The sequence below is a fragment of the Ursus americanus genome, chromosome 13 (genome assembly GCF_024610735.1).
Source record: "Ursus americanus isolate L20-20 chromosome 13, mUrsAme1.1.p, whole genome shotgun sequence".
In the NCBI taxonomy this organism is placed as follows: domain Eukaryota; kingdom Metazoa; phylum Chordata; class Mammalia; order Carnivora; family Ursidae; genus Ursus; species Ursus americanus.
The window spans coordinates 17,761,682-17,833,770 of NC_142139.1; the positions used below are offsets into that span (position 1 = coordinate 17,761,682).

General features: G+C 37.7%; 1 protein-coding gene across 1 annotated transcript; it reads right to left on the reverse strand.

The window, feature by feature from the left end:
* Positions 1-9,319: 9,319 nt before the first annotated feature.
* On the reverse strand, positions 9,320-45,446 carry ANKRD50 (ankyrin repeat domain 50). The gene is made up of 5 exons (XM_045799025.2): positions 45,198-45,446; positions 42,707-43,654; positions 19,932-20,161; positions 13,913-17,463; positions 9,320-12,336 (listed from the first exon to the last, which is right to left on the reverse strand). The coding sequence occupies exons 2-4, from the start codon at positions 43,216-43,218 to the stop codon at positions 13,916-13,918; spliced, it is 4,290 nt and encodes a 1,429-aa protein (XP_045654981.2). The 5' UTR covers positions 43,219-43,654; positions 45,198-45,446; the 3' UTR covers positions 9,320-12,336; positions 13,913-13,915.
* Positions 45,447-72,089: the final 26,643 nt, after the last annotated feature.

Consider the following 72,089-nt stretch of genomic DNA (forward strand, 5'->3'; position numbering starts at 1 on the left):
CGGCGGTGAAGTGTTTATGCAGTTACGCAGGGTTAATGCATCATCGTTACCGAAACTGAACCTCGTCGTTGAGGGACTAGTGCTATTTAACTAAACTGTAATAACAAGTTCATGCATTATGAAGACAGCATACAAAGTATTTGAAAGTGGTTTTTTTTCCCCACGTTTTAGAACAGTTTTGAAGACATGAAAATTTTCAGCTCTATGTCAGGTAGAATTCTTCTATGAAGTGATTTATTCTTGCTGCTTCCCCCCCCCCCCCCCCCCCGCAAATAGCTATATTTCTTCTATGGAAATAAGATATTTAGATTTTTAAAAATCTTGTCTGGGGTCAGTAGTGGTCTCGATGTATGCATCAAATATAGGTTGGTTACTTCAGGTTGGTCTTTTACCTTAAGAAAGGGTATTTTGGCTGCCCTCTTTTGTTATCTGAGTTCTGCGGCCATTGGGCCGTCTTGCTGCCCCCTTCCCCTGAAACAATATTTGCTGTTCTTCATCCAAGCTTAGGGGATGCCCTTACCACTCGCAGCAGACCCTACCCTTTTATTCGAATCTGTGAGTTATGTCTGTCTTCTGATTTCACTGAAAGTGAGCATACAGGTTTTGTTAATGTTCATCTTGTTACTTTTGTATGAAATCCAGAAAGACAAAAGGGAAATTGCTGCCTTGCATTTCATGTTTCCCTAGTGGTAATGGCTGGCTTTATCAACACAAAGTTAAACAAATTTTATTATTTAATATATACATTTAGCTCAATAAAGTTGGACTTTTAAAACTAAATTATCTGTGAATTCTTTTGTCACCATAGCTGCCAGGGGCTTGGTTTGTGGGAAAAGTGTGATTATAAAGGGAGAGCATGAGGCAGTTTTGGGGGGATGACGGAATGGTTCTGTATCCTGATTACAGCAGTGGTTATGTAAATCCATGTGTGTGATAAAATGTCATAGAACTATTTAAAAAATGAAAAAAAATCCATGGGGAATACAAATAAGGTGTTTTTTAAAAAGATTTTATTTATTTATTTATTTTAGGGAGAGAGAGAGAGAGAGAGCATGAGCACATCCTAGTGCACAGCCAGGGGAGGGGCAGAAGGGGAGAAAGAGAGAGAATCTGAAGCAGACCCCTCACTGAGCACATAGCCTGATGCGGGGCTCAGTCTCACCACCAGGAGATCGTGACCTGAGCTGAAACCAAGAGTCAGAGGCTTAACCAACTGAGCCACCCAGGAGCCCCACAAATAAGGTTTATGAGTGTTTTTTTTAACAGTGTTTTCTCAATGTCAGTTTCCTGGTTTTAGTAAGCGTACTGTGGTTATATAATCCTACCACTGAGAGAATCCGGGTGAAGAATACACAAAAACCTTAAATCATTTTTCCAAGTAAAATAAAAAGTTTGCTTACATTTGAGCAAATTTTTGCTCTAATTCTTAGATCAATTTCTTTTTTTTTTTTAAGATTTATTTATTTATTTATTTATTTATTTATTTATTTATTTATCTGAGAGAGAGCATGAGTGCGGGGTGGGGTGGGGAAAGGGCAGAGGGAGAAGCAGACTCCTCAGTGAGCAGGGAGCCCCACGTCAGCTCTATCCCGTGTTCCCCACATCTTGACCTGAGCCGAAGGCAGACGTTTAACTGACTGAGCCACCTAGGCGCCCCCAATTTCTTCTTATAGAAACTTAGACCTTGCAGATATTTAGATATGCTTTGAAATAGTAGGAAACTCAGTGATACTGTTTAGTCTGTGCTCATTCAAGGTTCAGATGTGTTTCATTATGTCATGGTTGTATTTTCATACAGCATGGTTATCTTCACTTGAAAAATTGAATAAAAAATTTCTCAAAACTGGGATATATGCTACTGTTTCCTGTACTGATCTATGATGGGAAAACAGAGGCATCTCTGTTCAGTAGTGTGATAGGTTAAAGAAGAAAGTATCATCCACTCATCTTTGAAATAATTAAACTTCTCTACGGATTCCCTTATGGGGAAGGAAGAATGTCAGAATAATCAATACAAAAAGTGGAATGTAAAATCTTAGAGGTTGACCTGGGAAACCTGGCAATGGGAAATCACTCAGCTGGGATTAAGAAGGTCCGTCACAGGATCCAGATGAAGTTTTCCGAGTCAATCTGCTAAAGGAGGAAGCTGAGCGAGTAGACCCAGGGCCACGCTTCACAAACACGGCGGGTTTTCAGAAAATCCTGAGAAGCGGCTGACGTGGCCAGCTGGGTTTGGAAATCCCCTGATCCAAGATAAATTTTACATCAAGAATTCCTGTTTTAAGCAGGACTATAACAACATCCATTGCAGAAAGAAGTGATATTCCTGTCTAACAACCAATTGATTAAAAAAATGAGAGTTCGTAAACTAACCCATATATGCATTTTCAGACCGTACAGAAATATTCTTATTTATAATTGCTTTTTGTCCATTGGAAATTCTCGATCACCTCCAATCTTTATTCTTAAGCATTCCCTTATGAGTATATTTGACGAAACATATCTTAAATAGCAGCTTTGGTGCCATGAAGTCAAGTTTTCTTTGAGCTATTCTGAAGTACTTCGTTATCATGAAGGAATTCATTATTCAAGGTTTGAGTAGGGTCACTACAAAAAAAAAAAGGGAGGAAATACTTCAGATAAAGCCTCTATTTGACTTTATAAGTGATAAAACATTTCTTTAATGTAAGTTTTCTTTTATATTCTCTCTAGCTTTCCATTACTTAATTTTCAAAAATGACTGACCAGTTTTTCTCTCCCTTAAAACATATTTTTTAAATTGCTTACCACCTCCCTGGGGAAACTACTTGAAGTTCTTACTCTTGTTTCAATCTATATTAGCATATACTTCAGTTAAAAAGGAAAAAAGGTTTTTCTTTAATGCCAAAGACTGTTGTTGTGGTTGTTTTTGTCCTGAAGCCACTGATATGTTTTCAAAGCAGAGCTACTCCTGTGAATATTCCTGCAAGGCGCACCACAGCAGAAACAAATACAGGCCGGATAACTAGGGACGTGGACCACTCTTGCCCACTTCCCCCCTTAAGGTTAAGGGTGTCACTCTTGGCCCAAGTCCCACACTTGCACCGCCATCACTGCCCTGCGAGAAGGCCTGGAACCTACAGTGACTGCGTCTGGTGTCTTTTCTTCCAGGAAGTACTTGTGAGTTTGGACAGAGAAGATGCCAATATCATACAGAGTAAAGTTTGATGGGGAAAGTATTTCAAAGCATGACGGCCACAGTCTTCTCCCTTAGGAAACTATGAAAGGCCCAGACACTGCTCTGGGAACCTCGAAGAACAGCTTGTTGAGTGAAGCGTAAGCACGCTGTGGTTAAGGCAATGGCATAAAGCTGAAATCTTGGTTGAACCTCAAACAATTCTGCCTGATCTCCACGTGTTTCTGCATCTTCTTCACAAATACATTTATATAATTCTCCAACTTCCACAGAGCAGATACAGGCACAAACTAACACAAGAGCCACCCTGTTCTTGATGTCCTAAGCCTGCCTGACACACACAGCCATTGGGGTTTGAGGACACCTCCCAACACCAGCACCAGCACCACTGCCTTGTTCCGTCTGAACCTACAAAACCCAAACCTCTCAGCTACGTGTCCCAAACCTTATTTTATCCTCTAGTCCCTTTGAACTTGAATTTTAATGTTTTGTATATTGGTTTTTTCTACTTTGATTTGAATCAGACTTTCACCTGTCAATGTCTCTTTGTCCCTTTCAGCTCATCTTCTGGTGTTGTTAGTAGACAATTCCCCATGAATCCCTCATGTTTCTGCCCATCTTGTGGCATCATTTGTCTGGATACCTGTTCAAGGATGTCTGTGTAGCAAATAGCCTTGGAAATATGGTGTTTCCTTTCAATGCGGAGGGCAGATTTCTTTACTGTACAAGATAAAAACGAGGCTCTCTCTGGGGCAAAATTTGGGCAAGTCTGCTAGCAGCCCTTTTGTAAGATTGAGAGTTCTAGGCTCGTAGTTCCTTAGTTGTGCATGTGACATCCGTCCGGACCTGCTCCTGCATCATTCCCATACAGCGTGGGGACAGGGAGAACCAGTGCAAACATGAAGCCCCTGATGCCTGCTGTGCAATGAGTAAGAAAGTTCTTTGTCTCTGACCTCAAAGTCTTGTGTCTTCTGTGGTATAGCTATGAAACTGTGGCACGCTGACTTGTGAGTTTATAAGTGGGGTAGAATGTGATGTCACAATTCTTGATATGCCTCAGTTGACATAAGCACTATGGCTGGCATTTTCTAGCTGGGGTTTCCTAGCATTTATTTTCCTTTCCTAATTACATCCCGATTCCCTCTTGAGAATTTTGTATTCCCTATTGGATACGATCTCAGGAAAGTGATTTGATGTTCTGTCCTCTCCTCGCTAAGAGATGGGAGATGATGACCCAAGCTAACCTTCCTGAAACTTATGCAGAATGACAGACACAGTGAAAACAATTGGCATTCATTTATCCCAGCTCCCTAAACAAATACTTCCTGCTATTTCTGAACATCCTTGTTTTAGAATCTATAGATAACTTGAACTCTGCCTGTGTCCACACCAGTTTTTTCACATTTCCCATGAGTTTTCTCAGTTTCTAATATTCCCCAAATACATCTCCTTTGGCTTGAGTTGGTTTTTGTCTCCTTCAACCAAAGACTTCTAAAATACTCAGCCTTGGTCCAGCACCCTGCAGGGCCTCATGTGCTTTATATGTGCTGTGGATTGGGTTTTCACAGGACATGGTTAGCCTTCGCTACAGTTTGGGGATGAGAAAGAAGACAATATTAGACACATAAATTAAAAAAAAAAACACTCTAAATTTCTAGATTCTGTAGATCTTTTCTCTGGCTACAAAGCTATTTCAAAGCATTCATTTATTAATTTAACTATTATTTACTGACCACCTCCTTTATACCAAGAACTCTAGGAATATGGCAGTGTCTCTTTTCTCATAGCTTATAATCTTATTCTATTCTATAGCCAATTTTTCTCTTTCTTTAAAAAGAGGCTGTTAAAATGTAAGTGCTTTGTGGGCATAAACCTTAGTTTTCTTGTTTTTCACTTTTATTGGTGACTGCTTATTAAGTACTCAATAAATATTTACTGACTAAATAAATTGATCTCACTTCCAGTAGGAAGTTGCTGGCACTGACATGTCTCCATTATCAGTCACAAACAATTGTCCAAAACAGTGATGAAAAGCATGAGAGACCAAAGGGATGAGGGGATAAAGTTCTCTTTGTAGTTAAGTCTTAAGTTAGTATCAATACGACAAATTTTCAGTGTCGAATGGACACTAAAAGTCATTCTTTATTCAATAAGAACTTAACTAGAAAGTAAATATGATTACTATTAAAGAGAACAATAATAAATGTGAGAAATGTAAGTAATAAAATAAATGTGAATAAAAGTTAATTTACAGTTTAATGAAAGCCTTTTTTGCACAAATCAAATTTAGAACTTTAAAAGAAGGCAAAATCATAGTCTTCATTAATTAGTTTATACAATCTCATCTTGTTGTCTCTTTTGGAGCCTCTATTTTTGTTTTAAGATCGTATTTTCTTTTGTTTTCCATCCTGGTACACATTTTTAAAATTTTATTTCACCAGTTTTATTTCATTTTCAATGGGCTATTTTTTTCCCCCACATGTCCAACAATTTTCATTGCAGCTTCTAGTAAGATCTACATCAAATGAGTAATTATCAGGTTTCAAATCAAATGCCTATTATTATGGTTACCAGAAGAACTTCTGGTGGCTTCTTAGGGAAAGGGCCAGGGAGTGATGTGTCTGTGATACAGAGCAGGGCCGACAGCCTACACTTACGCTTGTTGCATCCCTGAAAACACTGGCTTTCCCTGTTTGCTGCATAATTAAAGGACAAATGGATATGTTTTCTCATTTTAGTGATAGTTACTAAGCTCTTCCTAAAAGAATAAACTGAATTCAATTTAATTGTCTCCAGTTACAAAGAGGTCAGGTCAGGTTATCAGCTAAAAAGCAATCGGTCAGCCGCATATGTTCTAATAAATGATAAATAATCGGCTTACTTGTCTGCTATATTACGTACAAAGTAAGTGAATAGAACAGATGGGAAAGCAGTGATAAGAAAATACATACTATTTCTCACTGAATTTGATCACTCTTGGAGTTTGGGTAAGCTCAGTATATTTTAACAAGTGGACCAAAATAGCAGAATTTAAATATTTCTCCCACAGCTGTTTCTGAATGAAATGAAAGTGCCACAAAAAGGACAGTAACTGAACACTTACTGTGCACGAGACAATCCGAAAGATACAGAGATGAGTAAGACTCAGTTCCTGTCGGAAAGGACATTACAGTGGCATAAAAGGAGACAAAATGTTTAGCATAACGCAGAAGAACCATAAAAGGCAAGTATAAAATACAACAGTAATTAAAAAGCACTTCTCTCTGGCTGGGAGATGGGGACAAAGATCAATGTGAGCAGAGAAATATGGCTCAGAAGGAGCGTGGAGTGTTCTAGCAACAGCAAATATGTCTGTGGGGGTTGGAAGCAGAGGGTTTGGTGCCTGGCCAGCGGGGGTGGAGCAGGAGAGGACAGGGAGCAGCAACGGCGGGAAGGAGGGGTGAAAGATGGTCAGTGAGGGCTGTTTGTGACAGGCCTGGCCTGTGCCGTTCTCTGAGACACACCAGGAGATACCGAAGCTTTGCGGGCAGGAGGGTGCCGTAATCAGAGGGATGTTCTAAAGAGATCACTGCGGCTACCTGAAGGACAGACTGCAGAAGAGACAGACTCAAGGCTGGCTGGAGCCTGTGACAAGAGAGCCACGCTGTAGGGGATGCATTTGCTATCGGTCTGCAGGGTTGGAGAAGGCCCAGCACAGAGGAGAGGCGTGCTGGTGCTGGGGGCTTCTGGGAAGCCAGGTGAGGCCCACACAAGAATGATGGCAACAGGCGGGGGGAGGGAGTCGGAAACTTGGGAGGGTGGGAGCCCATGGGTGATGGCTACAACCTTGCGGGCAGCGAAGGGAGGCCAGACAACCTGCGATGTATTTCTCACCCATGATTAACAGGCGCTCCGTAAAAGACTGTGGAGCAGGCACTCCTCATCGAGAAATTCAACAAACAAACGAAAACAAAAACAAACAAAAACCACCAGTATATGCAAAGTTAAATGAACTTGTCTTTTCCTAAAGGACTTCTCAGAGATTTTAATATGATGATGCGCCTTATGAGCGGTCAAGAGAGAAGAAGACACGCAGCATTTAGGAAACCTAGTGTAACATAAAAATCTATTTTAGACCTAGCAACACATGTTGGAGACCAAGTGCAGTAATGTTACTTTGGAGTTTTAAACCTACCTGCCTGGGAGAGCGATGTGTAAAGTAGAAGCCATCTTAGTGATTCAGTTAGGGTGGGTATTTCGTTTTCTAATCAAACTATTGAGTTAAGTATTTAAAACTTTAGTCACATTATATTTTAACTTAAAATATATGGCAGTGCGTCATCCCTTGGTTAATTTCTTGAGGAAGGACCAAAGCCTTTTCTGCCAAGAAGGGCTCCCTGATGGGATTTCCAGGTCCTCGTTTGTGCATAAGCCACGCCCACAGAGCACCATCTACAATATTGGATTTCAGTTTCGTTCAAGTAGAACGGAAACTAGTCACAAGAGTTAAGAGGACTGGTGTTCAGTGAGAAAGTTGATGGCTTTAGGTTTGGATATACTGAACTTCCAGAGTTTTAAGACATGCATGCAGTTTTTTAGCAGGTATTTGGAAATGCATAACTTGCCTTTCCTTATGAGAATTAATCCAAATTATAGCATTTCTTTTTTTGCACGTATACAGTGTTTATGTTTGCTACAAAAGGCTACTAATGCAGTTACTAAATCACCGTCGAATCTCATGAAAGCACATGGTTCTTTTAACCTCTACCTTCACAATAATCATTAGCTTCAGTCACAGGAGGGTTACCCTTAGATTAGTGGTTATGGTGAGGGTGATGGTTAAGTAGGTATGTTCAATTTGTAAAAAATTATAGGACAATGCCTTAAGATTGGTGTGTTTTCCTGTACATGTTTTAGTTCAGCATAACTTTACAAACAAAATGGAAGTAACACTCATTAAAACAGTACATCAATTCTTTTGGGACCTATTGTTACATCACTTTTTAACATGTAGACCAAAAAATATGGAAAAGCTTCTTCCAAACATTAGAAATATATTCTTCTACGCATATGTTTCTTGTAATTTAAATTCTGTCAGTGTGGGTAATGATTGTGTACATTTAAGAGTAGTCATCAAAGTATGCAGTAAATTTCACATGACTCCATTTTAATACTGGATAATTTTAATTTTACTGTACTAGCAAGACAAGCCAGCAGAAGCCCTATCTTGAAAGTAAAATTAGTGCATGTATTTGCTTAATGAATGAAAATTTTCCCCAAATCCAGGAATCGAAGCTTTCAGAGTATGTATCACCACTATTAGTTGGAAGGATTCCAACTACTAGGGCAAAGGAGTGAAAACCTTAGTCATTGCCAAGTTCTCACAGTGTATTTCTTTGGACCACCAGCTAGAAAACCCCATGTAAGTTTTAGTCAACCAGTCTGTTTCAAAATTCTTCTAAGTACACCACCCCTTTGTGTTTAAACATTGTTATTAAAAAGTTTGAGTCAGATTTTTATTAATCCAACACATTTATAAATGATATATGGTAATTACTGCAGAACTCTGTAACTATCATAAAATCACCTAACACAGAATACCTTACTGGCCTTTTTAGAAACCGCTCCCTGGAGTCATGTATCGTATATATTCACACACAAGCACGTACATATATACGACGTTGTGTTCTGGTCAGAGAAACGGATCATGAAGTGACTCAACTTTACCGAGTGAAGAATACACAGAAACGAACGATCATACTTGCAACAAACTCCTAACTATCGAAGGCGAGATGGCCATAACATCCTGACGGCCAAGGAGCGTGCGCGCACACGACTGCCAGGCTTACGCAATTTCAGAGTCGTGAACCTGCGTGCTGACGTCCGGCACATCTATGGTTTTCAATCACGGGAAAAAGAAAAAGAACACTAAGTCCTTACAGAAGCCTTGGGAAGACAGAGAGTCTAGATCTTTTTGTTTTTCTACCTTCCTTGGTGAAGTTTTTGTAGCTCATTTTTTTTTTTTTTTTGGTAAAATGTTTCCAAATTCATTTTCTCCGTATTTATTTAAAATAAGTTACAACTTAAAACTAATAGTTGTTTTTACTGTAAACACGTCATGCATGTTCTGCTGGCTCAAGGATAAAATTAAAACAAGATATCCTCTGTAGAGCAAATATATTTATTATGCACTTTCATATACATAGGGATTTTTGCTTAATATAATACAAGGAATAAAATAAAACTTTTACAATGTGAAATTCAATGTACACTTTAGGCTATTTACATACCCCAAACCAAGGAAAAAATAAAAAGAAAGCATTTGTCTGCAACTACATTTGCTGAGAAGTGTAAATGGAGAACAGTAAGCAAAACAAACATTTGCATAGCCAAACAATATTGAGAAAAATATTTACTCCTGTTTTTAAAGTAGTGAATTATTTTTGGTAAGGATTCCAGTAGGGGTGGAGGATAAGGAAGAGAGACAAAAGATACTGGCTGTACTTTGCAGTACACAGGAGTTCCAGTCAATTTTCCTTCCAAAACCTTTTCTACATACATTCAGATTTTAATTTTTCATTACTGTATTTTTTTATCACTTCCCTTATTATCAACTCACGACTTCTAGGGAATGGGCACAGATGGAATGTTAAAAAAGTTATACGCACATGGCATCCTAGGTGTGTAAATCACATCACCTGATGTGATTTACACAATTTGAACATTTTAATTTTTAAAATAGCTATTTAGGCATTTTAAATTGAGGGGACTATTTTTTACTCTTCTTCATGAAGCAAAAGCCATTTTCAGTCATGCTATTAAGTCCCCCACAAAAACAAATAGGCCAAGCAGGGCATCTTCAGCACCGTTATCACCCTCACCCTAACTAAAGCCACTTCTGTCCTATTCCAAAACACAATCAATACAAAAACATCCAGAGGAATACTTACTTTTGAAAATCATATTTTTCCAACAGATCCTCTTCCTACCAACTGTTTCAAGTGTACATAATATGGATATGAAAACATTCAGCTCTTTGAAAAACATAAATCCCTTATGTAATGAGTCATATCTTTGCCCTTTGGCCACAAGGTGCATTTTTGTAAAAAACAATAAAATTAAATAAATACAAGTCCAATAATTCAAGGTTAATAGAAAAACTGGCAGCTTTCAGGGTTCTCTTTCTAAAGAAAAATACACCTAATAAGAAATTAGAGCTCCATCTTCTACAGTAATGTAAATGTACTGTATTCGAGACATGAGTAAGATTGGTTCTAATAATAGTATGTATTCATATTTATCAATAGAATCATTAACACTTTTAAGGCTACTTTGCAAGAGTCCTATTAAGTGTATTTAATAAATGTCCCATGGGGACAAAAATTCAATACTTGAAACATTCACATTCGAGTTATCAATATTGCCATGTCACTTTAATATTGATTGAACCTCTCTCCTATTTCTGATTATGACTTACTGATGACACAAAATGTGTTTTGCTGACTTTAAAAAATAAGAGAAAACAAAAGCCTTACACACAGATTCAAGTGAAATACTTATCACAACCAAGTACACGTTTCTATTTCTGTGATGCATCACGTGTCCTTCAAATATGAAGATGACATTACCGACCTCTGTTACTCAAGATTTTTCTCCAGTAGTAGCAGTGTTTTTGTGCTGATTCTCCAAATTCTCTTTCCTCATTCCTCTTTCTTATCATCAGCACATGGGAAAAACAGAATTTCTGGGCTTTCTAAAGTTCACAGGGCTTATTCAAAGACCAAACCCACAACCATGGCTTCTCAACAATAAATCCAAGCCGCCTCACTGGTTTAGAGGCCAGCCAGGAGGCCAAGGCTCTGGGTCCCCTGCTCATCTGAGCCAGTCACTTTTGTTTTCCCTGGTTACAGACTTCATCTTTAACCCCGCCATCCAGTTATCCTGCGAGCAACTGGCCAAAGAAGAAAACCGGAAAGAGTAGGTGGACAGAAAAGTGCAAATCCATCACTACTGTTTACCAAATATCAACAAAAAAATACACATGTGCTATGACTGACAGGTTAGTGGTGTCACCTGTGAAGGACCGCACATACTACATTCATCAAAAATATTCATCGACTACCACTAAAACTGATTGAATTGATTTTGAGTGGGGGCTGTTTTGGTCATGCAGTGATTTACACGATGGAAACAATGGAGAGAGAAGCCAGCACGAAAATTTACGCTGGTAAATTATATCTTATTTAACTGGACAGAAGAGAGAAGTGTAGTCAATGAATTGTGTTCAGGGATCAAAAATCTACCCTCAGACAGGTGCATCTCCTTCTAGGTACACACGCCCTGAGGCATGGCTTTGTCCCTGAGAATTTTCATGCCTCAGGAATGATAGTCTGTCTTCTTGGAGGTGGAATGACAAGTGAGTGGAAGGTGAACTTGCATCCCAGTGAACGAAACAGAACTTTGTTCTGCCTGTAGTCTGTTTTTTCCTCTCTTTTTCTTTTTTTCATCTTTAGCCAGAGATTAGGAGGATTCTACTGGGAAATCCAAATTTAAACTACTTAGAGCAGCTCCCTAAAACACTAGAATTATTTTTAAAAAATCTGTCAACAAACCATTTTTCACCTCAATGTGGCATTATTAAATAGAAACACATTTTTAACCAATGCTGAAGGCGTACTGAACATAAAACAGTTGCAGGATTTACTTTATTGAGCAACATTTTTAAAGATACAAGAAACAAGCCATCCACTACGACAATGCAAATGTGACTGAAACAATATGCTTAAGTTTCGTTCGCCAAGAAAGAGAAAAAAAAATAAATACAAAGAACACTGCCTTTTCGTATATATTTGATCATGGCACATGCACATTTATCAAATCTTAACTGAAAACTTTTTTCAGCTTTTATCAGGGAACTGCAGTAAATATCTGCATTTAAAAAACAAAAGTGCTTATTCTTGTGTAGTGAATACAAAGCACACAAAATGAAATTTTTTAAGCACAGAAGGTTACATTGAGAAGGCAGCCTTACTATTTAGGCACATTACAGTAATTAAGGTAACTGTACTGCAGATATCACATTCTTCCTTTTTTTTCAGCAAATCAACAGGCATTTTATGTTTTCATCCAGTAGCTGAAGAACCACTCCAATCACAATGTCTTCTGTTTCACAGAATAGGAAACTAATGCAAAAGTTAAAAAAAAAATTAATTTCTACATTATACTTATTATATAACTACATATAGTTTTAAGACCCTATATAATTATATTTATATATATATATACTTACTATGTAAAGCATAAAGTGGACACATCTATTAAAGATTCATTATTCAACTTATAAGTCACTTTTAAAGAATCCACAAAATGTTTACCCTAATTCATACCCTAATTCATGTGTTGTACTGTTTAATATATATTTATACTTTGCCTTTACAAAAGATGTCATGAGAGTTAGAGGGTTGTACCATCAGAACAAAATATTTTTTAAATATATCACACTGCAGAATGAACTACTTGACACAAATTATGTTTAAATGGTATCTGACCAGTCATCCATTGATTCATATTGAAGGGCGTTTACTATCAGAAAGCACAGGAAGTTTGTAATTTATAATAAAATGCTTCACCTAAAATACCCCTAAAATATAGCTCCAAAGACAAAAAAGGCAAAAGGAGGAAATTTCAGTGTACTAAAGAGTACAGTTTTGTTACAGGATGAAAAACGATTAAGCTAAGTGAGACAAATATACTTGCAGGATAAACTAGCAAAGATCCCTAACGAAACCTTTGGATTTATCTCTGAGAGAAATGTGCTTCTGAAAAAGTGTCTATTATATAAAATTATGTATATATTTTCTCATTAATGTCCCCTATGTAATGAGTGAAGCATTCATTGTGGTGGAAGGAAAAGTTTTTATTTAATAAATATGATTTATTTTGAGGTTTAAACATATAATTCTTACGTCGAAATATACGAGGCTCTAACTACCTTCTTGCCAATACATCCACCTTATCCTCTTTCCTCGCCTATTCTTGGTGTGTGCAAATTGTACTTGGAAGATTCTTAAGAGATCTGTCATAATAAAAATTACCTTTTGTGGATCAAATCTCTGACTTCTTCCAGGGTGAAAAGGAAGGAAATTAACAGTGACTACCTATCTACTAAAGCACTACATACACTATTTTATTCAAACCAAAATGTGACTATTACAGAAATGGTCCTCTCCCTTCCATCAAAGAGCTTTTAAGAGAGGAAATGACGGTATAGGAAGAAATTCTTAATCTGAGATCCATTAAGTAGTATTATTCATTCATTCATTTACTCATTCACTCATTCATTCATCCATTCACTTACTCAATACATTTTCACTGAGAAATAACTATAGGTCCAAAGAGTATTCCAAGTATGTGGAATATGTCAGAGAACAAAACAGATAAAAATCCCTACTTTCACAGACTTTACATTTAAGTTGGGAAGAGACAAATAATAACCATAATAATAAATAAAATACATAAAGAATGCTAAATAGTAAGTTCTTTGGCTAACAAAAAGCAGGAAAGGAAAAAAGAGAGTGCTGGTGGTGGGACCATTCGACTTCACAAGGATGCTAAGGGAAGGTCTTGTTGAGAGACAGGATGGCATCTGAACAGAGATTAGCTGAGGGAATTGGCCATGCGACTATTCGGGAAAAGGGCATCCCTAGTAAAGAGAACAATACTTTTGATATTTTACTCTCTATGCTGATGAAATGTTACCTTTTATAATGGTGTTTCCTTTTTATAGTTGAAACTAGGGTCAGAACCCTCAATCTGAAGCTTCAGGGCTTGTTTAAGGCTTAATTCCGTCTCGGAGGAAGGATATCCTTCTAACACTTCCTGATGCCCCCTGTCTGGTATCGTCCGAGGGACTGACACCCTACTGAGAAAAACCTGGTTGCTCTGAAGATGGTAATTGGGATTTGTCATTATCCCATTTCTCTTCTTCTGCTCCCCACTTTGCTGATGAATAAGAAACTGCTGTTGAGATCGACCAATTTCTTGCTGAGCCGCAGGTACCATGATTTTGCACTGAGATTCCGCCGGCATCTGTTTAGGCGGTGCACTAGTCCCAGATTTGGCTGCAGGCCCTCTTTTATCAAACTGAGTCATTTCATATTCTAAAACCTTTGGCTGTGAAGAATTATTTTGTTTAGCTTTTTTCCCAGCTGCCCCAGATTTGCTGGAATTTTCTGATTTCCCCCCTTTATTTGTCTTAGTCGACTTCAAACTGGGTTTTACCTGACTCCACTCAAATTCACTACTTGGTGAATTATGGCTCTGTCCCAGGGACTGTGTCGTGGAAGATGGGGACACAATGGACTGTCGACTTCTACTGCGCGGCAACGAATGCTGCTGAATTTGTTCTGTGAATGACAGGTTATGAAAGCTGTCGATGGGCACCGTTTGAGCCGTTGCTGTAGATGAAGTCGTCCTCAAAGATGAGTTTTTTGAGCTTTTCAGGGAATTGTTTGACAAGGACGACTTCTGACGATCGACTGTAGAATCTGGAGATTCTGAAGGGGAACTGAACGCATGAGCTGGCCCGTTAGGTAAGCCGCGCAATGAAGGCTGCGTGTCCCCTCCACCGGTACTGCCAGAGCTATTCGATTTAATCGTCAAGGACTGCATTTTTGAAGACACCGACTGCAGAGGTTTCTGCTCCATTGTATGAACAGGAGATGGGGAACAGCCGTTCAAACTAGATGCACCGTATTTTTCTAATAATTTAATTATTTGAGAATGTCCGTTTTTGGCTGCAACGCGCATAGCCGTGCGCCCAAACTGGTCAGCATGGTTAGGATCGGCCCCGTGCTCCAGCAAAACCTGCACTACATCGATGTGCCCTTCCTGCGCTGCAATACAGAGGGCCGTCGCCCCCTGATTGCACGTGTGGTCAACGACGGCACCGTGCTCGATCAGAAGCTGAACCACTTTCACGTGGCCCTGCCACGCCGCAGACTGCAGGGCAGACCGCTTTTCGTTGTCTGCGGCGTTGACGTCAGCGTGGTAGGTTATCAGAACCTGCACCATTTCCAAATGGCCTTGCCAGCAGGAAACATGAAGCGCCGTCCTTCCTTCGGCATCACTCGCTTCTACATTTGCACCATTTTCTAGAAAATACTCAGCCATCGTAAGTTGGTTTTCTAAGGCCAAAATATAAAGCGTAGGCCTGCCATCAGCATCTTTGTAGTTAACGTCAGCTCCATGGCTAAAAAGTAGTTCAACAATGTCCCTGTGCCCTTCTAATGCAGCAACCCGCAGTGCATTTCTGCCATCATAACCTCTTTGATCAATGTTGGATTTATTTTCCAATAATATTTGAACACAATCATAATGACCCTCTTGCGAAGCTAATATGAAAGGTATTCGTCCATCGTTATCGATCTCATTTGTTCTAGCACCTTGTTCAATAAGTGCTTCACATATTAGTCTGTGACCTTCAAAAGCTGCCATATGCAAAGGTGTCCATCCGGCATCATCTCTGTGATTTTCGTCTAACCCTCTATCCAGCAGAGTCCGTACTACCTCAACATTTCCTTGGGCTGAAGCTATGCTGAGGACCGTCCTACCTTCACTATCGATGCTATCCACAGCTGCGCCCCAGAACAAAAGCGTGTTTACCACTGAGGCATGGCCCATAGAAGCTGCTGCTAAGAGGGGTGTGCGACCATTGTTATCTGTGTGGTCTACGTCTGCTCCCCCTTCTAGAAGCAAGTCAACCACATCAACATGTCCTTCATAGGCAGCTACCAGCAGTGGAGTCATGCCGTCTTTATCACAGTGATCTACTTCAGCACCCCGATCAATTAGAAGACTAACAACTGATGCATGTCCTTTACTTGCAGGCACACAAAGAGCAGCGACAGAGAGTGCAGTCCTGCCATCGACGTCCTCATGGTTCACTTCTGCTCCGTGGTCCAGGAGGTGTTCCACAATTTCTCTGTGGCCCATGTATGCTGCTGCTATCAGCGCAGTTCTCCCCTCATTATCCGCTTTGTTGACTTCAGCACCATGTTGTAGCAAATTCAGTACAATATCCTCATGTCCTCCCCAAGCTGCTGCTCTCAAAGCTGTTCGGCTATCAGCATCTGCACAGTCCACTTTCACACCTGCATAAAGTAGTGCAGAAACTACCTCGGTGTGGCCACCCCAAGCGGCAGATCTTAATGCTGTCCAACCATCTTGATCAGTATGATTAATATTTGCACCACACCCAATCAAACAATTAACCACCTTGGTATGTCCTTGTCTAGCAGCCAGGGTAAGTGGGGTATGTCCATGCGCGTCTTCGATCTCTAAATCTGCTCCCCTGGAGACAAGTAAATTCACTACGTCAAGGTTGCCACTGTATGCAGCATTAGCCAATAACGTTCTCCCATTTGAATCACACTGATTTACCGAAGCTCCATTATCTAATAATGTCCGAATGGAATCCTCTCTTTCCAAGGCTTGTCGGACTATGCACGATGTGCGATCATCTTCACTGTTGACGTGAGCACCAGCTTTAACCAACAGCTGTAGCACTTCTTGCTCTTTGGGTATTAAAGTAGACAGGGAATCTCTGACAGGTGTACCATTCCAAATCATCCAGAGAGCTAACTCAGCTGTCTCTAACTGTAAGTTTGAATTAATTAAATGCAATGCAAATTCTTGTGCTTCCAATGGTGTTAAATTCTTGGCTTGACAGGTATAACTCATAGCCAACATTCTGTGTCCCTCTGCTGCATTACATAAATACTTCTGAGTGCAGTGTTTCACATCCAGAAGCCACTCTGCAAAACTATAGTGAAATAGTATTTTAGTATTTCCTAGTCCATCAACAAGAAGTTTGGAGAGGACATCTAACTTACGTTGAAAGTCTTCCAAGGTCAATGACATATTTTTAGTCCATACCGCATGATATAATTCCGTTATGGTCAAAGGTCGGCAGGCTGCAAGAATCACATTCAAAATGGGCTGAACTTTTGCAAACTGTTTCCTTACAAAAAGTCTCTGACACAGCCAGAGATACAGACCATTTAGAGTTCCTGGGATGTCACGAATCTCTCTTAACATAATAAAATTTTCTACAACTCCATCTAGAACTCGTTCTAGATAAAGAAAGCATCCGCTGCTTTTAATGTGCAGTTGATTTAACATCTCTGCAGTTTCTTTTGTGAGGTGTTGTCGCAAAGCTTCTTCTTGATCTAAACGATGAAGGATGTACTGCTGAACATCCTTAACAATGTATGCCTTCCGAAGGTCATCTAAGCTTATTTTTCGAAAACCTAAAGAGACAAAAAGTAGATGTCATCAGTTGAAAATGATTACAGAAGTTGCCATTTATTTGAAGAGGAAGTCCTCAAAATATAATAAACTAATTAGCAAAGAAATCAATAACAAATCAATACTTATAAATTAAAACCTATGAATATATTTGTATTTTTAAGATTTATTTGAGAGTGCAGGCATGCACAGGCGTGCATGGGGGGGGCATAGGGAAAGACTCTTCAAATGGACTCCCTGCTGAACGTAGAGCCTGCCACGGAGCCTTGATCCCGTGACCCAGGAGATCATGACCTGAGCTGAAGCCAAGAGACGGCTGCTTAACCAAATGTACCACCCAAGTGCCACAATATCTATAAGCATATAAACCAGTTCTCTCTTCCTTCTGTAAAAAGGCATTAATGGCAGATAAACGATTTCATTTTCTGATCTACAAATGGAACTATTTCTTATTCTATTAGTGGCTCAGGGCTCCTCTCAACTTTAATGACGAGAGATACTAAACTCAACATTAGAAAGTCTTATATACATATCCATGAAAGCACCCTGGTAAGAGTTTCTGAACTTCCAAATGACTAAGGAGAAAAGGTTGCCAGAGATAATAAATAACACTTGCTTGTTTTTACACGCTGATCTTTTTCACGTGAAAAATTTATATATTCCCATCCACATACCTGAATGTACACACCCTTAATTATGGGACTGAATATTTATATCCATTTATGAGTATTACCTGTCACTGCCTCTAAATTACTACTAAAAATACACTTTCATAAAGAATATACACAAAATGCTTACAGTTTAAAAAATAAAGCTCTTCCAAATCTAAATGCTTAGTAATATGAATTTAGATAGACTAAATTATTAAGTTCATCATTAATGATAGTTATCTGTTCATTAAAGCAGAACTGAGAATACCTGTTAATAATATGAATACCCTGAGTTAAAGATACTGAAAATAATTGCTTTTAAAAATTGCAACTTCTAGTCATTATAAATGTAATTCTCTTATTATGAATATACACAATTTAATACATTGCTATCAAAGCACTTTAACATATTATTATAAGGCTGAAAAAAGCTCAACATTTTTAGAGGAATAAAAACATGATTTACTGAAATGTTGGACCATATCTCTGTTGAACCACTTTTGTATTCTTACTGAAAATATTTCCCAAGGTATGAAACTTCTTAGTGCTGCTGACAGTAGAATGACAGAGTGATAGAATGTGTGCCAGTATTTATAACCTGATACTCATTGCAATTATTTATTATCCTGAAGAGTCTGTGAGGGTAGGGACTAGGAAAATAAAACCTAGGAGTACAACAATAAGAAAGTCATATTCTGGCACATTGATACACTAGTAAATTATGTAGTCGTTAATATAGTTATTAAAAAGACAATATAGTGACACTAAAAGGCTTACAAATGTTACGCTTTATTAAAAAGCAGGAAATCAAATTGATATAAGTATGACCTCAACTAGGTAGGATAACATACACAGAATTTAACACATAATGTTAAAGAGTGGTTACTTAATACTTTATCCCTGAAAGATGTTAGTTGATATTTGAGTATGTTGTCATTTAAAATATTTTCTATATGGAACACATTATTTTATAACCAGATAAAGTAAGTATGTATGAAAATCTTCAAAAATACTTGAGGATTAATTTCTTTGTGCACAAAACAGTTTCAAATGGGCTATTTTCTTCAGTCCCATAACACATACCAATTGCCATTAGCCCACAATAATACCCTCAAAGGCAGTCAAGATTCTGCTTAAGGGCCAAAGTAATTTTCATTAAATTGACTCTAATCTGAAGCCATTAATAAAAATGCTACTGGTTAGTGTACTGAATACATCAGGAAAGAGAAAATCTCTTTCCAACAATGTTAAATCCTCAGATATGAGTGGGTGAAACCTATTTAGACCCAGTAGAAATCTTAATGTTCTTTCCCTATGGTGATACACCTGCCAATTCTAATTCTGAATGCACTCATTTCAATTCAAAACCCATCTATTTCAACTTAAAACAATAGCAAAAAGCAGAAAGAATTAGGTAGGACATGGCAAGGGAAACTGAAAAAAGTCTAGGAAAAAAGTTGAAGAAATGAAAAAAATATGCTATGCTCATGGATGGAAAGAAAGTCTATTTTATATTTCAGATTTCTCCTATATTAAAAGCTTTAACCAAATTTAATACTTTTTGTTTATATTATTAATAGTTATAATTTTAAAAAGTATGTTATTAAAGTCAATCTGGAGGAATAAAAGTAAAACTATATTAATTCAGAATAATAATATTGGTGACAAAGAGGGCTGGGAAGTAAGTGTACAAAAAAAAAATATTAAGCCAATGTGGCATTTGTACAAAAATGCCAAGAATAGTTTAGAAGATAAGACAGCTAGTTTAGAAATATATCAATAACACATCAATATACATACATGGCAGTAATTACACTTACCGGTAAACATTTTGGTAACAGCCTTACTCTGTTTTCGGGCAGAACACAGAAGCAATAGCCATGGTGGGAAGAACTCATGGTGACCAGCTAAAAGCTCTGCAACAGTTCCAGATAAGCTGGTGGACGTTTGTTCACCTTCGGTAATGTTACACCCTTCATCAACAGAATCAACAAGGAGATACAGGCTTTGCTGGGGAGGCTTCATTCCCAAAAGAGGGAGCAGAACACATCTGTAAAACACATCCAATGAACACTTTGAATGTCACTGGCTACGACATTTAGTTTATCATTCAAACATTAGTCATATAGGTTATAAATATGTTTTAAGAATAAATAAAGGTTTTAGAATAAAAATATTGTGCAAGCTTCAGTTCCTTACTTTAAGAATATTAGTGCTGAACAGTTCACATTTTCAGTAACAACATTTTCCACAATAAAGTGTGTGAGTAAGAGTGTGTGTGTATTAGTAATTCAGCATAATTAAGGAGGACAGTAGGAACTTTAGGAAACCCCATTTCAATGTTCCCTTCCTGGCTTTTTTGAATCACCAATAAAAAGCTTAAATTGCTTATAACCAAGTTAAAATGTGCTGCAAAGGAAAAAAAACACCAAAAAAAAAAAAAAAACCCCACAAACTTTGGGGACCACTTTAATAAAAAGAAAATATCAAGTGTCCCATATAATTTAGAAATGTTTCATTATTTCTCTTACAAAATGACTGCAGGTTATACGAGCTTGTCACACACAAATTTTATTTTAAAAGATGATACAAAGATAAATTACTATAATCTAGGTCCCATTTGGTGTATGTTCAAATTTCAATGTTAAAGAACAAATTATTGGGTTTAATTCAACAGAACAATGCACTTCCTACTCATAATTTATACTGCAATTGAATATAACTTTTTCATAACTGAAACAATGCTCATTCATTTTCAACAAATATTTACTTAAGCATGTCATGTGCCGAATAAGGCACTGAAAGGGACATAATCCATTTAGTTATGAATACCAAAAATTTACAGATAATCCTTTCTACAACTCTCTTCTTAAACTTTCAATCCCATAGCAACCAAGATCTAATTTGTCGCTATGTCCTACCAATATTTCTTTATAAAAATCTCCCAAACCCACCTCAGTCTGTACCATCATCAGCCTACTCCACACTTCATCTCTCTCACCTGGACCACCATCACCACCTGTGTGTTCTGTATGCTCATGTCTCCAACCGCTTCCCCAGAGCGCCGACCGCAGCCAGAGCAACCTGTTTACAATACTACTCCAGCCACGCTAGCCTTCTTTCGATGACTTTATTAGATACAATTACACAAGGACCTTTTCATTTTTTTTAAAGATTTTATTTATTTGTCAGAGAGAGAGAGAGCACGCATGCACGCACAAGCAGGGGGAATGGCAGGCAGTGGGAAAAGCAGGCTCCCCGCCGAGCAAGGAGCCTGATGATGGACTCAATCCCAGACCCCTGGGATCATGCCCTGAGCCAAAGGCAGGCACTTAACCGACAGCCACCCAGGCATCCCACACAAGGATCTTTTCATTTCCAGTTTTCCCTGCCCAAAATGTGCTTCTTTTCTCTCTCCATGCAATTAACTCCTCCTTAATCTTCAATTGTAAGCCTGAGAGTCACTTTTCCAAGATTGAATGCCTATGCTTTCATAGTATTAAATATTTCTTTCATAACACTATCAAATTTGCAATGTTAGACTTACTAATTTAATGTCATTCTTATTTCTTCCTTTACACTGTAAGCATCAAGAAAACAGGGACCATGCCAGTTTTGCTCATGAGTGGACCCCAGGGCTTAGCATAGTGCTGTGCCCGTAACAAATCCTAAATAAAGACTTGACATTGCTGTAGTCTAGAATGGAAGACAAGTAACTTCAGTGCAGTGTGCCCAGTGCTATGATAGAAAGCAGTAACATGCCCAGTGTGATTCATAAATGACCAACTCAAGGGAAGTAGAGAGGAAAGGCAGAGGAGGTCAGAGAAATATTCAGATATTAGGTGCTCAGATGAATTTAGTTTTGAAGAACCAATTATAATTCTTCAGGAATTGTAATAAATTTACAATAAATTTTACAATGAATTATAATTAAGAGGAAGCAGGGCAATCCTAACAGAAGGAATATGCTAAATTTGAGAAAATTTACTGTACCGTATCTTATGTATATATTTCCTCTCTTAGGAGAAGAAGGTTGATAACAGGTACTATAGTAATATGTATGCCATAGTATATAACCTACTATAGTAATGTACTATAACCACTGCCACTTGAGAAATAATACACGGTGCTATGGGAGTACACAGAGGGCCAACCTAACTTGCTGTTGATAGGGGTAGGGTGGGGGAGAGCTCAGGGAAGCCAAAAAAAAAAAGCTTAGTCTGGAGAAAGAGCTAGGGTAAGGACAACGCACGGGACCAAAAAAAAAATCTAGTTGCGGCAACCTCACTTGCAAAGTCTTAAAGAACAGAAAGACCACTGAACAGAGTATGAAAGAAAAGTTAGGGAAATGCGTAAATACTGGGTTTTCTAAATTTTATTATGAAATTTGGACTATGACCTAAGGGTACTAAGGAGCTACTGAAGTTTTCAAGCAGGAAATTGGTATGTTTATATTTGTGTTTATAAAAATAACTGGTTATATTTGAAGGAAAGCCTGAAGCAAGGTAAGTCTACAAGGGAAGAATGAGATGGGAGGCGACTGCTTATTTAAAAGAAAAAAAAAAAAGAGGGGGCACCTCTGCTAACTTCAAGTCAGTGTTTTACATGCTTGAAGTACTTTACATATCCGTTAACTCATCCGATTCTCACATAAACTCTTTAAGATGGGTACTATTATAATACCCATTTCCAGATGAGGAAATCAAAGCACACGAGGGTAAGTCATTTGTCCAAAGTTAAAGGAAAGTTTCAAGTCTAAGGTCTGACTCCAGAACCTACACAAGGATGGACCATTCATACTGTTGCCTGGGACTTTCCAAGTTTTAAGCACTGATTTGAGAAACTAGCTGCACCTCCTCCCCAGCCCCAACTCCTGGGCAAACGACATGGTTGGTCACCTTAGTTTATACCCTCAACCACTAGGGTCTACTAATTATAATTATATTATAGCAAATATTATAAGAATTTGAGGGAAATCTGGTAGGTGAAATTGATAGGATTTGATGATTATTTCATTGCATTTGCTTACTCGTTGTTTGCTCTTCTTTTCCTAGTTTCTTAAGATAGAAACTTAAATAAGTTTCACACTCTTCTTCTAATATAATCCTTTAATATTATGAATTCCTTTCTTAAGTATTTTCAATATCTTGTAGTTTAAATAATTACCCTTTGATTCCTTCTTTGAATTACAGGTTATTTAGAAGTGAGCTGTACAGTTTTCAAGTATCTGGGGATTTCCCAGGTTTTTTATGTTATTGTGTTATTATCATTATTTAATTCAACAGTGATCAGATAACATACTTTGTATAACTTGCATACCCTTACATTATTAAGATTTGTTTTGTGGCCCAGAATTTATCTATCTTAGTAAATGTTGTATGGACACTTAAAAGAATGTGTACTCTGCTATTGTTGGGTAGACTGTTCTACAAATGTCAATTAGGTCAATCTGGTGATAATATTGTTCAATTCTTCTTACTGATCTGCTGTTTATTTGCTCTATCAATTACTGAAACGGAAGTGTTAAAATATCAGAATGTATGTGGTGGATTTGTCCATGTCTTCTTGAAATTGTATAAATTTTTGATATTTTGAAGCTGTGTTATTAGTAAGAAACAATTATGATTGTTATATCCTTGAGGAATTCATCCCTTTATCATTATGAAATGATCCTCTCTGATCCCTGGTAATATTCTTCTCTTCAAAATTTACATCACCTGATATTAATGTATGCTTTTTCTTTTGATTAGGGTTAGCATAGTATATATTTCCTCATTCTTTTCCATTTAAACTATGTGTCTCTTTATATACAAAGTATACTGTAGGCAACATATAATTAGATCTTAACATTTTTCCAAGCAGACAAACTGCCATTTAATTAGGATATTTACCATTTACATTTAATATGATTATTGATATGGTTCAGTCAAAGTCTACAGTGTTCTTGTACATATCATTCTGCAAAGTATAAGCACATCTGTAAGATATATTACTAGGATTACAGTTGCTAGGTTAAGGGGCATACCTGTATATACTTTGGTAGTAACTGACAAAATACCCTCCTTAAAAATTACATAAATGTATATTCCCAACAGCTATGTAAGACTGCCTGTTTAATTTTTACACATATACATAAAAAAAAAGGCATCACTGTAGATTTAATTTACATTTTGCTTATCATGAGGCCAATCACATTTACATATGCCTAGGAGTCATATTTCTGTTTATTTTTTATTTTATTTAATCAATTAATTTATTTATTTATTTTCAAAGATTTTATTTATTTATTTGACAGAGAGAGACAGCGAGAGAGGGAACACAAGCAAGGGGAATGAGAGAGGGAGAAGCAGGCTTCCTGCTGAGCAGGGAACCTGATGCGGGGCTCGATCCCAGGACCCTGGGATCATGACCTGAGACGAAGGCAGACGCTTAATGGCTGACCCACCCAGGCGCCCCCATATTTCTTTTTCTTTAAAAAAACTGTGTCTTTATATCCCTTTGCCCATTTTACAAAAGATTGTCAATTTTTCTCTTTTTGGGACTCCTTAGTATTAAGAAAATACATTTGTTGCTAATTTTTTCCACTCTTTGTTATTTTTCTTTTTGACTTTTTAAGGTATTTTTTTGACATGCAGTTTCTTTTATTATTTTTATACAGATAATATATCAGAGTTTTTTTTTTCTTTTATGATTCCTGAGTTTTATGTCACATTTCTGAGGGGCCTTCCCAACTCTAAGCTTAAAAAATATTTCCTCATGTTTTCTTCAAAAGCTTTGAACATTTTATTTTTTAATCAAATTAATTCTGACATAAAGACGTGACCTAGGGTTCCAATTTTTTTTTTCCACATGGCCCCACTGATATCCCAAAACTATTTATGAAATTATCTTTCTCCTATTGATTTGAAATATCTTCCTTTTCACAGAGTAAACCCTCATATATATTTTGGGTATGTTTCATCTTATTCCACCGTCTTACCATCTTTTCTCCAAGCACTTTTTTTTAAAGATTTTATTTATTTATTTGTCAGAAAGAGATAGTGCGTGTGAGAGAGCACAAGCAGGGGGAGTGACAGGCAGAGACAGAGGGAGAAGCAGGCTTCCCCCCAAGCAAGTAGCCCAATGCAGGACTCGGTCCCAGGACCCTGGGATCATGACCTGAGCTGTAAGGCAGACGCGTAAGCGACTGACCCACCCAGGCATCCCTCTCCAAGCACTTTTATTTCTGCTTCATGTAACTGTTTAACTCAGGCAATTGCTTATTAATTATATTTTCATTTAAGGCTATATGTTTGGCCATAGATTTCTTTTGTTTTATGACAACATTTTTCTGGTGAGTGTTTCTTGGGCTCTGCTTCTCGGATTCCTTCCTCTTTTGTTCTTGAGATATATTTTTATGTATCTACGACAGCTCTTCTTCAGTAAGAGAAGTTCCCTCTGGACCAGCAATTGCAGGTTAGTATCCAGTGTCCAGGCTTGTAAGAATTCTCCTTATGACTCAGAGTTACAGGCATGAAAAATTTCTTTGAGCTTCTACTTCTCCCCAGCCAATTAAGATCAGAGGCTGTGGGGTTACACATAAGGCAGGGTTTCTCACCACAACCCCCTCCCGAACTACCCCCAAATGTCTGACTCATTCTTCCCTGCCCTCTTTGTTCTTCCTTTCTGCCTAACACGGTCCAGGGGAACTTCCAGCATAAGTTTATAACCTGTCTCCATGGTTCCAAATAAGAGCCTTTATATACTCTTGATGATATTCAGGGTATGTGCTTATTTTAAAGAAAAAACGCTCTGCCAATTTTGTCTGCATCTCAATTTGATATCAACTTCCACATTATATTGAGGTTTGGGCTTATAGTTCTCTCATAGTTTTACCTTCTTGCTTTTGTACTATTTTCCATGCCTTACTCAGTCATATTATAACCAGAAGCCAATATATGGCTTTAAAAATGTTGAGCTATTTTTTCTAGCCTTGACCTCATCCTAAAGTCAAAAGCAAAAATCCCCCAAACTATCTGCTATCTATCTCCTGTGTGGATGCCCCACAGGCACCTCAAGTATGATTAAAGAGGTGATCCGAAGGGGCACTGCACCACGATGTTGATTGCAGCAATGTCCACAATAGCCAAACTATGGAAAGAGCCCAGATGTCCATCAACAGATGAATGGATAAAAAAGACGTGGTATACACACACACACACACACACACACACACACAGGAATACTACTCAGCTATCCAAAAAAAAGAAATCTTGTCATTTGCAATGATGTGGATGGAACCAGAGAGTATTACACTAAGCGAAATAAGTCAATCAGAGAAAGATAATTATCATATGATGTCACCCAAATAAGTTCTTCCCCACCTGCCTTTCCCATGTCACTTACTGGGTATCTCATCATACCCTAGTTTCTTTTTTTCTTTTAAAGATATTATTTATTAGAGAGAGAAAGAGAGAGAGTGTGTGCGAATGAGCATACAAGCAGGAGGAGGGAGAAGCAGACTCCCCGCTGAGCAGGGAGCCTGACCTGGGACTCAATCCCAGGTCCCTGGGATGGTGACCTGAGCTGAAGGCAGATACTTAACCAACTGAGCCACCCAGGTGCCCCATTATCTCCTAGTTTGTTAAGCCAAAATCTTAGGTTTCATTCCTAAGTCCTCCCTTTTGCTCCAGTCACAATGCTCTCCTTTCACTTCTAACAGCAAACATATCTTTTTTTTTCCCCAAGCCAATGCACTTGGTACTCCCTCTGCCTACAAAGTTCCCCCATACAGAATTTCTTATCCTTTATGTTTCAACACAAACGTTGCTCCTGAAAGACACCTTCCCTGATCACCATGTCTTAAGAAGACTTCATCGTTACTTACTACTGTTACTCTAAACATTCCATCTCAACTGTTTTCTTTATAGTGCTTATCATATCTCAAATTAATTTATTGCATTATTTGTGTAATGTTTTGTAAGGTTGAAATGAAGCTCTTCCACTGCTATACCCCACTCCTATAGAACTTGGCTCTCTCTTTCTACCAAAATAGCTACTCTTCACATCTTCTCAACCTTTCAATTTTGAAATATACCAATATTCAGACCTTGAATCTTCTCTTTCTCTATTTACATTCACTTTTTACGTATGTTTATTAATGCCCTTAAGTACCATCTATATTCCATGAAATTTATATATACAGCCAGCACCTCTTTTCTGAATCTAGACTTGTGAATCTAACTACTTACTCAACTTCTCTGCTTAGGTATCTAATGTTGAACATATTAAAACCAAAACTTCAGACCTCTAACCCTCAACTTGTGGTTCCCTTAGTCTTCTCCGTTTCAGTAAAGGGCAATCCCATCCTTCCAGTTTCTCAGGCCAAAATTTTAGAATCGTCCTTTACTCCTCTTTGTTTTTCGCATACTCAACATCCATGTCCTTTCAGATCAATCTTAAAAATAATCAAAACAGAACAATTCTCACTACCTTCCCCACTTTACCCAAGTCCAAGCACCACTGCCTCTTACCTCCATTTCTACACTAGCCAGGTACTGATTTCCTTGCTTCCACCTTCACCAACCCAGTTCTCAACAAAGTAGCCAAAGTGATACTTTAAAATCTTAATCCATATGATGTTAGTACTCCGTTTAAAAGACTTGATGTCTTCCAAACTACTGAAAGTAAAAATAAATGTCCTTACAACAGCCTTGAAATCCGTACATTGTATGGATCCTGTTCTCTACTTGGGTCCTACACATATCCCCCCTTGCTTACTCTGTTCTAGCCACACAGGCTCCCTTACTTTTCTTGGATGGTATTACACCAAGTTCCACTTCAGGACTTTGCACTTGATATTTCCTCAGTCTGGAATGTTCTTTTCAGAAACTTCCTTCACAATGCCCTAATCTCCCCTATGAAAAACTTAATCCTTCTCTCATAATCTACCCAGTGCATCCCACAATCTCCCACAATCTCCCTAGTACTATCCTCCTTACTCTAGTTTGATTATCCACCAGCATTTACTGTCAATTGATATGCTATATAGTATGTTATTAATATTTTATTTTTCAACCAACCACCCACTCCAATCCAAAAAAATGTAAGCTCAATAAACATGGATGACATTTCCACTTTTACTAATACACCCCAGTATTAAGAATGGCATCTGGTACATTCCTAGTATCCAATACCTAATTGTTAAATGAATGAATGAATGAATGAATGGACCAAAGTATAAGTGAGAACTCAAAAATACATACATACATGTCTGTATCTCACACTGGTAGTATTACAGATTAATAGTGAAAGACATGCCACTCAACAAATGCCAGTAGAACAATCAAGTAGAGAACAAGTTTTTAAATATTAAGACCCAAAAAGGATAAAACAAAAAGGAAATAATTTTAAAAATACTCATTTTTTACATTTCAAAACAGAAATTTTACAAACAAAATGACAAGGCATAGGATCAAAGATATCTAAAATAATAAGATACCATTTCACATTCACTTTCTGAAACATAAAGAACTATGACAATGTAGTTTCAGTGACCTAAAAGAGTAATGGAAACTCAAATATACAACACTATACAAGGATAAACTGACACAATTTTAAGGTTAGTTTGGTGCTATCTCACAGAGTTGAAGATGGATATACATACCCTATGATCCCAAATTTCATTTCTAACTATGCAATTTGGAGTCACCCTTCACTATTTCATTCTTAGTATATATGCCCATAAGAGAATGTTCTTAGCAGCACGGTTTTAAAAAAGTTTAAAATCTCAATACATCTTTTTGGGAGTGGGGATGTGGGGTGGGGGTGGGGAGTGAGAGCACACACCCATGCACCCAAGTCGGGTGGGGAGACAGGGAAAGGGAGAGAGAGAATCTTAAGTAGGCTGCATGCTCAGTACAGAGCCCAGGGCGGGGCTCAATCCTATGGCCCAGAGACCATGACCTCAGCAGAAATCAAGAGTCGGACACTTAACCAATTGAGCCACCTAGGTGCCACCAAAAGGGCTGAGTACATCTTTGAAGGAATATCAACAAAACAACAACAAATGAATTATAGCATAAAGACTGGAATTATATGTTGTATAGTAGTTAAAATGAATCCTGCAGATCCACATATAACAACATAGATAACATAAAAAAAAAGTTATACAGAAAATATTGCAGAATACTGCCAGCAACACAATGCAATTTATAATAGAAGAGTGGTTTTGAAAGTGTGGCCTGAGGATCACTAAGGGTTTCCTATACCCTAGAACCTTTCAGGGTAAGAAAAAAACTAAGATGTGATTTGCCTTTTCACTCTAGTTATCTCTCAAGGATGCAGTGGAATTTTCCAGAGGCTGCATTCAAAAGCAGATATGATAAACCAACTGTCTTTTATTAAGCCTAATATTAGAAAGAGTTGTAAAAAATGTAAAACAATGGCCTTCGTTTAAGTATGTGGTTTTGGGGGCGCCTGGGTGGCACAGCGGTTAAGCGTCTGCCTTCGGCTCAGGGCATGATCCCAGCGTTCTGGGATCGAGCCCCACATCAGGCTCCTCCACTATGAGCCTGCTTCTTCCTCTCCCACTCCCCCCTGCTTGTGTTCCCTCTCTCACTGGCTGTCTCTATCTCTGTCGAATAAATAAATAAAATCTTTAAAAAAAAAAAAAGTATGTGGTTTTGGGTTTGGTTTTTTTTTTTTTTTGGTCCTTGACAATATATATTCTTTCATTGAAATGTTACGTTAAATGTAATGAATTCATTATTAAATATTTATTAGCATATATTTTTTAAATTTATCACTTTAAATTTCAAATACAGCAAATACTGATATATAACCCACATAAACAAAGGTTCTTTGAGGTCCTTAATTATTTTTAAGAGTGCTAAGAAAACCTAAAATAAAAAAATTTTGAGAACTGCTGATACGGAATCAAAAATGTATAAAACTTGAGCATATAACAAGTACGTGAATACACATACATATCTCCCTATGTAGTCAAATTGCTGTTAGTCAAACTACATAGATATAAAAGACATTCCAGACATTCCATAAGCGGGGTCATCTTATGGGGTGTGAGATCAAACTTAGATACCTGGAAGGCTTCAAATGTGGTTTATTTTTTTCTTCAAAACAAAACGGAAAACTCAGATTAAAGCAAATACGGCAAAATAGGTAGGTAGATGCATATTTGTTTTCCTGTTTTATTTACTTCCTTGTGTAACTCAAACACTTCAGGGGTAGGAACAATCTATCATTTTCTCCACAAATTCTTTTTCTGCAACCATTTCCTGTACTTGGTGCCATTTTTATGCTTCAATTCCTGTGAAGTACAGCATTTGCAAGCTGCTTCTCTCTTTAAATTAGCTATTAATAAACATAATAATTGAGATTTAGGCTACAAAACTTTTTTTCTCCTTTCTAATGAATATGAATTTTAAATGATAATCTCAGAAAGATTTATAAGAATGAAACTATGAAACACAGATGAAGCTAGGGATTTATGGCAGAGCAGGAAAAGGTGGCCTCATGATTCACATCATATAACAGCAAACTGATGTTGTTAAAGAGCCTTCCATTTTATAAAAACCAATTTCAACATGCATTATAAGAAACTACAAATAAAATAAAAAATACTGGGGCGCCTGGGTGGCACAGCGGTTAAGCGTCTGCCTTCGGCTCAGGGCGTGATCCCGGCGTTCTGGGATCGAGCCCCACATCAGGCTCCTCCGCTATGAGCCTGCTTCTTCCTCTCCCACTCCCCCTGCTTGTGTTCCCTCTCTCGCTGGCTGTCTCTATCTCTGTCAAATAAATAAAATCTTTAAAAAAAAAATAAAATAAAATAAGATAAAATAAAATAAAACAAAATAAAATAAAATAAAAAATACTGGTTCAAATGGATCCTTGTCATCTAAACTATACAATCTCTATATATAAATTGCTCCACAGAAAAACATGTACTATTTCAAAACTGAATGTGGCTAGAGCAACACAAATTATCAATGTGAGCAAATTTATAATGTTTTAAGTTAAAATATAATTATTCCTCAATTCAAGGAATAGTTACTGAGTCTCTACTATAGTCTATGCCCTGGAGAAAGAAAGGGAACAAGACAGGCACGTTGTCTGCTCATTCCAGTAGGTAGGCATAAAGTCAAAGTAAACAAATGCCCAAAATAATTTCAGATCATGATAGACACTGAAAATTAAAAAATAAAGAAAACAAAGTGGGATGATCTGATTTAAGACACTGACTGAGTGGGGAGACTTCGTAAAGACTAATGGAGAGGAAGGGTCTCTGAGGAGAGAACAGTAAAGCTGGCATCCAAGTGATACCAGAGCAAGCAGTCATATAAAAATCCGCAGGCTGGAACTGGACCTGCTTCAAAATAGAGTAAGGGTAATGACGTGGATAAAGAGCAATGAACAGAGACGAAAGTAGTACAAGCTGAGGTCAAAGGCTAGGCAAAGACAGGACCATGTAAAGCTTAGATTTTATTCTAAAGGTAGTGAGAAGCTATTGGCAGATTTTAAGCAGGTAAGTAATATGATCTGATACTCTGCTTTGTGAAGATAAGAGGGACAAACAAAATAGCAACAAGAAGACCACGCTGGGAGGCCAGTGCAGGAATCTACACAAGAAAGAATAGAAGTAGCAGAAATGCGGCTGCAGAGAAGTGAAGGTATTTTATCACTGAAATAAAACAAAAGTAGTTAATGGATTGAGTGTAAGGGTTGAATGGAATTGAGGAATTGATGATTTTAAAATTTTTGGTGAAAATTATGGATTTCCTATATGAAATATTATTTCCTTGGCTTTTTTATCATTAGCTCTTTTTACAATAGTGGTATATTATTGGTTCCACACCTTTCTCATCCTCTCTGAACCGAAAAGCTAGCCACGACATGTCCTTCTCATGGTGATAACAGAAGCAAAGAGGATTAGCCCAACTACTCATGCACATATTAAGCCTCTGTTTGGATCATGTCTACAGACATCCCACTGGCCAAAACTAATCACATGGTTGAGCCAAATGGAAAAACTCAGAGAAGTATATTTCTCCTCTAGTAGGATCTGCAATATCATACGGCAAAGACCAAGAATACATAGAAAGATGAAGATCAAAAACAAATAATTCAATCTATCACAATTTATTTTTTTAAAGATTTTTATTTATTTGATAGAGCATAATCAGGGGAAGAGGCAGGCAGAGGGAAAGGAAGAAGCAGGCTCCCCGCTGAGCAGAGAACCTGAATGGGGGCTGGATCCCAGGACCTGGGATCATGACCTACGCCGCAGGCAAATGCTTAACCGACTGAGCCACCCAGGCGCCCCAATCTATCACAGTCTCTATGTATTCAAATCATGAGTCATAATTGTAAAAGGTCAGCAGCTTCTAGAAAGCTCCAAATCTTTCTTCTAGATAACAAGTAAGATATAATTAGTTCTCTTAATTAATACTTATTTTTCTTTAAGCAATTACGTGAGCACTTAAAATTCTATTTTATTACCAATGACTATATTTAACTATGCATGTGTATAGTAGAAAAAAATAACATCAGACTATATCTGGGATTAGAGGGACACCTGCATGGCTCAGTCAGTTAAGCATCTGCCTTCGAGTCAGGTCATGATCCTGGGGTCTTGGGATCCAGCCCCACATCAGGCTCCCTGCTTGAGGGAAGCCTACCTCTCCCTCACTTCCCCACTTGTGCCCTCTCTCACACTCTCTCTCTCAAATAAATAAAATGTTTAAAAAATATTTCTGAGATTAGAATAACATGAAAGAGAGAAGTTGAGTTAAAATTTAAGACAATTATATATAGTATGGTCAAAGACATAACTAGAACAACTGTAGGGTAAATAGGCAACCAATCATATACTTCAAAGATGTATTTTTTTTTTAATGTAAGCTCTGTGCCCAACATGGGACTTTAATTCACAACCCTGAGATCAAGAGTCACATGCTCTACTGACCAACCCAGTCAGGCACCCCTTAAAAGGTATTTTTAAGGGCAGAAAAGTATTTACTTATTTTACTTCATAAAATCAAACCACTTTACCATATGGAACCCATTTTATTTCATAAATTTTTTTTAAAACATCAAAAGTGCTAAAAACAAAGTGAAGCAAAAATAAAAACAAAAACAGAAACAAAAAAACCCAAACCAAAACTAAAAAAAATCTGCAACATACATAACTAACAAAAAACCCATATCCTTATTATGTATATGTGAAGTTCTTACTAAACACTGAGAAAAACAGGAATATTTCTACTTTTTACATCTCTTACCCACTTTAACACTCTTATACGCTTAAAATGTTTCTTGAAACAACAAATGAGCTTGTGCGCTCGTCCAAACTTCTTTTGGAAACATGATACATACTTTAGATGAATAGAATGAAATTATCAAGAACTTTATCTAAAGGTAAGCAAAGAAATTTGAATTTGCTGTACAGGTTATCACAATCTCAGAGAAATGACCCAAAGAAAGCAGTTTTACTATGGTTAATTGGCCAACTATGAACAAAATGAATTAGAATATAGAGGCTAAAATTAATAGATCAACTAGGAGTAGATGAATAAATGAAAATTCGAGATGATATGGAGATTTGGTGGGAAATTAAACAAAATTTTTTTTTTAGAGGAATAGAAAACATGTTCATGTTTGAAAATGCTAACAGGAGCCACGCTGGATATATAAACAAATGAAATGGTCTTAGAAGAGATTAGGATAAAAGATTTAAGAAACATTCTATGAAAATGATTAAATACCTTAGAACTAACTAATAGAAAATAATCAAAGAAATCTCTAGAAACAAGCTGAGGGCAGTGCTTTTTAACTTTCAATGTGCACAGGATTCACTTAGGAAATGGGTTAAAAGGCAGATTCAGATTCAAAAGACCTGAAATTCTGCATTTCTAATAACTTCCAAGAGATGCCAATAATGTTGATCTTAAGATCACACTTTTAAGTAGAAAGAGTCTAAGAAATAAGAATTAAACAACTTAAAGAGTCTGTTTTCCCAAAATTCCAGATAATGATCGAATTTCATATTATATGCTTTCATCCTGTATTCTTCCATCTTGGCACTTAAGTTGCATTTTTACATTTATTTTTGTGATTATTTGTTCAATGTACCCCCGCCCCCATAACCCAGTGTCCTGTTTGGCTCACAGCTCTAGCCCTGACACTAAGCGCATTTCTGGCACCCAGCAGGTGCAGAATGTTGTTTCAGAAATAAATGAATGAGCCAATGAACAGAAATGCTGAAAGAGATGCTGATTTGAAAAAGACAGAAAGATTAGTGAAGAACACTCCAGTGAAAAGATGCATGTTGATCAGAGTGAGGACAAAGGCTGTTGATGCAGATTTCATTGCTATCATATTAGATATGAGCATTGGTAGCCATAAGTAAATAAAATTATTGAAGGAGTAGGTATAAAGAGCATTGGTAGCCATAAGTAAATAAAATTATTGAAGGAGTAGGTATAAAGAGAGAAGAACTAAGTAAGATTTGTTGGGTAAACACTCACAGAACACATGGAGGGTGACCAAAAAACATAGTGAGGGGATTCTGAAAGGAAGAAATTACAAATAATGAAAAAAGTTCTAGAATATATCATCTAAGGCTAAGATAGAGTGAGCAATGAGTTCAGGAACTACACTACATAAATAAGCTTTCTGTGAATATGTGTATATTGAAGTCAAACATCAGGAAATTAAAAAATGAGGTCATAGGTAAAAGTAGTATTTGCCTATACAAATTCGAGATGATATGAAGATTTGGTGGGAAATTAAAAAAAAAATTTTTTTTTAGAGGAATAGAAAACATGTTCATGTTTGAAAATGCTAGCAAGAGCCACACTGGATATATAAACAAATGAAATGGTCTTAGAAGAGAATAACAGAGTTGGGGGAACTGGATCAAATTAGGGTGGGGAGACCCCATCTAAAGAGAGCAGCTAACTCAGTTCTACCAGATTACCGATTCAAAAGAATGAGAATCTAATATTGTCAAATTTACATTTTTTTTTTCAAGAAAAACTAAAAATCTGGATGTGTGGGTGAAATTTCCCAGATTGGGTAAAAAATATTCTACTCGTAAGGCATAACTTTACTCTCTCTGGTTTAAAAAAAAATCTGACTTATTAAGAAGAAAATGAAAGAACCGCCAAGCAGAACTAAAAATGCGACTGAAATTAAACAGTATATATGGAAAAATATGTTATGTCATTAGAGCAGAAGTGATTAAAGGCAGAGGAATAGTTCAGCAAATGATAAGGAGTACCAGGAACGAGAACCAAAGGTAGCAGCTCTTAGATATGAAATATAAAAGAGAAAGAACCCATCAAGGGTGGAAAGAAAAGGTTTTAGGAAGGGAAAGATGGGGGAGTCTCAATAAATGAAGTCCATTTTAAAGTAAAAATAACATGGTTAAAAATTGGAAACAACAGACAATTCAGTGAAAAATGACTTAGATTAAAAGAAATACAGAATTTTGATTATGAAAATTATATTAATCCATTTATTTTATTTAAAATGTGAACAGCAAAGATACTTTACAAGATCTTTTAATCTGATAATATCTAAGAATGCATAATGTCAGTCATTTTAAGTAGTATTAGTTATACAAGACAGATAATGGAAGGGAATATTTTGCCTTGAAAATGCCCCCAAAACTGAGGGTAAGAGGGAAGCACACATTCCACTCTCATTCTGTTCTTGGTCCCTTTGTTGAGTATGCCAAAAATACTTGGAGGCAGTTAAGACAGAAGATAGACATCTGGCCACTTAAAACTATCTGGACTGATGCCATATTCATACATGCTAAAGAGCAGACACAGCAGGTTAATAAATTAATAATCACTGTATCAGTCTGGTCTGCACTGAAAAGTGACCTAAATAATATAACATTTCAATTCCCTTTCTTATGCAAGAACTTCAGCTGCCTTTCAATTAGGTTCAAACATATTCTAGATAGGTAAGTAGCATTATTCATTCATTCAAATGATAATCATTTAGCACTTACTATATGCAAACTGCTGTAGAAAAGCACTATGGTAAATATAAAAAATTAATCAGTCATGAATAATGTCATGAAGAAGCATATGCCTAATAGAGGAGATAACATAAGAGATATGCATAAATAACTACGACAGAAGCTAAAAATCTGAAGAGATACAAGTGAAAAATTATAAATGTTCAAGGAGAAGGAAATAAAAAGACTAGAAAAAAGATTCAACCATTTGAGGATTCCTATCTGACATAAAAAACAAATGTCTTGGTCTTCTGGCTTCCAATCCTTTTCTAACAAGCATCTCACAACTAACACAGTTTCTTGCTAAACTCTGAAAGTTTAGTCATCATCCTAATTCTTCTTCACAATTTTATTCCATTTTCACATTACACAGAACAAAATCTTTTTATAAGGAAAATTGATATCACGCATAGAAAACTCATACCTGGTCCTGCGATTGTTAACTAGAAATAAAAATTAGAGAATGGTATCTACCAGGAACAAAAATTTTATTTCCCAGCACCACATCCATCTAAATCTCCAAGAACATCCTTGGGTTCAAGGACCATGACAATAAGGTTCAGAAAGGAGTTTCTGGTTGAATGAAATAACCATGTTCAGTTGTGCTTCTAACCCAGTCACAGGATCTGAAACTACTACACTCCTCCTCAGATTCCCTCACTTACATACCTTGACACTTCTGTCAAAAATAACTGGGATTCGTTTTACAGTTTTATGACTACCAGGAAACTCTAACACTAACTCTAGAAAATACACAAAATATACAAAGTTTTGCAATAAGAGCCTGAAGGGGAAAAGGCAAAACAAAAGAAATCAGCCTCTAATTCTCAAGTAAAGACGTAATTGTCATCAACTTAGTTCCATCAACAGAAATGAGAAAAAAAAAAAAAACTAAACACAGTAACAATAGTTTTGCAACTTAACGAATTAAGAGAGAAAAATGAAAAAGGGAAAAAAAGAAATTAATGGGTCTTCATTAATCATTCTCTTTAGCAGATCATGTAATTCTTTCCAACCAGTGTTAAAACATTCATGTGTTGCATGGACACTATAACAAGTATTTACCCCAAATATTATTTATCTTTATAGAAATAAGATAAATACTATTGTAAGAACTTAAGCTTCATGAAGGCAGGGCATTTTGTCTGTTCTATTCACTGATTTATCTACAGCGGAACTCTAACACAGAGAAGGCTCTCAATAAATATCTTCAGCTGAACTGTGCTTAAAACACTAAAGACTCTCAAATATTGCTATAAGAATGGATCAATGTCAAAAGAAATTTTGTGACAACTGCATCTAAAACTCAAGATAGTATATCATGTCAGAAAGGAAAGAAAGTAGCAACATTTAACGAGATTAAAATAATGTTCCTCTTATTTTTATTATCATATAGAAAAAAGACCAGTAATTAACAAGTTACCACGTAGGTGTATAACTTGATGTAAGAAGTTTTTTTGTGGTATTACATATTATATATAGTATCATTGAAGATAAATACTAGGGAAAAAATTAGGAAGTAAACTGAAGAAAAGTGTATAAGATGCATTCAATACTGGGATGGATTCCCTAATTTCTCTTTCTTCGGTCTCGTTATTCGTGTACAGAAATGCAACTGATTTCTGAGCATTGATTTTGTATCCCGCCACGTTACTGAATTGCTCTATAACTTCTAATAGTTTGGGAGTGGCTTCTTTTGGGTTTTCCATATAGAGTATCAATAGCACCAAAAACCATAGGTTACCTTGGAATTAACTTAACCAGAGACGTAAAGGACCTATATTCTAGAAACTATAAATCACTCTTGAAAGACATTGAGGAAGACATAAAAAGATGGAAAGATATTCCATGCTCATGGATCGGAAGAATTAACATAGTTAAAATGTCCATGCTACCCAGAGCAATCTACACTTTCAATGCTATCCCCATCAAAATACCGAGGACATTTTTCAAAGAACTGGAACAAATAGTCCTTAAATTTGTATGGAACCAGAAAAGGCCCCGAATCTCCAAGGAACTGTTGAAAAGAAAAAACAAAGCTGGGGGCATCACAATGCCGGATTTCGAGCTGTACTACAAAGCTGTGATCACAAAGACAGCATGGTACTGGCACAAACACAGACACATAGACCAATGGAACAGAATAGAGAGCCCAGAAATGGACCCTCAGCTCTTTGGGCAACTAATATTTGATAAAGCAGGAAAAAACATCCGGTGGGAAAAAGACAGTCTCTTCAATAAATGGTGCTGGGAAAATTGGACAGCTACATGCAAAAGAATGAAACTTGACCACTATCTCACAGCATACACAAAAATAAACTCCAAATGGATGAAAGACCTCGATGTGAGACAGGAAACCATCAAAATTCTAGAGGAGAACATAGGCAGCAACCTCTACGACATCGGCCAAAGCAATCTTTTTCATGATACATCCCCAAAGGCAAGAGAAACAAAAGATAAAATGAATTTATGGGACTTCATCAAGATTAAAAGTTTCTGCACAGCCAAGGAAACAGTCAGAAAAACTAAGAGGCAGCCCACGGAATGGGAGAAGATATTTGCAAATGACACTACAGATAAAGGACTGGTATCCAAGATCTACAAAGAACTTCTCAAACTCAATACACGAGAAACAAATAAACAAATCAAAAAATGGCCAGAAGATATGAACAGACACTTTTCCAATGAAGACATACAAACGGCTAACAGACACATGAAAAAATGTTCAAAATCATTAGCCATCAAGGAAATTCAAATCAAAACCACACTGAGATACCACCTTACGCCAGTTAGAATGGCAAAAATAGACAAGGCAAGAAACAACAATTGTTGGAGAGGATGTGGAGAAAGGGGATCCCTCCTACATTGTTGGTGGGAATGCAAGTTGGTACAGCCACTCTGGAAAACAGTGTGGAGGTCCCTTAAAAAGTTAAAAATTGAGCTACCCTATGATCCAGCCATTGCACTACTGGGTGTTTACCCCAAAGATACAGACGTAGTAAAGAGAAGAGCCATATGCACACCAATGTTCATAGCAGCAATGTCCACAATAGCTAAATCGTGGAAGGAGCCGAGATGCCCTTCAACAGATGACTGGATTAAGAAGTTGTGGTCCATATATACAATGGAATATTACTCAGCTATCAGAAAGAACGAGTTCTCAACATTTGCTACAACATGGACGGCACTGGAGGAGATAATGCTAAGTGAAATAAGTCAAGCAGAGAAAGACAACTATCATATGATTTCTCTCATCTATGGAACATAAGAACTAGAATGATCAGTAGGGGAAGAAAGGGATAAAGAAAGGGGGGTAATCAGAAGGGGGAATGAAACATGAGAGACTATGGACTATGAGAAACAAACTGAGGGCTACAGAGGGGAGAGGGGTGGGGGAATGGGATAGGCCGGTGATGGGTAGTAAGGAGGGCACGTATTGCATGGTGCACTGGGTGTTATACACAACTAATGAATCATTGAGCCTTACATCGGAAACCGGGGATGTACTGTATGGTGACTAACATAATATAATAAAAAATCATTATTAAAAAAAAAAAAAGATGCATTCAATACTGAATTGCTTCTCTGCAATTTCCCCAACTTTGCGGATCTGTGAAGAACTAAGATTTTTATCAATTTTCCAATACTATTAAATTGTTTCACACGTGAATATATGAAACTATCAATATTATCAAGTGTTAGATGCTAAAAAAGTAACAATACAAAACTGGTTTTGGATTTTTTTCAAAAGTAAAAATATTTTTACTTGCTTGTATTTCATCTCCCACCATGTTATAATAAGCTTTTATCTGTCTCCTTTAAAATATTATAACTTCTTGAAAACAATGATTGCCTACCTGTTGAATTACATTTCTCCCTGCCTAAATAAAATAGATTCTTATTAAAATCCTCTGAAGGACTTAATTAACAAACCAATCACCAATAAACCTAAAATAAAATCTTGACTCTCTGTCCAAAAGTAAAGGCTTAGATCATCTAGTGCCATAGACTATGCAAAAGTATTTCTCTTTAACTATGAATTGTATTCTCATATTTGCCTTTGACTATGGTTATATTAGAGCTTCACAGTCTTAGAGGAAATGTACTCTATGAATTATCAGAAACAGCTGTTATAATACTAGAGTTACCTAATTTACTTAATGATTAATTACTTTAATGATGAAGAAAGAAAGTGACCCAGGGTTTTGAAAGATCCAGGAGGAAATTAAAAGCACCAAAATGTTCCACATACGAAGACTATGCTTCCTCTATCATAGTACATTTTGGGAATACAAAGTGATTAGTTCCTTTCGTCAGTCAGAAAATCAGGACTGGTGTGGTATTTACATATAGCTCTAATTGCTTCTTATTTCCCTTCAATTAGTTAATAACTAAAATTCACACAGGTAAAAAAAAAAAATAGAAGGACCATCTGAGCAGAAAGACCTTTTTTCAGAAAAATCTATGATACCATACAGAAAGATATGCTTGAAATCAGAATATAGCAAAAATACAGTTATCAAACATGATTTTAAATATTTAAAGATGAAATTTACATATAAACTCTAAGAAAATACATTGTAATTTAGTTGGACTAAGTTCAACTTAGTTAGCTAAATTCTTTGAAACTGATTTCCTAAGGTGTTAAATCCAAATAACTTACAAGAAATGAAATTATAAAAAATGAAAATTCAGCTCTTCAACTCATGATAGGATCTTCAGAAAAAGTAGGAAGTCAATAGGAAAAGAGTTGTTTATGTACAGAGACTTTAAGTCTCTTAAAAAGTAGAAACTTACATAGTAAAGATATTATTGATTTCATACACAGTGATTCCACTGAACCTGGTATTTCATATTTGTGCACCAGTATCACCTAACAGATTTACTTGTTATTTAAAAATGATCAAATAGCTTTAACCCTGATGTTGGTGGCTAACAGCAAAAGATAACAGATTTGCCCTGAGTTTTACTGGACTGCACTTATACATTAAAAACTCTGCAATAATATCACACCTCTCAAAGACACATCCCTTTGGGTGACTTTAATATACCCATCCCATGTTTGAATTCTATACCACTATCCATAAAGATCATTCCGGACTACTACTTTATCACTTACAGGGGTAATCTGAAACCTACTCTCAAATCACAGCTGTGACACACACCCCTGTCCTCCACAAACTTCTAATCTACTCTCCCCCTCAAGCCCTTCCAAGAATTTCTATGATTATAAACCTGTATACATACACACATACTTCAAATCCCAGCTCTGCCACTTACTAGCCTTTAACCTTGGACAAGTTACTTAGGCTTTCTGTGCCTCGGTCTCCTCATCCATGAAATGGCAATAATATTAGTATCTATTTCACAGGATTGCTATGAAAATAATTAGTATTTGTAAATCATTTAGAATACTGACACAGTGTTTGCTATATTATTAGTATTTTCAAATCACTTAAAAATTAATGTTTCATGCCATTAGATATGAGGACAACATAAAAACAAACATCACTCCTTTCATAGCAATTCAAATCCTGCTTAAATGACTCCTAGAGACACACAGAGAAACAGAAATACAGTCACACATACATACACGTATGCTAATCTCCACCGCACAGTATACCCGCAACTTTGGGAAAAAACTTTCGCCTGCTAAGAACTACTTACTATGTAGGGATAAAAGTATATGCAACATGAGTAACTGAAGCAGCAGTGAGGCAATAAGCAGGTACAAAAATAACAATTTGCTTGCTTCTTTTACAATGGGCAGAGGGGTGATACGCAAAAAATTATTTTCAGGGAATCACGTTTTCTTTGCTCACTTGCTCTTAGACCAATTCATTTACCAATGGAAAAACCTTTAACTGAGGTTAGGAAAAAGTTGTTTTTCATACTGCTCACTAAAAGACTAACATTATGCCAGATTTTCATTATTTTATAAATATCCATATTTAAAAGTACCACCTAACTTTTTGTTTACTTGATAGGGAAATAATTCCAAAAACACAGATTTTCTTCAGATTCTCAATAGCCAACGATCTCTTCCAAAATGAACTTGTCTTACTTAGAGAAAATAGTAATACTATAAACAAAAAAGATAGTAGATTCTATGCTGAGAGTTCCTTTAAATTCAGCACCATATATAGTTTCCCCTCCCTGAAAATGTAGTCTATTTTCCAGGCAGCTAAGTGGTTTTCTCTACCATAATAAATATCCCTTATCAGTTATAGATAACATTCGAAAAGTAAATAAACAATTGCCATAAGTTTGAAAAAAAATTAAGTTTCTGCAGTGCTTCACATTCTGTTATTAAACAAGATAAAAGACATACTTTTAATCCATATCCTGTGCAACACAAAGCTTAAATTTTGTTTCCTTCGATACTCAAAGTAAACATATGTATTTACAACTACAGATTGTCCCCATATGTACAGAAGTAGTACAGGTACCCCACAAAATTTAAAAAACAGACAAAAAAACTAAAAAAAATCTATATCTATATATCTAGAAAACAAACACGTTAATTTTTGCTTAGAAACCAGAACATCATGGCATTCTTATTGTTACCTTTTAAATGCTTCAGCTGGGTTCCTTTCACATTCTCCAGGCTGTAAGAGGCTTTGGACTGCTGGATCCCTTAGCTTATCCTCATATCCTTGGAGTAGTCCACTGCGGCAGATCTGGGCAACTAGACTTCTAATAAACCCTCCAACACACAAAGTATCAGAGTCCTGTGCTTTGCAGAAATGAAAGGCCAAAGCCTGGCGATGTAAACCTCTCTGCAAGCTTGTAGGTGAACTTGGCCACAACAGCTCAGTACATAGGGCTGTCTTGCCACTGCCAGGCCCTCCTACCAACAACACACCCCAGGCAGCTCCTTTTCCAGAGACAACACTAGCATTATTCCCAGAATTCATTACAAGGGATGGTGTGTTGACAGCACTATTGCAGCAGTTAGTTTTCTCCTGGAGGCAATGCTGAAGCTTGTGGAAAACCCACTCCCTACAGTAAAACTGCTTCCCCTGCAGTAAACTCGTTTGAGCCATTTTGCAGACTTTCTCTTCCCAAGGATTAGTCATAATAGGTTCCTTATCTTCAACATTTGCTAGATCCTGGATACATCAACACAGGTCTTTACATCCATTAGGACATAACTTGCAAATTAAGTTGACTTTGAATGATACAGTAACGAGTTACAGTAAAACTCAACAGCCACAGATGCCATTTGCCAATAGAATGTGCATGACTTTATTTGGCTCTTTACTCTTGATTATTGGCAGAGAATATATTAGTTTAATTGTCGAACTGGTGGAAAATTGCCTGGTTCCAAAGCGTGACAATACTTTCCCTAAATCTTGATGGGTCACATAACTCCATGGTTATATCTTGGAGTTTATGTGATTGTGGATGTTTCAAGTGTGCAGATGAGATAATACATCTGGAAAACTAAAGAGAACGCCCAATCTTTCAATTTGTACAAAATGCTTCTCCAGATTCGAAGTGTTAATTCTGTATCTGAAAATTAGATGCAGAAAAGATGTCCATTATAGTTAATGCCATCAAAGAGATTACATGTATACAATAGATAGGTAGCTTTATATTTCTTATTGAAGCATAGTCACTCAAAGTACCAGACCTTGCCAGTTTCAGGCATCTGGGCAATTGCCAGGGAGGGAACTGTTTCAGATTATGGTCTTTTATGTGGCAGAAATGACAGGCCACTGTTAACACCTTCTTAATCCAAAGCATTCATAAAATGCATTTTCATGAGAGTGGGTTCTTAATGAACCTGTTCACAGGTTTCTAGGTTCAAGATATCTGGCAAATCAACAATTTCCACAAGTAACTAAAATAAAACAACAATATCTCAGTGCAAAATATGTTAAGAGTGGGTTTACTTAAAAGCTTACAAAGGATACAATTTGCCAGTTAAAATCATCTCAAAAATGCATATACTTTTAAAAAAATCCATACACTTCATCTTTGGCACTTTCAAAAAGTTGGACAATTACCCCCAGAATCATAATTACATTTTCCTTTCTGTATTTTACTTTCTCTATGGCTATGCTTCCCAAACAGCTACCTTTTAATCAAGTTACCCTAGGTTTTTTTTCAAAAAAACTTTGTGTAGAAAGAAAAAAAAAGGCTTTATGCACACACAGGAACATCCTTAACTGTAGCCAAAAAGGTCTTTCGGACTAGCTTGGTAGAACAGCGCCAGTTAAAGGAAGCTCTATTAAACTGCACAGTCCAGCCAGTCAAGGACTCTGTTTACTCGACAAGTCACACTTCTTTGTTGATAGTTCGCAAAATCTAGGGGATGATTTCCAGGGTTGTGGCTGAGTGGGAATGGGTTAAAAAAAATTTGAGGGGAGGATCAGGATGATCTTGAATGATAAATCTAAACACAAGTACAATGTGAATTCTTCCTTCCTCTGCGCTAAAGATAAAAGGTTTCGGCTGGGGGTGAGGAATGGAATCTACTACTGTGGCCGGAGAAAAGGCTGCCGGGGAGAATTCCTTCCGAGACAGAAAAGGGATAAGGAGTAGAGTGCTTCGGGGCTGGTGGGTGTTTGCCTACAGTTCTGGCCTCTAGTTTGAGCTGATAGACAAAAGGAACTCCGGGATTCCCAGAGACGGGAACCACCTTCCGTTTGAGCAGCCTCCAGGAGCCACAGGGGGGCCACCTCGGAGAGGCCACGGACTGAGGTGCAGCTTCTACGCTGAGGTCTTCCCTTCCAGAAGGCTGGGAACGCCCCAACACCCCGCCCCGCCCCGAGATTTTGGGGTGTGTCTTTTGAAGGGGGAGGGGGTGCCCGACGTCCTTGCCAATCCCACATGAGGGGTCGCCCCCCTGTTGGTGCCCAGCTCTGCGCCCCCACCACACGCGCCGCTCCCGCCCCCGCCCGGCCCACGGCGGAACGTGGGGAGAAGTCGGTCTGGGGCCGGCGACTGGAAAGGGTGGATGGGTGAGTCAGGGTCGAGCCCAGCCACAGCCCCCGAGCTTCGGACCTGAGGAGGAGCCTCGCTTCTACCCCCGCTGCCGCCCCTCGGTTACCTCGGCCCCAGCCGCCGCCGTGGCCGCCGCCGCTGCGGACTCTAAGCCTCAGACACTTGCTCCTCTGAGAATCCGCGGCCGCCAGCGCTCCCCAGACTCCCAAATGCAGCCGCCTCCTCCGCCCGGCCTGGGGCTCGCTCTCAGCTCCAGATCCTCCCGTTGGCCCCCGGCAACTGCCAGTTCCAGCTGCCCCAGCAGCCTCGGTCGTGCTCCTCCCAGCCCCCACCGGCCAACCGCCGCCGCCGCCGCCGCCGCCGCCGCCGTCAGGGCAGTGACTGTCTCAGGCAGCCCGGGACTCGGCCGGCTCCGCCCCGCCCCACTCCGCGGCCCCGCCCCCAGGCCCAGGCCCCGCCCCCACCCGACCGCTCGGCCTTTCTTCGCCCGTCGGCTCCTCCCCTTGCCCCCCCACTCCCCCCACTGCGCCGGCCCACGCCGCCCGTGCCTGGGCGTGTGCGGGCGTCTGGACCCCGCTTCCCGCGTCGCTGGGGAACCTTTCTGGGGGTGGCCTAGGGGCCCCGCCTCTCGGAGGGGGCGGAGAAAGGGGCGGGGGCTGCGTTCTCACGTCCTCGAGCTCACGCGAGTCGCTGCCCCCACCCACCCCGTCACCACTCGGCCCTGAGCCTTTCTTTGTCTTCCAGGCAGGAGGGACTCGCTGGCTTTGGGGGCCATATCCGCTTCTAGGAAGGGCAGTTGAGTTGGGAGAATTGCCCCTTGCCTCTCCCTCAAACCACTTTTTCCGAAAGACCACTCCGGACCCATCCTATTCTTCAGTCGTCCGGGTTCTCTTTCAATCCATTAAATTCCCGTGATGCTTTTACTTTCTGTCTGGGACTGAGAGAAGCAAGGAAAGGACTGGGAAGAATATTGTAAAAATAAAAAATAGTAGGGGTATAGGGCGACATTCCCATGCGCCTCATGAAAAGGACATGGCCTCCACCAGATGGAGGTTCAAAGCAGTCATGATTCGGTCTCAGGCTCCTGCCTTCCTGGACAGTTGGATGACCTACAGGGGCCACTATAGGGGAAAAAGTCCATAGTCGAGGTCAGACTGTAGAACCAGGTAAACTGCCTTAGAGGGCCTGACTATAGGCGGTTACTGCTGAACTAGACAGGCCAGTTGTTTGCACTCACCTGGACCTGGGTTCTTTAGATTCCAAATTTCTGCTGGCAAGGTAAATGTATCGTCAGCTGAGAAAGTAGAAAATGTGCTATCTTTATTGTTTTGTTTTTTATGCTAAAGCCGTGAGCTTGCCATCTCCCATTCACCATTAATTTGAACGTTTATTTCCCAAATATTAAACCAGCCTCCCATCTGTTTTTTCTGGAATTTCAAAGTACAGCTATCATCCTTAAGTAGAAAATCATAAAACCAAATAGATTGTGCTTGTGCTTACCCTTCCATTCTGTTTATTCCTAGCCTCCTAGCTTGTTGATCTTAGCATTTAATTCATTTTTTGTGAATTCTGGGGTTCTTTTCCAAAGCACAAGCAAAAAAGGCAGAAGATATAAATTCTCCAGAATTAGAGAGTTGAAAATTGATTTTTAAAAAAATACAATTTCGATTCGCATTTGATTAAGCAATTTGAATTACCACTTAGCTTGTTTGCCACGCGGCTTCATAGTCATCGAGTCCTTCAACTTCATGGCTATAATACTATATGTTTAGACGAAAATTATAAATAAGTATGTACATCATACTATAATTTCCATTAAACTATTTGCTAATACAATAATTAAAATGATTTCTGCCCAATAGAGAGAGAAGTTACAGAAACTTGGTTTAGTGGGCCTATTTTTTTTTATAACTAACCATCTCAGAATGCTGTTTGAAATAGCATCAGGCATAACTGAGCTGTAATTAATCTTGAGACTCGTTTAGAATTTTTTTTGGCTTTAAAGTTTATTTCACATTTCATTTTTATGGCTTTTTGCTTTCCCTAATAGAAAAATTTCTGAAGAGCAGAGACTATGCCCTACACAGCCTTGCATTCCCAACACTTAGCAAGTTTCCCAGCATGTAAAGCCAGTCTGTTCTTTCATCTCATAGTTACTTACTTTGAGGCTTCCAATGTACCTGGAGATATGTTGAGCTTAGTGATAGGTTATACACAATTATGGCAGGATGAACACAGGTTCTTAAAGTCTGGGAGACTGTTGCAGGGCAAAGAAAACTTGGGATTACTTTAGCCTTCCTTTCTTTTCAGAATATCCATTTATCTCCCCAATTTTCAATATGAAGCAATGATGTTTTCTGTTTTTTCCGCCTCTTCTATACAATATTGCTGCCTTTAGATCTCTCTCACCAAAAGCTAAAATCTCCATTGTTGGGAAATATGCATATATATTTATTTATTATTTTATTATATATTATATTATATTTATATTTATTATATATATGCCTATATATTTATGCATATATGTACATACACATGTAATTAGACACGTGTACATGTATATATGTACTATGTCTGTGTATATATTTGTCTGTATACACTTAGTGGGCCTACTTATTGACCTAACCAGGACTTTTTTAATAAAGATTTTATTTATTTATTTGTCAGAGAGAGGGAGAGAGAGAGAGCATGAGCAGGGGCAGAGAGAAAAGCAAACTCCTCTGCTGAGCAGGGAACGGGATGCAGGGCTTGATTCCAGGACCCTGGGATCATGACCTGTGCTGAAGGCAGATGCCCAACTGACTGAGCCACACAGGCTCCCTTAACCAGGACATTTTTTGAAAACAAAACAGTGAAAGTGACAATAAAATTAACTAATATTGTGTAATTCTTAGATTATTTATTGACTGGAAACTTGATTATATTCTATTTGGTGGAGATATCGAATAGTTCTATTCAAATGTTATTTTCCAAAAATATAACAATTATGTATATATTAACATATAAATATACATTTATATACAAAATTTTATGACTTTTTAAATCAATTACATGAATGCTAAAAATGGCATAAGCTGCATACTCACTCTTCGTACATTTTCACATACGTTAATCATTTCTTAGTATATTTTCTCTAGCACCACATACTGATATTTTTCAAAAAAATGCATTTTTTTAAAACACAGTTTTTCTTATTTTTAATCTATTCATTAAATTGCCTGAAATTTTCCTCACGTTTGAATAAATTTGAAATTATTGACATCATTAATGCTTCTCTGTAGACATGGTATTTTTAATTGAAAATTTTCTAAGTGCTGAGGTACGTAGTAAGTTGAGAGCAAACTAATAAATAAAATACATTCTCAATTTAAATTTCTATATATTGAAATGCACAGAGTTTTCAGCCCAAATCTTTCCATGGAGGTATTCGTTTTTTCATCTCACTCGGAGTAACATCATTCAACAAATATTTTTACAAAACAAAGCTCATCATATAAATTTTCTTTACATTTATTTAGATAGTTGCCCTTATCATGGAGCACATTCAGTTCCTTCCTTGATTGGTAGAGGTATATTTCAATAACTTCCTGTTTGCAACTTTTGTTTTCAATAATTACAATCCCTGAAAGCTGAAACATTTTAATATTTTAATTTTAGAGTTATGGTGATTTTAAATGAAATGCTATGAAAATTCAAAGGATTCATTGTGGTCTAGTTTAACTACTGTCGATCATTCAGGTTTGTTTACAAAGTAATTATTTAAACAAATATCACTGGCAGTCTTTCAGATTATGCCACAAATTTGAAGAACTCTGTTTACTACACAAAAGCATTCAGCGTATTTGCTGTATGCTTTACTACAGGGTAACTCAGTCTCTATTTCAGCTATACCTTGTCTTTGGTTTTTCAGCATTTACCCCTGATTCTAGCAGTGGCAGCCTGGGGAGTTCATGCATGTCAAAGGCAGTGGCAGCCCACAGCACACCTGACTGGTATACCAAACTCCTGGTGGGTTCCGCAAGCTTGAAAGTTTCTCTATTACAAAGACCAGGAGTTGGTTGTACCTAGCCTCCCATATCAAACTGTACTTTTTCCCCCTAGCTGCTATCCTTCACACTGTCCTTGAAAGGAAGGGGTTAGTTACTTTGCATCTGGAAAGAGTCCGGAAAAGAGCTATTGCTGGCAGTCTTTCAAATTTCCCCACAAGTTTAAAGAACTCTGTTCACTGCTAATGCATCTCACACACTCTTAAAGACCATAGTAGAAGCTGCAAATATAAATATGAAGGTCTACCAAACCCCTTCCAGATTATTTTAATGCTACTGTTAATAACAGTGCTTTGTTTACACAAGCATGCGCAAGTTACGTTAGTTGATTGGACCTGATGTTGCCCTAGACTATAGAAGTCTTTGATGTAGTAAGCATAATGATAGGAACATCAGCGGTGACTATCTGCTTAAATACTCTTTTTAAAAGAGTGCCTGTTTAAGCTTTACATTTTAAAAGTACTGTTGCCAGCTCTATTTGTTTCTGTTCTTGAAAACAAGCCTAAAAATTGTTTCTGCTTATAAAATGTGTAAGGTATAGTCCTTTCCTTCAAATGATGAAACAATCTCCAAAATAAGATACATTTTGCAGAATTACCAGCTAACTGGATTAAAAACTCAACGAGCTGTGAGTACTCAGTAGCTGGCTACCATGCTCTACCTTATCCTACAGGCTCCCAGATGGAGAAGAAAACTCAGTGGACCCTAAAATTACATCTACAGTACACATGATAGTATGAGCCTGAAACTCATAGCCTTGTCCAGCTCCCAAAGACAGCAAGGAATTTAAAGCAGCAAATTAGAATCTTCTAAAATATGTCCTTCCATTGGATCCTCATAACTGCTTTTTCCTACCTTTTCTTATATAGGCTTAGAAATAGTTTAAATGCCCAGGTCCAAATATGAAGTTACCATCACGCTTTTCTCAAATCTCTTATCCTGATAAAGGTCATTTGTGTATTCTCTGAACCACGTTTTACATATCTGAGAACAGCTGAAATTGACTTAGTAATAAGTTACATTCTGACTCCTATGTCATATGGTCATATGTAAAAACAGCAATAATTACATGTAATTATAGTCATTTAAAAATAGTGCAAACTCTCATTTGTCAAGGTGGACTTCTCTGACTTCATTATGTCTATGTACTATGCATTCTTTGGTAAAATGTCAGTGAACTACGAGATAGAATTAATCTCGATTTGCTGCACATAATTTGTGAACTTGATAGGCCCCAGGTAAATGAGAGATATTATTTTATTTATTGTCCTTAGTCTCTCTGCTCTTCTAGACACCATACCTTGTTTTTTTCTTTTTCCGAGTCTCTGTTACTTGCTACACCAGGATACTCTGGCATCAGCAACCTCTGAGAGATAGGTTGTATGAATTTGGAAGATAAATATAATATGCTAGAAAGCATAAAAATAAACTCGATGAAGAATCCGTGGGAGTAACTCATCTTAGAAAACATTTTCCTAAGGTCACAAAGGCTCCTGTGAATCCCACGCTTCCCATCCCACACATGTTGCCAGGGAACTCATTTATAGTTCACTGTGGTGGTGGTGGAGGCAGGGCAGTCATATAATGTAGCAGCACCACAAGGCCTATGTCAGGACGGTTAACTTCTCAGAAAGTTTGTTTTGGTTTTTCTCCATGAGGCTAGATGGAATGGTTAAATGACCTCCATGAGGTAATTCGTAATTTTCTTCCTAGTCAGTTTTATCTAGTGTCTATATTTCTTACTAGTGCTCTTCAGTTAGCCTAATATATTATCGTTCCTTTAGACCATTCCTTTTATTTTCATTTAATTTTGATTAGGGTCCCTCAATTTTTTGAAAATTCTTCCGATGGAAAAATGTAACTGAAATCCCAAGTCTGAACTGAATAGGTTGAGGAGTGCAGTATGCCAAGTCTTTAAAGTATGACTCATAGCGTTCTGTCCGAGATGATTGGTAAACTAAAAACATTATTAAAATACCACCCAAAAATTATTTTCTAAAAGGAATATCTATAGATTCCCACACCAGAAAAAGCAGGCAATGTTTTTATGCCTTTCTTTCAACTTCTGTCCTAGGTAGACTCCAAAGATGCCCTCAACGAACCGCGACTCCTGGACTGTATGCCCTTAAGCAGTTGCCTCACATTGTATCTGGTCTGCTCTGTGACTTGCATTAACCAATAGAATGAGACAGAAGTGGTACCGTACAGTCCCCTGATCTAGATTTGAAGAGGGCTGGCAGCTTCCGTGTCATGTTTTGCAATGGCCACCTTTGCGAACCATATTAAAGAAGCCTGGCTTCCCTGCTGAAGAGACCATGTGAGGAGACCACACCAGGAGGCCACATGGAGTGGCCCTGAGATCCTCTGGAGAAGTGCCAGCCCATCATCCCAGTTGGGCCTTCGATGACTCCAGCCTCAGCCACCATTTACTACACCTTCACGAAGAACCTCACGTAGGCCCACTGCAAGATTTTGTCTAGCTGAGCCCAGTGGAACCATAAGCTGTAAGAGTTGTCAACATGATTGCTATTTTAAGCATTTATGTGATAGAATGGTTTGTTATATAGTAGTAAGTAACTAAAACACCACATGATAGAAATAAATTTCCTAGTATTTCACAAATACTACATACAATTTCTACTGTCCCTGTCTTCGTTTTATCTCTTGGGCAATTTAAATAGCTCTGGGGAACCGAAACGACATATCTTTATTTATACCATCCTACTTTTCTGGGGTATATGCACTATTCATTTGAGAAATAATTAGAAAAATGAGACAGAGGAGTCGCCTGGGGGGCTCAGTTGGTTAAATGTCTGCCTTCGGCTCAGGTCATGATCCCAGGGTCCAGGTATGGAGTCTCCCTGCTCAGTGGGGAGACTGCTTCTCCCTCTGTCTGCCTCCCTCTGCTTGTTCTTGCTCTCTCCCTCTCTCTCCCTCTGTCAAATAAAAAAATATTTTTTTAAAAAAGAAAAATGAGATAGATGTTAAGTGAACTTTTTAATATCATATAGATGGAGGATTTATATTTATTTCCAAGTGTCTCTTCTCTCCATTGAATATTTCTTATCACATTAGAAGCCTTTATTCAACAAGGATGTTTCTCACTGTAGCCTAACAGATAGTTATATGATATCTCTAAATATATAAAAACATCAGGTTCTAGCATACTACTTAATAATAAATGAGAATCAGAAGCTGCCCTCTCAATCTACCACCAAAGTTTTACATATAATTAGGATGGCATGTTGGGGATGCAGGCGGAAATCTAAATCAGAAGTACCTTATTTCAATAATGTTGATTTAAGTTCTGAAAGTTTGTAGCTACTTCAAAATATAAAAAGAAAAAAATTTGGGGGCGCCTGGGTAGCGCAGTCGTTAAAGCGTCTGCCTTCGGCTCAGGGCGTGATCCCGGCATTCCGGGATCGAGTCCCACATCAGGCTCCTCCGCTATGAGCCTGCTTCTTCCTCTCCCACTCCCCCTGCTGTGTTCCCTCTCTCGCTGGCTGTCTCTCTGTCACATAAATAAATAAAATCTTTAAAAAAAAAAAAATTTTTTTTTAGCATTAACCTTAAATAACCTTAAATGAGACCTTTTGTTTAATTTCATTTTTTTCATAGAAGATTCCATATTTGCTAATAACATATTATTAAGAAATTTATACAAATATAGATATAAATTTTGGATGATTCAGGTGAGCAAGCTCATTACTAACTAACTCAAAATTTCATTTTTTTTGAACTAGAATATTTAACATGGAGGTAAACTAGTTTACCTAAGGATCATATCTTTATATGAAAATTCCATCTAATTTATTGTTACAATCACAAAAAGATAAAACTAAGTATTTTCCAATCAAATCAGATAAATTCAGCCCCCAGAGGAGATGGGAAAGGAAGCAATCAACCTCACACTTGGAGAGGTACACTTTGAAAAAGAGAATTAATTCTTTTTTCTAAAAGACCACATGGAAAAAAAAGGGAATACAGTTTGGGGAAATTTCGAGAGGGAGGATATCTAAGCAGCATTCTCTGCAAGGAATAATCATCGTTGGAATATCAGGAGGTTGGTGACTTTAAGAAAGCATAGTTTTGGCACACACAGGCTGCATGCTGTGCAACTGCAGATGACACCATTCAGATGGATTGTCATGTGCTTCACATGCACCAGACTGCGTCAAGGTGGTGAGTACAGTCAGAGATCATATTTGAGCAGGTGTAACAAACCCACATCCAGTGGTTTGATACATAAGGACTTATTTCTCGTATGTAGTAAAAAGCGTGGATGGCATGGCTCATATAGTACCTCCAGAGAGCCATCAGGAGTCACCCTTATCTCTTTCTCTTCTGCCATCCTGAGTATGTATCTTTCATTTTCATTGTCACATCATGGTGGGTTAACCAACTTGTCCCAGCTTTTTTTTTTTTTTTTAATATTTTATTTATTTATTTGACAGAAAGAGAGAGACAGCCAGCGAGAGAGGGAACACAGGCAGGGGAAGTGGGAGAGGAAGAAGCAGGCACCCAGTGGAGGAGCCTGATGTGGGGCTCAATCCCAGGACTCTGGGATCATGCCCTGAGCTGAAGGCAGACACTTAAGGACTAAGCCGCCAGGCGCCCCGTGGCTTTAAACTGGAAGTCATACATCTAAGAAAACTCCTTAGTCCCTAGTAAACCAGGACAGCTGGTCACCTTACATAGTGTCAACATGACATCAACATGGCATTCTACCTCTAGTTCCTTAGGTTCATGTCTTATATCCTTCTCATATTTTGGAGGCAGGAAGAAGATGAGGAAGAAGCAGAGAATAAGGGGTACATAGCACCTATGTCAAGAAAGTAAAACCTTTCCAGTAATTCTCAGCACATGTCTAAGTTACCAGAACTACCAAGATATGCTGGAAAATGGATTATATATCTAGATACATTGCTACCCTGAAGAACTCAGGGCTCTAATTGTAAGAAGAAACAGAGTGCATTAGGAAGACAGCAGTATGTGCATAAATTTGTGACTTTCTGTAGGAATGCTCAGTATCTGTAGGACAAGAATAGAGAAAGCAAACAAGGAGGGCAAACCAGGGCTGGAGATTGTCAAAGAAAGATCTTGAGAAAGGTAAAGAAACACATTATTTTGGGGTATGCATATCATTATTGAAATGGCTCATCGTGAAATGCATACTGAGGAAAAAGTTCAATAAAACTAGGAAGGGTGTCACCTACAAAGAAAAATAACAGAAGGAATAGAAATTTAGAATAAAATATCGATTCCTTTTAAATCCTGGGGGAGACAGCCTATATGAGAAAGTCAATTATTTCTTTCATTTTATTGGTACTAGATTATTTACCTTCAACTTAATATTCACCAGGTAGTTCTGTTTTGTTTATTTTAACACTCTAAACTTTAGGGAGAAAATTTTATTTAAGTTTGTCTTAAAACATAACATTTGTGTTAGCATTGATAATAAACCAATAAAGATATTGACAATGAAAACCTAATAGAAAAATAGGTGGTGAGTTAACTGAAGGATTTAAAAAATATATTTTAATGAAAATGTGTGTGCAAAGGTAAGTATTTTAATGTCACACAACAACTGAATAAATCATTGATTGAAAAGCAACACCAGTGTTGCCTGGGTGGAGCACTTGGTTGAGCACCTGACTCTTGATTTCGGCTCAGGTTGTGATCTCCAGGTCATGAGACTGAGGCCCCCTTGGGCTCCACACTAAGTGCAGAGTCTGCTTAAGACTCTCTCTCCCTACGGGGAACCCTCTTACACTGTTGGTGGGAATGCAAGCCGGTACAGCCACTCTGGAAAAGAGTATGGAGTTTTCTCAAGAAGTTAAAAAAAGAGCTACCCACTGACCCAGCGATTGCTCTACTAGGTATTTACCCAAAGGATACAAACGTAGTGATCCAAAGGGGCACCTGCACCCCAATGTTTGTAGCAGCAATGTCCACAAGAGCCAAACCATGGAAAGAGCCCAGATGTCCATTGACAGATGAATGGATAAGGAAGATGTGGTCTATATACAAAGGAATATTACTCAGCCATCAAAAAATGAAATCTTGCCATTTCCAACAACGTAAAGGGAACGAGAAAGTATTATGTTAAGTGACATAAGGCAATCAGAGAAAGACAATTGTCATATGATTTCACTCATATGTGGAATTTAAGAAACAAAACAGAAGATCATAGGGGAAGGGAGGGAAAAATAAAATAAGATGAAATCAGAGAGGGAGACAAACCCTAAGAGACTCTTAACTATAGGGAACAAACTGAGGGTTGCTGGAGGGGAGGGGAGTGGAGAGATAGGGTAACTGAGTGGTGGGCATTAAGGAGGGCATGTGATGTAATGAGTGCCGGGTGGTATATGCAACCGATGAATCACTGAACTCTATCTCTGAAACTAATAATACGCTATATGCTAATTAATCGAATTTAAATAAAATAAAATTTTAAAAAAGACTCTCTCTTCTTGTCCTTCTGCCCCTCCCCAGCTCATACTCCCTCTCTCTCTCCAAAATAAATAAATCTTTAAAAAAGAGAAAAAGGAAAGATTTATTCTTAAATCATAAGCAACAACTGAATTGAGATCACCTTCTGTTTAAATTAGACCACATTTAAATTTATATCATATGCATTTATTCAGATGGGAAATAAGCAGAGCAAAGAAGACCTAAAATAGGTAATATAGACATGTAACTACTTTTGAAGCAAGACACGTGAACATAAAATGGTCAGTTTCTCAGAGGGAGACGCCCCCTCCATGACAGCTTTTAAAAGTTCAAATTGGAGATTCCCTATATCTGCATAGAGAAGGTGGAGAAATTCCACTGACACTGCTGTAAGAACTGGGGATGAAGAAAACTAACGGGATAAGCTTGCAAGGCAGTGAAAGAAAGCCGATGCAAGTCAATATGCAAAAGCTGCCTCCTGGTTGACAGTTTGTGAGACAGACAATTGTACTTCTCCGTCTAGAGCTCATGATTTCCCAGACTTGGGCTCTGTTTCCTATAATGGCATAGGTCAATTTCACCCCAAAGCCTTTCTAACTTCTCTAAGCTAAGGAGGAAAAATCAAGAAACAGGAAAAAATCGGACAATAATAGAGCAGAGCAAATATTACCTGCAAAAGTGGCTGCCTCACCCAGAGAAATTAAATGTGGACTTAGGCCTGTGAGCTCTTGCACTGATGAAAGATCCTGGAAATTTTGACTACCTCAAAGGAAACATTTATAATAAAATTATTTCAAAGGTATTTCTTAAAATTATGAAAGCATTGTAAGTAATACATTTTTCTGAAAAACAGTATCACCTCCTTTTGACTTAGGGAGTAGAAGAAAATAGCATCAAAATGTTGGTAAAGAGTCTCCAGTTGGGGCGCATTGGTCAAAATGGCTCTGTAGTAAAGAAAAAAGTATTTGGAGGGAAACTTGCTGTTTGCGTCTAATCCAGGTTTTGAGGTGTATTAGAGTTTTGGTGGATTAGTTAGTTACCCGTTGCTGCCTCACGCACCATAACCTAAAACCTGGTGGCTTAGAACAACAGCGGTTTATTATCTTCCACATTTTTGTGGATTGACTGGGTGGTTCTGCTGGCCTTACCTAGGATCCCTCATGTCGTTGTATTTAGCTGGCTTCACTCCCATGTTTGGGTTACCAGCCGGGTTGGCTGTGAGGTGGCTGGGCTTTCTTCCCATGGCTTTCTCACGGCAGGGTGGTCTCAGAGTTCCATGAGAGCTAAGGCAGAATCTGGAAAGTCCCTTGAGGCCTTGGTCTGGAACTCACACTGTGTCACTTCTGCCATGTTTCATAGGTCAAAGCAATCCAGGAGGACAGACCAGATTCAAGGGGAAGAAAAATAGACTAACTTCATCTTTTAATGGATGAAATGCTGAATATTATTCTTAAGATTTTTAAGTATTACAAATAGAAAAGTTTGAGAATTTGACAAATAATTTGAACTCTCCACCAGAAAAAAAAAAAAGGCAAATGTACACAAAGTCTGTGTTAATTTTAAAACAACATTGCCCTTCTATGTCATGGGGCTCCAGGTTAAGGGCCCCTCATTTAAACAGCTCCCCTTAAATTCAATGTGCTTCTTAACATGAATAAACCGGAATACAGTCGAAAGGATTTGCAAAAGATTAGAGAAGAATATGGCCATCTGCACTGACATTTTTTCAGTGTTAGGTTCTATATTCTATATTAAAAATTATGTTTTTACTTACATAACAGGACTTTGAAGAGTTAAGGCATAGAAAACTTATATCATAGCTGAACAGAGACTGATAATTTACTTGATTTTGAATGAAATTATTACTTATATAAATTAATACATAACAAAGGACAATTTCTTTTACCTAGTTCTTTAAAAATCTTCTGATTTTTATCAAGTTGTCACTCTATCTCTGATTAAATCAAGTTGTCACTCTTTGATTAAATTCTTTTAATTTAAGGAGGTTAAGAGCAACCTATTTTTATCTTCTTTAGTTATTGGTGGTTGAAGTCTTCTCTCAAATAGGAAAGTGAAGTAGAGTTTCTGCATAATTTAGCTAATAATTAAAAAAACTAAACCTAAGTGTATGTTGGAACATACATCGACATGAACTTTTTTCAAAAATAATTTCATATGTAGTAACTGACATTAGTAATAGCTTCTGAAGATGTAGTTCTTATTTAATATAATCTTTGTGATACGAACAAGTATTACAACACATGGTAGTTTAATTTGACTAAATCCCAATTAAAATAAAGACTTATTTTGTTACTTGTATTTATTTATTTTCATTTATTATTTGCTTCAAGAATTTAAAAATGTCTCATAAGTAAGTGCCTGGCATTTCAGTCTATAATCTGTAATTGATAAGATAAAAGCAAGACTTTCAGATAGGTACACAGGTTACATAAAGGAAAGCCTCACATGACTCCTGAAGTTTGAGAGGAACAAGGGGCTACCATTTGACAGAGAGAGGTAGAGGCTAGAAAGAGGAAAATACCTTAATCCAGATATGCTCTCAGACCAAGGCAGAAAAGATTATTGAAGAGCTCACTGCAGGAAGTTTATATTAAAACCAAAGTCCACAAATTATACGTTAAATGGAAGTAGAAAATCTACAGTTCAAGCCTCACAATTGGACTAAACCCAACTCTAAGTGATGATTTTCAGGTAGAGTCTTTTTTTTTTTTTTTTTTGATACAAAGAGATTCAAAGTTCGAGAAGGATTTGCTACACCATCGCTGACTTTGAAGATGGAAGGGGGCAATGTGCAAGGAGTGGATAGTGGCTGCAAGGAGCCAAGAGTAACCCCTGGCTAATTGCCAACAAAGAAATGGTAATCTTAGTCCTACAGCTGCAAGGAACAAAATTCTGCCAATAGCAAGAATGAGCCTGAAAGAAGAACTTGAATTCCAGATTGAAACGTAGCCAGTAGACACCTTTATTTAAGCCTTGAATACTTGGAACCCACTCAAGTCTGGCTGGAGTTCTGATGTACAGAAACTGTGGGCTATTAAGTGTGTGCTGTTTTAAGCTCCTACATTTGTGATAATTTATTCTGTAGCTATAGAACAGTAATGCACATTTGGTATCCATGATGCCACCAGAGCAATGCCCACAAACATAGATGGGGTTTTGGAACCAGGTAACGAACGGAGGTTGAGGAACATGATAGAAAGAGCCTTGATTTCTTTGAGAAAATTGTTAGTAGAAGTACGGACACGAAAAATGCTGCTGCTGGGGGCACCTGGGTGGCTCAGTCATTAAGCATCTGCCTTCGGCTCGTATCATGATCCTGGGGTCCTGGGGTTAAGCCCCAGATCGTATGGGGCTCCCTGTTCAGCGGGAAGTCTGCTTCTCCCTCTTCCTCTGCCCCTCCCCACCTCATGTGTGCGCACTCTCTCTCTGTCTCTCAAATAAATAAATAAAATCTTAAAAAAATAAAAAAACGCTGCTGCTGAGGGCTCGCCAAGAAGTGAGGAACTTGCTACTGAACACTGGAGGAAGGGAGATCCTTGCTATGTAGTAGAGGAAAATTTAGAAAAGTGGTTTCCTGCTGTTACATAGGAAGTAGAACTTGTAAATAATAAACTTGGATATTGAATTGAGGAGATCTCTAGGCAAAGTGTTGAAGGTAAGGCCTGGTTCCTTCTTTTTGCTTATAATAAAACATAAGAAGAGAGAAAGACATTGAAGAAAGAACTGTTTACCAAAAAGGACCCAGAACATGCTGATTTGGGAAATTAGCCTATAGATATGGCAAAAGATGCTAAAATTAAGAAATTACTCCTGAAAACGTGGCACAGAGTAAAAGGTGTGGGTGTGTCTATACAACATTTTGCTGCCACCCTGGAAAGATCAAAAGGTCAGTGTTCAATCACCAGACATTAAAGGTATGCCTCATAGGTCTCAGTTAGACCTGAAGGCCTCTCTAAGAAGCTTATTGACAATGTCCCTTAGACATCTCAACTCAAGCCAGAAATAGAAAAGGAATTATCTCAGAAAAAAATTAATGAGTGAGCCTTTTGTCTGATGAAGTGAACCCTCCAGAAATCCACATAAAGCCACAAGGTACTTGGGAATATTTTACTAGCAGGAGCACTGCCAGCTGGGACTGAAAGGGGCAGAAAGAATATGAAATAAATGGAAACTCACAGCATCCCCAAATTCTCCTGGCAGGAAGCAGCGTCTGATAATACTAGTCAGCTACAAACAGGATCTACCTTTCATGAAAAAGGAAGGATGACTCAGAGCTAAGAGCCCAGAAGGCAGAGGTGAAAGCCCCAGAGAATATCCTAAAGTCCTGAAACCTAATGGGGCCTTCCCGGCTGGATCTAAAACTGACTCCATTTTCCTTGTTTTGGGGCCAGAATGTTTGGAACTGTATTAGTTTTCTATCGCTGTGTAACAAATTACCACACATGTAGTAACTTAAAACAACACAAATTTATTGTCCCTCAGTTCTCTAGGTCAGAGTTTATTGAGGCTCATCTGGCTTCTCAGAGTCTTACAAAGACAAAATCAAGATGTCAGCCAGGCTGGATTCTTATGTTGAGGTTCTGAGGAAGAATCTGTCTTTAAGTTCATTCAGGTCGTTCGCTGAATTCAGTTCCATGTAGTCTTCCCTTTCCTAGCTGGCTATTGGCTGGGGTCCAGTCTTATCTCCCACAGACCACCTACCTTCCTTTGCACGTGCTTCCCCACTTTCTTCAGAGCCAGCAAAGGCACATCGAATCCGTCTTGTGCTTTGAATCTCTTTGACTTTTTCTTCGTGATTTCAAACTTCGTTATGGTATTTGAGTGTAGGAGCCCATTTTAATTGTAAGCAATGAGAAGCTCTCACTACCTCAGCAATACACATAAAATGTGTCTCTTCAGTTAAAGTCAGAAACACAAGCCAATGTCTCTGCTGGAACCACCCTTTGATTTTATAAGTGTCCATTTCTACAGCCCCACCCTCTCTACACTGCCAATATTGAATAGTATCTGAAGAATATTGATGAAATTAAATGACAAATAGTAAGTAGTACTCTATTTTATAGGCCTTTGGCATAAAACTCTATGGGATTGTTTGAGAGAGCAAGCCTATCAGAAGAGTAAGCTAGAAATCCAGATTATCAGGTTTCTGATTCTAATTTTGAGCAAATCACTTAAGTTATTGAATTCACTTTTCACCATAGGACTTTTTCATAATAAAATCTTTAAAAATACTACTAAAATGTAAAACCATCTATTATTTCTAATGAGCAGTTCTGTGGCAGTGCTGTTAACTGCTATGGTTTTCTCTGATATAATAGTGGTTTCCTCATTTTTTAGAGAGAGACAGATCTCTCCCTGCGTCTCTCTTTCATGATTCCTCTGCTTGTGCTCCCCGTTCCAGCCACACATACTGGATACACACTATGTATAATTCCTTGTACGTGCTGTCTGTTCTCTTACCCCTCCTGACTTTTTACCCTGAACTGACTTGCAATTTTAGTTGTCATTTTTTTTTCATCCACACTTTCCATCCTTTAGAAACAAGATCACTAAACCTCTAACACGTCACTTAATATTTTGTGCTCTTCCATGTGCCTTTTATAGACTGAATTGTGTTCCCTCCAAAATTCATGTGTTGAAGTCTTCATCCTCAATGTGACTCTACTTAGAGGTGGGGCCTTTAAGGAATTAATTAGAATTAACTGGGGTCAGAAGGGTGAGGCCTTAAACCAATAGGACTGGTGTCTTTATAAGCAGAGGAAGAGACAGCAGGGATGTATACAAACAGAAAAAAGGCCATGGAAAGGCACAATGAGAAGGTGGTCATCTGCAAGCCAAGGAGAGTGATCTCACCTGAAACCAACCCTGCCAGCACCTTGATCTTGGACTTCCAGCCTCTACAACTGTGAAAACATAAATTTTTGTTATTTGAGCCATGCAGGCTGTGGTTAACGTAGCCCTGGCAGAGTGACACAGTGCCTTTGTCACTCCCTGTGCACAGCTCATCCGTTGTTGCTGTTTTTCTCTCACTAGTGAAACCCAAACTGAATGACAACAGTTAATATCCACTTATAAGCACAATTAGAAATATGAAGGATGATCGTTGGCTTCTATCCTTAACTTCAAACTTCCAGAAATATTAGGCCAAGTTTAAACATTTCCAGTGTCTTAACTTCCGTTTTCTCTGAAACTTCTTATCATTTGGCTTTTACCTTCACAACCCAGCCAAAATTGTTTTCAGTTATGTCATTAATGACCTTCTAATGAACCACTCCTCCTCATTTAATCAACCTTACTGTGTCAAAACAACACTGTTGAGCATGCCCTGATTTCCAAGTCACAGTTCTGTTGGTTTTCTCATAAAACTTTGACTGTCTCTTCTGGTCTTTTGCTTCTTCATTTTCATCCATGTTTCCCTTAAATGAGGGTATTCCACACAGTTCTATTCATTGTCCTCTTTTTCTCTTTCCAAATTCTCATTCAAACCTTCAACTTCTGCTAGTGTCTGTATTTGAAGGGATCTCCCGAATAGACACGCCTGGTCCAACTTCTCTGTACTGTGCTCACTACCGCAGATTTCCATTTGGATTTCACACAGGATTTCAAACTCATTATGTTCAAAATTGAATGCCAATGATAATTTTAAAATAGAGGAAATCGTACACTGAGAAAATAGAAGGGAGATAATGTAAATCTTAGAGTTGGAGTAAATATTTTTCCAGTGCAAACTTGCTAGAGATAAGAAAGTTAAAGCAAAATACAGCAAGCCCTCAAATCTGTATTTCTGAGAAAAAAGCGGAAGGGTTCGATGACTATCAGTTAATGTGGCCTCTAGATTTTGGTAAGCTCCTGTTTCAAGGGCAGTACTAAAACTATGAAAACGTGCGTGATGGAGAAGGTCAGAGAAATAGCTTTAGGTGTTCCAAAGTAAACTACAATATAAGTTGTTAATATAAGTCTCTATATCAGTCATATTTTTTTTCTTTCTAAAACATTTACATCAGTTCTTAATTTTTTTGTCTCAAGATACCTTTACACTTTTAACAATTTCTGAGGAAGCTAAAGAACTGTGTTTATGTAGATTGTATCTATTGGTATTTACTATATTCAAAGTTAAAACAAAACTATAAATACATTATGTCTAAATAACCATAAGTCTATTTCATACTAATACACATAATTTTATAAAAAATAATTACATCTTCCAAAACAAAAAAGATTATGTGAGGAAAGGTCAATGTTTTACAATTTGCAAATGTCTTTAAAGTCTGGCTTAATAAAAGATAGCTGAATTCTCCTATCTACATGTGCATGCACTCTGTTTTGATATGTTATTTTGGTTGAAGTATGTAAAAAAAAAAAATCTAGCCTCCCACAAATAGGTAATTGGAAAAAGAAGAATATTTAAATGGCCTTTCAGACAATGAATAGTATTCTCTTTTATACTACACTTAAACTTAGCAAATGGTGATGTCTTAAAGCTTTAAAACTTTAGCTTCAATATGGAATCTGAATTCATATCAATGAACTTTTCATACTCTGTTACAAAAAATTTAATTGGTCTCCTAGTCTGCTGGGCTGCCAGAACCATAGCATAGAATGCCGTAGACTGGGTGGCTTATAAATAACAGAAATTTATTTCTTATATTTCTGGAGTCTGGGAAGTCCAAGATCAAAATACCAGCAGATTTGGTGTCTGGTGAAAGCCTGCTTCCTGGTTCATAGACACCAATCTTTCTGGTGTCCTCACATGACATAAAGGACATAGAAGTTCTACAGAGATGACCTAATCATCTTCAAAAGGCCCCAGTCTAATTACCAGCACATTAAGGTTCCAACATATGAATTTGAAGGGACACAAGCATTCAGTTTATAACAACTGGTTTATCTTGAACTTTCCTCCTTCCTTCCTTCCTTCCTTCCTTCCTTCCTTCCTTCCTTCCTTCCTTCCTTCCTTCCTTCCTTCTTTCTTTCCTTAATCTTGAACTTCCAATTGACGTTTATCCATGCATGATTTTGTTACATCATACACTGGTCATTTGAAAAATATTAGTTCATGGAGTTATGCAAATGCAAATACATTTCATTATACAATGTCAAAAAACTCCACCCTTGTTCATATCACCACAAATTGAATCAGAAAAGTTGGTCAAGTTCACAGAGATGAAAATGTTAATATTTCAAAAATTTAATTTCAGTTCAAAAGCATAAATTTTGTCATTGGCAATAAACAGTATCACCTGGTATTTTTAAGGTGACAGGCTCACTTCATCCTTTTTTTTTTGAGAAAATATTTGCCAGATATCCAAGTCTGAATAACCGTAATTTGTCGATCAGTTGTTCTTTCAATTAAAAATGGTGTTTCATGAAAAAAAAAAAGGCCAGTTTAACTCACAATTCACACCATACACAAGGGCTTTTCATTGAGTCAATCATAATTTGGTATGCAGCGGGATATATACTCAACCATGAAATTTAATAAAAATAATATTTTTGATTGCTTAGTCACATGTATTCTTAGGTGTAACTGGCTTTTATTTTTAAACTGTGAGTGTGAAAATTCAGTGACTCCTAGCACCAGCACACTTCTTTTGAATCATGTCAAGGTGCCAGCAATTTTACTCACTCTGCTTTTGTACCTATCACTGCAAAGTTCAACACAGTGAAAAAGTTAAAAGATTTTTCATGTTTTTATGAAAGTAATTTTGACCTCATGGAGCCCCTGAAAGGGCTTTGGGGACCCTTCCTTAGTCGTCTAAAGATCACATTTGAGAAGAGCTGATTTACATTACACTAGAAACTGAATTACAGTGGAAGTAGGAAGAAAAATTGCATTTATTATATTTTTCTTTAAACTGGCTCCTCTGTCCATATTCCCTGTCTTGTTTAATGGCACCACTTTCAGTGAAGGTCCTGGCAGGAAAAAGGACAGCATACTCAAACTGGGTGATCTAAAGATTGTATTAAATAAGCTAAATAGAATGTGTAAGCAAGGTTTATGGAAACAAAGAAAGGACAAGTGCAATACCCCGAGGTTAGCCACTGCAGAAAGTGTTACCACCCAAGGCTTGAAGGGACAAGTGGAGAGAGTAATTACTAGAAATTGGAGGAAGTAGCACAGAAAGAGGGCTGCCTAAAGCTGGCCTCCAGTTAGAGGGCAGAGCCAACCTGTGGTGAACTTCAGGAAAAGGACTGGAAGAACTTCTTGACCTCCCATCCCTGCCTTCTCGCATCTCTTTTCCCCACCTCCCACGGGCCTAACTAAAAGTGAAACCAGAGGGCAAGGGTGGAATCCACACAGATTAGCCTCTGGGCGCAAGTCTAGCGAGTAGTGGAGAATAGATCTCAAAGGGCAGAAGGAAGACATTCAGGGATCCAGATTGGTAGTTGAAGGCATTTTATACCTCCTTCATTAAACCCATAATTCGAGAATTCACTGGACCTGCTGTTTTGCCTTCCTAATTTAATTCAACGTTTTTCATATTTGATTCCTCTTGTCACTGTTTCTTTCTCTCTCTCTCTCTCTTTTTTTTTAAGATTTTATTTACTTATTTGACAGAGAGAGAGAGACAGCCAGCGAGAGAGGGAACACAAACAGGGAGAGTGGGAAAGGAAGAAGCAGGCTCCCAGCGGAGCAGGGAGCCCGATGTGGGGCTCGGTCCCAGAACCCTGGGATCAGGCCCTGGGCCAAAGGCAGACAGATGCTTAACGACTGAGCCACTCAGGCGCCCCTCATCACTGTTTCTGTTCCGGATTTCCTCAGTTCTTATCTGGGCCATGTAATTGTCTCCTAACTGGTCTTTGTTTATCTAGTCTTCTCCAAACCATCTTCCATATTGCCAGCATAATGCTCATTTTAAATACATACCTAATCATAATACTAAGCTGTTTAAACATGTTATTATTTTATTGAGCCCATATTACCATAGTATAAAGCCAAACACCTGTTTGGAGTATAAAGATCCCTCCATGATTCTACTCCTGCATACCTGATACTGCTGACTCTCATCTCCTACTTTGCCCACCCTTTCATCACACGTTCCAATCAAAGGCAGCCATCTTACCTAAATGCTTTCATTCCTATGTGCATTTGCATGTTATTCCTACCACCTGAGACTCTCCCTCCTCATATCCTATTGAACTCCTGCTCATTTTGCTTCATTTTTCTTCTTTTCTACCCCTCTTCCTTCTCCTCTTTCTTACATAATGAAGCTGATAAACTAGTTTTTGTTACCTTTTACAATGTATTTAATTTATTTGAATAAGTAATGCATATATAAAATTATATTGTGTGGAAATCCTTTTCATCCTTCATAATTCAACTTAACAGAATATCCTCTATAAAGCCCTTGTTTAGCTTTGCTCCATCCTTCACCACCAACCCATTTCTTTCTTTTTTTTTTTTTTAAAGATTTTATTTATTTATTCGACAGAGATAGAGACAGCCAGCGAGAGAGGGAACACAAGCAGGGGGAGTGGGAGAGGAAGAAGCAGGCTCACAGCAGAAGAGCCTGATGTGGGGCTCGATCCCATAACGCCGGGATCACGCCCTGAGCCGAAGGCAGACGCTTAACCGCTGTGCCACCCAGGCGCCCCCACCAACCCATTTCTGGTGGCAATAACTCCCTCTCTTTGCATTCCCTGAAGTCTGTATGTATATCTAAGGTAGGTTTCATTCTTGATTATCAATGGGTGTATTTTCTGTTCCTAGTAATTCTTTTTATCCATATTGCCTATTTTCTGTTCAATATAGACAGTAAGCATCCATTGCCTCATGACAGATGACTCCACAACAAAAAGGATGAAAAAAGTCATTTTCATTTCTGAAGCAAAAGCTTTTGATTTATAAGATCTTAGGCATTTTGAGCTTCTAAAACCTTGGAAGATGAAGAGTATAAACTTTATGCTGATAAATCATAGAGTAGGAAGAATGTATGATGACATAAAAGCAAAAGTTTCTCATTCTAGGGGAAAAAAGCATTCCATGAGCTGGGAAGAAAAGGGAGAATGAATGGAGGTAGAGAGAAGGTGATACCAGGGCTCCCTGAGAATGCACCTTGAGACCCATGTTCTCAGCTTCATCTCACAGAAAATGCAATGGAGAGCCTAGATCGCTTGCAGAAGATGGAACATGAGAGCAGAGGTTTCCAGAGTGGAGCTGTGCGATTAGAGTACCAGAGACTTGATAAACAAATAGTGTCTGAACAAAAGTGCCTGAGACAGACTCCAGAGTTTTCTTGTACTCAGTGTGGTGTGAGTGAAAATCAGTTGTTTGTTATATGCCTCTGAAGGGCTCGTAAGTACCTTCGAGAGGTCGTCTTCCAGATTAGGGCTTAAGTATGATTAAAAAGAAGAAAACAGAGGCTTGCATGGACTAATAACTAGAGAACCAATGGGAATATGAACATTTTATCTGGGACCAGTGCAATTGGAGGATAACAACCATTAATAGACTGTCCCCTTTCGGTCCCCCACTGCTTCTTCCTCCATTCTATCTGGGCGCTGAGAGATCCCTTAGAACATTGAGATAATTCTAAGGATCAGAGGGAGTGTGAACTATGAATAGACCAAGGGAATTCAAAAGTTTTCCTGAGACTCTTCTAAACTGACTGATTCTGAGATTAAATTTCTATTATCAAGCAGAATGGGAGTCACAGTAGAAATAGGCTGAATTACAGAAAAAGTAAAATCACATTTCATGCACACTGTGATTGAAGACTTAAGTTTTTTTATATGCGGAACTTCTCATATGGGATTTATAACACTTTATTTCATTTATTTGTTTGCAAATCTGTCTTCCCCACCTAGGTTGTAAACATTTGAAAGACAGGAAATTGTTTTTATTCATGGCAGTATTACCAGTGCCTGCACAGTACCTGCCCACAATGGGCTTCAAGGGGTGCGGAAATATCACAAGATCATTGATTCCTTCATACATAAAGGTTTCAGAGTGGCCACTAAAATGGCTTAAAAATAAGTTTATTTCCTTTCTTTATTTCTCTCTTGCTTTTTGATTGTACTGCTCCCATGAAGAAAGTGAAAGTGAAAGAATAGGAAGAAGCAATTACGTCTTAATAACACAAAAATTGGATTCCAATCTTCAGTATCCACATATACGTGTTGGAAGTAGACAATGAGACTCCGGCTTTCTTTATGAGTGGACTATTAGCCCTTGAGAGTTAATTAACAGAAACATAAACTGACTCCACATAAATGAAAAGGAAAAAAGATAATTACAAGTGTAGTTAGATCCTTTCATGCTATTATGAATGATTCAGCAAAAAAGTCTAAAGGATCTTACTCTTACTTCTATTATTTATATATATTAACGTTTTTAAGTATAAAAAAGAATAAATGCCAAATAGTACGAGATAGGAAAGAATGATACATATATGCACTTAATTATGAGATTTCCCTACAGCAATTCTCTTATCTTTTATGTGGACTGAGGGGTAAAAGACATTATAAATAATGTTATAATGTACAGGCATTTAATAATGTGTGTGTGGGGGGGGGGGTATGCACGCATATACGTACACACAAAAATAACAAATCTCTTAAAGTTTCAATTTCAAACTTTTTAAACTTTAAATTGAGAGGTATGAAGTTATAGAACCTGAAATCAATCAGTTATCCAACAACATTCCTTTAATTGTCTACTCAATTCTATTAAACTTTGTGGGAGAATAAAATGTCAATTGAAAACATACTGCTTGATTTAAAGCAGCTTATCCTGTAACTGAAAAAAGAAAACACATACTGATAAAATAATAAAAGAGTTTTGGTAGAATATGTCATAAAATAAAACCCCCTCCACAACAAAGACTCTATTCTATGACTTGCAGGTTGAAGTCAAACAAAATGCCTTACCACCAGGGGCTCCTGGGTGGCTCAGTCTGTTAAGCGTCTTCCTTAGGCTCAGGTCATGGTCCCGGGGTCCTAGGATCCAGCCCTGCATTGAGCTCCCTATCAAGCCCCTATTGAGCCCCCATCGAGGAGTCTGCTTCTCCCTGTCCTCTGCCTCTGCCCACTTCTGTTCTCTCTCTCTCTCACTCATTCTTTCCCTCTCAAATAAATAAATAAAATCTTTTAAAAAAAATTTTTTACCACCAATTGCATCCAACTTAACTTTATAAATGTGATTATAGCAGTTTATTAAGAGTAAACATTTGATTAGTCTCTGAAATGTTTCAAAGGTACACAATGAAGCACTTTTTTACTTTAATAAATACATTTATTTTCATAGCTTTTAATAGAATTATAGTCCTGTTTCTACATTGCTTTCAGTGAAATAATATTTATATGATAAATCATTTTGAGTTAAACATATGTATTATTAACAATTCACATCTAGGGGCGCCTGGGTGGCACAGCGGTTGGGCGTCTGCCTTCGGCTCAGGGCGTGATCCCGGAGATCTGGGTCATGTTAAAGCAGAAGTATAAGAACACAGAAACTACCAATAATCATAAAGTAGAGAAAAAAAGAAATATAAAATCAACCTGTATTTGAAACAAAAGAGAAAAGACTCAAAAAGGAGGAATGGGAAAACAAGTAGTGGGATTATATTCCTTGCTTGTCTCGAAAGGGAAGAACCGTAAATTCTCGATTCTGAGGTCACTATTACCACCTGGAATCTAGTTCCAATCCCCATATGTACTAATCCTATTCTGGATCTTTCCCATATATTTCTGTGTAAGCCTTATCTCTCTTACTGAGTCTTATATTAAACTTCCATTACTGGAGCTTGTTTAAGTGACTTTGCTCCTTGCAACCAAAAGAGCTTGAACAAACATTCACCAATGAGTCCATATTATGTTCTAGGTGCTTGGGATGCAGAGGTACCCCTGCACCTACAGAGTTCAGTCACCAGAAGTAGGACAAACATTATAAATAGATGACTCAGAATATATCAGAAAGATCGAATCCTCATTTTTGCAATGAAGATCCTAGAGCACTGATTTTTATCAGCCTGCAAATTTATAAATCCGGGCCTAACCTCGTTCTTGACTTTGAGTTTTTTGTTTGCAAAAGGCTGCTGGGCAACATCATTTCATCCATAGCCTTTCATTATTTTCTCCTAAAATAAGAATCTTTTTGTCTTCCCAACTTTAATGTCACTACAATACATCCAGTAATATTGGTTTAAAACTTCAGTGCCCTCATTTATTTCAGTTCTGTCAATTCCAACAATTAGACACATTCCATGGATTGGTTTTCTCATTATCTTTTCCCCCCATACCAGCTGATCTTTTTCTAGGTAAGCCCTGATAAGCCTTTAAATGGTTTCCCCAGTAAACCCACTGGAAAATTAATCTTAGTAAGAATCGCTCCGGTAGGTCATTCATTTCCCTTCTCAGAAACTCTCAGTAGATTCCCATTACTACTAAGTTGAATTGTGATTCCCTGGCTTCTTTTGAGGTCAAATGATAGTTTTCCAACATTACTGCTCATTACTATTTTAAATACAATTGACATGTCAGTCAAACTAACACCACATGATGTGTCTATATGGTTTGCTCTCTCTGTCCACTCTCGTCTCTACTCTTGGAATGCCCTCCCCACATTTTCCAACGAAATCCTATTCTTTCTTTCAGATACAATTTAAATTCCTTTTTTAAAGAAGTGTATTTACTGAGACTTGCCACTGTATATAATTGCTTTCTTATCTGAAGTCTCATAGTAATATTTTATGATGCAAACTAACTACTTGTGCAATTTACTGCCACTCTGCTGCTCGGTTATAAGCTCCTGAAGGGCAGGGACCATGCACATCCATTACTAGTCATTACCACCCACCCTTACCCATTGCCCTACCCTGGCGTGGTTAGTCCTCAACAAGAATGTTGAATAAATAAATGTACTATGACTAATACAGAGAACCACAGAGCCACTTTTAGAAAAAGCAACTTCACTTAATATACCCACAACACGATATTTTCATTTTAATTCAAATGAACATATCTTTCCATCCCACGCAAATCTGTTCCTCCTCCTGGATTCCCTCCTACTGTTTAGCTACATTATCCACTTGGTTGCCCCAAGTCAAAAACCCAGGGATCACCTCACACTTCTTCCTTTTCTTTACTCTTCATATTAAATTCTGTTTTTCTCCTAAATATTTTTTATACCTGCTTTCTCCTTTTCAACATTACTATTTAGTTCAGATTCTCCCCTCTCTCTTCTGTAATTCATCTTCTAAACTATTGCAAAAGTGGTATTGTAAATACAAAAGAACCTGATATCATGCTCCTTTGTTAAATTTTGTTTTCCCCTCTTGGCTGCTCTGAACCTATCTATGTAGGAGCTAGGCTCCTTTGTACAGCCCTTCATGATATGGCACCTAACTAACAATCCAAATTCTCTCTTGAATTTTTTCCCCAAATACACTTTGTACATACTGAATTGCTTGAGCTCTTTGTACTTTCATACTTTTGGAAACATTCTATTTAGAATACTTCCTTCTCACAACTTCTGTTCACCAGAAAAACTACATAACCTTTAGTTTTAAGTTTTCTTACGGAAACTTTCTTGATTCCCTCCAGCTCTCTTAGCAATTCATCCTTCTCCCTCCACATTATATGTGTTATGCCTTTTCCATTAACACAGTGCATTGTGTTTCTCTACTTCACCATTAGATTCTATGGGGATATAGATTTTTTTAACACGTAACTTTTAGAACCTAGTGAACTGTATTTCACAAAGTCATTCAACAGGCACATGATAAATTCTTGTGAAAAGGGTTAAGGAATAAATTAATATGCATTATAGGAAAGGAAACCTCTGTATTTCTTAAATTTTAAATCATATATTCCATTGCTGGTAACTGTTAAGTCATCCTTTGAAATGTGAAGGAGCAGTAAACATTATCTTCATTCAGTACAAATGAATAATCATGAATAAAAATTATGATGCAAATTAATAATAATATAACCAGACTTTTTATTTCCTGAGTGGGAAAAAGTAAAATTAGTAACCAACACTAAAAACAGAATGTTAGATTACGCCTAAATTTATTGTTTCATGAAAATAAAAAAAAGGCACCCACACTTTCCGTACTTTCTTTTTTCATATTCTGTACTTTCTAAATGTGATGCTTTTAAAAAATGTTTATATCCATTTTCAATGATGAGGATAATTGAGCTGGCTTTTTAAATAATGATTATCATTATTTTTGTTATCCCAACGTCCTTAAAATTTTTATCTATTAAAGAGACAGATGAAAGAGTGTGTGCCCCTGGAATGATAAGGACATTTTAATGCACTTAACAAAAATTATATCATAGTAGTAAGAAGTATTACACTTCAATAAAAAGTGAATATATTTTATGCCACAATAGTTGAATTAGACAACATTATATATGTGGCTCCCACCTTATAGACCAGAAATACTCTTAAGTAATTTCACATGATTAATAAACTCTATATATCTTACTATTATCAAGTCATAAATTTTATTTCTCCATGATAGCTAAATTTA

Coding starts and splice junctions, on each gene's coding strand:
- ANKRD50 (XM_045799025.2), bottom strand. CDS start 43,218: ATGACTAATCCTTGGGAAGAGAAAGTCTGCAAAATGGCTCAAACGAGT. Junction 20,162..42,706: donor CCAGCTGAAGCATTTAAAAG/GTAACAATAAGA, acceptor TGTGTTTTACAG/ATGTGTTCTGCTCCCTCTTT. Junction 17,464..19,931: donor TGTTACCAAAATGTTTACCG/GTAAGTGTAATT, acceptor TTGTCTCTTTAG/GTTTTCGAAAAATAAGCTTA.